General features: G+C 39.5%; 3 protein-coding genes across 3 annotated transcripts; 1 reads left to right on the top strand and 2 right to left on the bottom strand.

Moving 5' to 3' along the window:
- Positions 1-20,590: 20,590 nt before the first annotated feature.
- PUS7L (pseudouridine synthase 7 like) lies at positions 20,591-32,129 on the bottom strand. Its single transcript, XM_084287785.1, has 8 exons — positions 31,299-32,129; positions 30,158-30,317; positions 28,373-28,568; positions 27,046-27,144; positions 25,508-25,589; positions 23,740-24,017; positions 22,346-22,399; positions 20,591-21,711 (listed from the first exon to the last, which is right to left on the bottom strand). The coding sequence occupies exons 1-8, from the start codon at positions 31,996-31,998 to the stop codon at positions 21,388-21,390; spliced, it is 1,893 nt and encodes a 630-aa protein (XP_084143911.1). The 5' UTR covers positions 31,999-32,129; the 3' UTR covers positions 20,591-21,387.
- A 191-nt stretch (positions 32,130-32,320) lies between these two features.
- IRAK4 (interleukin 1 receptor associated kinase 4) lies at positions 32,321-47,242 on the top strand. The gene is made up of 11 exons (XM_084296863.1): positions 32,321-32,508; positions 32,944-33,089; positions 33,409-33,603; positions 34,163-34,323; positions 35,530-35,594; positions 35,896-36,010; positions 38,095-38,204; positions 40,510-40,693; positions 41,566-41,628; positions 44,561-44,719; positions 44,809-47,242. The coding sequence occupies exons 1-11, from the start codon at positions 32,348-32,350 to the stop codon at positions 44,839-44,841; spliced, it is 1,392 nt and encodes a 463-aa protein (XP_084152989.1). The 5' UTR covers positions 32,321-32,347; the 3' UTR covers positions 44,842-47,242.
- Positions 47,243-48,038: 796 nt separating this feature from the next.
- TWF1 (twinfilin actin binding protein 1) lies at positions 48,039-67,516 on the bottom strand. Its single transcript, XM_084287356.1, has 9 exons — positions 67,416-67,516; positions 63,106-63,183; positions 60,869-61,047; positions 59,450-59,545; positions 57,805-57,909; positions 53,765-53,890; positions 53,436-53,586; positions 52,926-53,047; positions 48,039-51,263 (listed from the first exon to the last, which is right to left on the bottom strand). Exons 1-9 carry the CDS (start codon positions 67,438-67,440, stop codon positions 51,093-51,095), a joined length of 1,053 nt encoding a protein of 350 aa, XP_084143482.1. The 5' UTR covers positions 67,441-67,516; the 3' UTR covers positions 48,039-51,092.
- Between the last annotated feature and the right edge of the window lie 4,573 nt (positions 67,517-72,089).

Raw genomic sequence — 72,089 nt, 5'->3', positions numbered from 1 at the left:
CAATCTGCATATTTCTTTCATCGGCTTGGAAGTAGAGCTAGCCTCCAGATCTCTTTGGGGAGAGGGAGAAAAAATCCACTTCCATAATTATATTTCAACCACAAAAAAAGGCAAAGATATGTGTGAGGAGAAGGGTCACAAAATCCTTTAAATGTCTGTCTGGTACATAAGAATGCAGGTCCCTACGTTTTTCCTCTTGGGTGGGATCCTCTTCTATTGGGAAAATAGTTCTTTCATGTCCAGCTTCTTCACACCATCTTCAGTCAGACTAGAACCCCATCTCTTCCTATCTCACCTCATATTACAGGAGGGGCAGAAAGTTCTTTGTATCCCCATCATTAACAGGATTCAGAATAAATAAATAAATAAATAAATGAAGTGGATTCACCTACCCAGGTCTCTTCTTTATGGAACATTTGTAGGTGTCCAATTAAATTCTGTTACATGAGCATGTTAAAAGAGCTCCGACATCTCCATTGCAGGGATATTTGCAATGTCAAGCAGATTCAATCACTGGGAGAGCTCAGAAGTAATTTAAATTTTGTATCATAATTTTTATTATTGTATTATAACTTTTATTCTAGCCTTATATGTTAATTTGAGCTTTATTCTTTAAAATTTGACTTTTTACACCTTCCACCTGTATTCAAGTTTGTAGATTCTGTATGGCAGAAAACATGAAACTGAAGAAAAAGACTGAATGAAATTGCCAGATTGCTTTACAACTTCCTTATCAACAGCCTCCTCATGTCTGCAGCAAACTGAATTTGCTCAGGTACAAGGACAATGAGAGTGAAAAAATGTCCATGTGAAGAACTAGTAACTCTTTCATTTAACTGAAATCACTTTTCCAAAAATTCTCCTCCAATATAACAAGGCTGCAAACATTTATTTTAATCTTGAGAAAAAAATGAATTCCTAGTAGCTATTAAGAGGAAACTAGAGGATATGAAATATATAAGATTACTTCTGACATAAAATATCTTGTTCTCCAGATGATAACAGAACAAATGAGGAACTCCACCCTCACAGCTGGATTTGTCTACCAAAGTATAGATGCATTCATTGTCTTTCAGAAAAGGATTTAAATATTCTTTTCTGCTCTTGTAAGCCAAACATTAAACTTTTAAATTACTTTTGTTACTAAATTCAATAATTGCTTTTTACCAGTTCTTTAAGGTTTTTACTTTTTATTTTTAATAGATAAAGTATAAGATGAATGATCCCTCATTTGAAGATTTTAGTGCTAAAGGATGTGATGTGGCACTGTGTTGGAAGTAGTGCAATCTTCCATGCCAGGTCTAGAGAAGAGCTGATTCTATCTTTTCTTATAAAAATGGGATCTGATGTATCGTGAACAAAAGTTTTAATAGTTACTTTGTTGGTATTAAAGGTGCCTGCAGTTGGCAAACTATTGCAACCCGCTATTAACTGAAATCTGCAGGCCCGCTTGGGAATTCCACTTCTGCTGAATGGAAGAAAAAAGCCTGCTGTGCTTGGTGTCTTTTTTTCTTCCTTTCTGTTTAAAATTTGGCCTTGTTGCCCAATAAAGTGGCTCTGAGGCCTGGCCCTCAAGCCTATAGTGTTCTTTACAGCTCCAGCTGCAGTTTCGTGGCAATGTTTCAGTATTGTACAGGATAAAAAGAGCGCTCTGATTCAAGCATGTGGAAAGGAGATACACAGTGTAAACCCACAACATATCTACTGAGCACCAAAGGGGGTTGCCACATGATAGCAGCAGTCTGCCAAGTCCTCTGAACTTTTGGCATCTAATAATAGGGATGGTGCAATAAAAGAAAATCGAGGAAGGAAATTATTAGGCAGCTGGGAAAAAAAGTAAGACTTATGTCACTTTTTGCAGGGCAAACTCTTTATCCTGCTTCATTAATGCAACGATGATTGGACTGATAAAGGCTTAGCTTGGAGTACATCTGTTGGACAATAGCTGCTCTTTATTTATCTCCATTCGATGTATCAAAAAGCATAAAGAGAAGTTTCCACTCTTCCTACACTCCAACCTCTCACCCCAGTCCCAGAGCCTGGAATTTTCTTTCCCACTGTTTTGCTTCAATTAGAAAGGATAGGCTCAAGTGTTGCCTTTGTTCCAACTTCAGAGGGATGGTCCCTGGGACCTGCCGTAACCTCCAGCAAGGAAGACAAATTGAGCACAGTAACCCATGGGGCACAATTGATCCTGAAAGGAAAACATGGGAAAAGCACACATGAAAATCTTTATGACTAGTATTTTTTATAAAAGTGAAGAAAATATTAGTTCATATCTTAAAATAAATGTGGAGATAATTAGCTGGGTAATAAATGGTTTTTAGACATGTACTTACCAAGTATTATATTGATTTATTAAGATAATTGATAAAAATATCTGACGAACTTATTTTTGGAGATTTTCATGAGTGTGTCCAAGAAAATACACCTCTTAGGATCATCATCAAATTAACATCACAAAGAAAAGTTTGGATACTTACTCTGAACAAACCTTATGTCTTTATGAGACTAATCCCAAAATAACAGCAGAGAAAATGATCACTGCTGGCACTGACTCAACTCTGCTAAATTCTGCTTTCAGGTGACATGGCTGCATATCCAATGAATTCCAGGGGTGTCATCTGACTTTTCTGATGTTTTTTAATTTGAAAACTGTTACATGGAAAGCCAATTATGTCAATGGAATCAGCTCGGACTTATTTAAGGGATGTAGAGTGTACTGTTATAAATAAAGGCTTTCATCATGCTGCATGAAGCTATGATCTCTCTAACTATCTCTGAACACGTGGCTTAATCTCCTTTATTCATTTGTATTTTTACTTTCCATGTTTTCCGCCGAGAAGTCTCCCAGATACTTGCACAGTAATTTTTTACTTTAGTACATTCTCATATTTCATTTCCTCTCTTCTATGCCTCTCTATTCCTCAACATCAATGTTAATTTTTTCCCACTCTTTCTCCTACTTCAATTTTTTGTCTTTGTTTTCTGTTTGTTGTTGTTGTTGTTTGTTTGTTTGTTTGTTTGTTTTTGATGATGGGTTGTTTTGTTTTGTTTTGTTTTATCTTTTTCACCTTACCAAGTGACCTGATTTTTCCCAGAGCTCTTCTGTCAAAATGACTGTTTCTGCATCACTTGCAACCTCGGGGCGCAAGCAGTTCCTCCTGGACCAGAACTATCATTTCACAGCATTTTATTTTGATAGGGTGAATTTTGAAGAGAGAAAGAACAACATCTGCTAGTTAAGAGGAAGACATATTATTATCTATCGAACCACAGTATCCAGCTAGACAGCCTGTCCTCAGGCACTAGCTCCATCTGGATCATTCTGCACCACTCAAACCCAGCTCTCTAATGGAGGCAAACAGCAAATATGTATGAACTTCAGTAACTTCACTCTCTTCATTGTTTAGAAATCCTTTGAGTTAGCCAGTTATTGCAGTAAGATGAGAGAAAGTCAGATGGAATTAATTTATTTGATTTATCTGTTTGTGAATAATGTCAAAGAAAACTCATTAACTGCAGTGTTCCAGTGGGTCTCTGGAAGGGAAGATCTAGATGGCAACAGGCACATCACCAGGCAGTTGTGAACTGTTTAGAAAACACTAGAGAGGAAAGAACATCAAAAAACATTTTGACAAGAGCTTCTGAAACATTTAATTCAAGCCAATATGGATGCTGGTGATTGGAAACAAGACTTCCATAGTTTGATGGGAAGGATTATTAAGCAACAACTGTGCAAAACCACCAGGAGGGGGTTCAGTATATACATCATCTTATGACTTTTGAGCAATGCAAAGTAATTATTTGTAAATATTTTGCCATGAATAAAGCTCTGCCAAAAGAAACATAACTACAGAATGGCTTTGCTAGAGGTGGTAGTGCATTTTAGGAAGCTAGACATGGATTATCTGTGGCAAGAGGTAAGTTTGTTGCAGTCAGGTAACTCATTCCCACCTTTTCACCAGCTGGGCAGTGAAAATTAAGAATCTGATTTCAGCAATGAAGAGCCCTGCCTGAAACTGAGACTCCCCTCCACCAACCATCCAAAGTAGGCACCATAATCTCACATGATACAACATTGATTTTTCCCCAGAAATTTCTTATTTAAAGAGGACTAAAAAGAACAGAAAGATGATATTATAATTGAAATTTTATGGATAGATAGTATGTGTGGAGAGACTTTAAACAGGGGTCTTCTTATTTTCAGAAGTCTAATGCTAAGTAGGAACATGTCACCTCAGAGTCCCTCCATGGTTAAAGAAAATAAATAGGCACCATCACTGGGCCTATTCCCAATGTCTATGTTAGGAGAAAATGGAATCTGTATCTATAAAGAGAGCCCAGCTAAGCCAAGCAGGCTGTCAGTGACTCACTCAACTTAAAAGTCTCCCTCTCGGATGCCTGTTAGGGCTGATCACTCCTGTCCCGGTCACTCGACAGGCTGCACAATGAGTCTAAAGCGGAGCCACAAACTGCAAACACATTTCTGCTGTGTCAAGCCAGGGCCTCAGCTGTAAGGGCACCCTGCCTTCCAACAAATGCTGGGAATATAAGTTGTGCAATCTCTGAATGGCAAACACTTCATAAAAATAAATCACATTACTTGCGCTAGAGAAAGAAAAAGTGAATATGCAGCTAGGCGAAGATGAGGAATTGCTGCCTAATTTATATCTTTGCATTTCAGAATGCAGTTTTCCTTTTGTCAGGCTGGCATGAGTGTTGCTTCTTTTGTGACAAACAAGAATTTTCAGAGGGTTCAGAGCATAAATGAAAGGTCACACGAGTATAGTTTTCTTGCACTAAATCTTCAAAGCAAAGAGGCTGCTAATCACCAGCGATGAAGCCTAGCACAGCAGAAAAGCTTGAAACAGCTTCTTCAGAGAATGTTTTAACAATCAGCCCCTTTTCTTGGGGGGGAAGGGGGCACACAATCACAGCCTTATCTAATGATCACCACCAGGGCCCTCAGCCCTCCCAAGGCAGCACAAGGGGAGCAGCAGACCAGGGCTTGCTCAGCCACAGCCACCAGCCTGGGGCTTCTTAGGCAGGTACATTCTTCCTAAAAGATGGCAGGAGAGGTAGTCTTCCCTTAAAAAAAATAAAATTAAATTAAAATAAAGAGAAGGAGGTGTTAGTGGCCTTCTTTTACAGAAGAATCTGATGCAGAATATTTAAAATTATGGGCTACAGTCTTTGCAGAAGGGCATTGGAAAATTTAAAAGGGTTTGCTGAACTATGGGGAAAAATCTGGGGAATTTTATTTTTTCTAATTTCTTACTGTTTTACTGTATTAATGTAAGTTTTTATTTTAATGTTGATTACAAACTTTATCGCAATAATCTAAAACATATAACTTAAAATAAATTAAAAGTAAATTTCAGTGTTTTATTGCTGGCAACAGCTCACTTCCTCTGGAAGAGATGACTGAGAAGTAGTTGTAAATACTGACTGGAAATCTCTTCATACTAGTTACAAAGCAACTAATTATTTTTTATAACAACAGCAGCAGCTGAATGGCTTTGTGGAGAGGCAGGAACAGGGAGCTGAACTCCTTTCTACTTAGATATTTAGATAGGCAGCAAATAATAACAGCTAATTTTCATTTTCCTGATGAAAGACAGCAATCAAGGACAATTAGCTCTGGTCAGACTAGGCAGAAATGAAAAAGGGTCAAGGAAGCATGACAAGGATCTTCAAAGATATTGAACCACTTTCCTATGGGAAACAAGTAAGCAGACAAAAACCTTCAGACTGGACATGACCGAGGACAGAGATGGAAGCAGACTACAAAACCTTGAGTGGCCTGGGTAAGGTGAAGGGGGAATTACTGATTACTGCTTAGGGCAGTAGGGAACCATGGGGCCTCAAATGAGGGAGACAGGGATGGAAATGGTTCTTTGAAATAAGAACAGAGTCCAGGTCTCCTTTACTGCCCTATGAATGTCCTAGAGGCTAAATGTGGAGCCTTGGCCACTAGTCTCAAATGAATACTGATTACGGCCAGAGATTAATATGTGTCTGTAAGCATCTAGTTCCACTTATTGAAAGGAAATCAGATTTTAAAATATCTTGCTCATGGCAGATCTTTGAGTGTCTTGCTAAACAGAACTTATGATTAATGCAGCTCAATATTGTTTCTGAATTGGAAAGGACTTCCAGAGACAGTGAATTAATGCTGTAGGCTGCTACAAAGGCACTCTAAGAACTGATTTGATAGAACAAGTCCCCATGTGATGGAAAGTGTTTTTGTAAGAGCTGTATTACATCTGAAAGTGTAGTTCCCGTAAGACCATTTAGTGTAGTTGCCCCATAAGTATTAACTTCAGCAACTAGCATAATCAGTCTTAATGGGGAAAACATAGACATGGTAGTTTTGTTTATTATCAAAATGACTGAAAACATTCTTCCACTGATTTTAGCATCATTTTGACTATGATGATCATTTAAGAAGCTAAATTATTTTTCATAATGGTTTTGATACATCTTTTCTTTATATATGTATAGATAGATAAATAGATAGATAGATAATGTGTTGTGTTTTTTTTTTTATATCAAGAAATCTATTGTGGTGAGGAAGGCAACCTTGTGCTTTCACAGTAGATAAAAAGATAATTTCTGAAGGCATAAAACTGTTTCAGCATTCTTAATCCAATGGTAGTTACAGAGCAAGAATTGAAGGATATGAAAAAGAAATAAAAATAGGATGAAAAAAGTGCAAAATTGTAAAGTGCAAAGTAAAGGGATACAGAAGAAGGACCATTATATTTAATCAACTCTCTGAAGTTTGTGACAAGAAAGTTGCACAAAAGGAGGATTTTGGAGAGGAAAAAAAATGGTGTAAGTCTACAATGGCATCAAGATTACTATCATTAAAGCACAAACCAGACAAAGTAAGAACAATGCTCTCGTTTACAGATAAAGGACAAGCAGAATGTTCTGCCATGGTGCAAACATCTTGGTTTAAAAACCAAGACACTGTGGCCTAGCAAAATGGAGCGCCAACTTATTCCCTCCTTGCAGGTCAGGTTGGGCTCCACCTAAACCGAAGGGATATGTTGAATGAAAGGGAGCAGTGCCTTGCTCTGCTCCAGCACCAGAATACAGCACAGGCAGTGCAGGAGGCTGAACTGGGAATTAGAGACAAGGTGCAAAGGAGATGGTGGAGCTGTAACGGTGGAGTCCACATAGCGTCAGAGCTACTGAAATGGGTAGTTTCCATGAGGTCTTAAGGAAACAAAAAATATATTAATCTCTGGTGTCATGAGTGTCATACACTGACTGAAACTCTCCCCAGCTCTCTGCAGAAGTTGAACGCATTTTCCAGTTTCTAATTTAGGAATTTCTTTCCTTCGCAGCTGCCTACAATATTTGCTCACCACCTCTGCCATCCGATAGTTTTAATCTTTCCAAGATTTCCATGGTTCTCTCTATAAAAGAGCTTTATCTTTATTCTATTTTCCTTTCTATTTCTGCTGGAACAGCTTTTGTTTGCACATCTTTCAGCAGTTTTTTATAGGCTGTTCTTTCGCATCCATAATTGAATCCAAAACTTTTACAAGAAAACGTTCCACAAGCAGGTCACTTTCCACATGTGCATCATCACGTTGTGGGTGGTTGTTTGAAGTGCATAGTTGCTTTATCTTCCAATCTAGTAATCTCATTCCATGTCCTCAGCAGCACTGTAACATCCTTACATCCCGTTATCATTTCAGAAATATCTGTCCTTTTCTATATACTCCTGCAGTGCATTTTTTCCTGCAATTTCTTGTTTCAGACTCTTATCAAGGAACCTCCGTACTGCAAATTTCACAAGCTCAGATGCAAACGTAGCCTTTTGGAGCCAGATCACAGGATTCCAGTTCAGGCATAAGAGGATATGCTCAACTTTGTGGTGCCCAGGTTCTCAGACTGCTGGGTCCATCCTCTTCCTCAGTGCTGCTAGGACTTGCCGTGAGAAATGCTGCAGCAGCCTGAAACCAAAGACTAAGCCTGAACGAGCAACAAAGCATTCCTTTTATCAGCTACCTCCTGCAACACTGGTAGGAGGACAGTGTCAGAGGAGCTTCTATTGAAGCACGTCTTGATTTGGGGCTAGGCCAGGCTCACAGCGTGCTGGGGCTTTGGCAGAGTGCCCCAGCAGCTTGGTTTAGCTGCCTGCCAGGCACTGGAAGCCCGCTGCTTTACTTAGGAATAACAATTCCACCAGTAATGGAGCACCGTTATCATTGTCATAAAAATAAGGAGGTTTTTGTGATAGTAAAAATTCCTAATACGCTGTTTCCATTCTCTCATTTTAAGTTTACATGGGAATATAGCTTACTAGCCTTTAACCTACGCCTACTCCCTCCACATAATAATGGGTTCACATTAAGTAAATGCCAAAGAAAACTGACTTCTAACATCTTTCTGACTAGATGATGATTTATTTTTTATTCCTAAATTTACTTCCTAAGTTTTCTTTTATATTACTTTCTGTCTCTTTTTAATCTTCTCTGATGATAAAATAGTCTGTTCCCATCATTGCGGCTAACCAAGCCTTCAAACTAGTGACCTGTCCTTATTCTTTCTAGTTCCCATCCCCTTGTTTTTTTTCCCACACTAACCATAATAGGATAATAAATTTTGTTTGTAATTAAATAATCTCTGAGTGAAATCCATAAACAGTCTTTGCAGCAGGTATCCTTTCTGCCAGAGGAATCTCTCACCACTAAATGAGGGAATTGTGCTCTCTCACTGTCATCTATCACTACAATAAATCACAAATCCTTATTAGCAGAGTGGCACTGCTTCACAAAGATACGTAGAGGATAAATGCACCTTAGGATAACTAGGAAATGGAAGACCTGTGGTTGAATGTTCTCATGTTGCAGATAAGAAATACACCAGGTCATATCTTTGTCTTCTGCAGCAGCATTTTTAAAGAAAGGAATGGCCAACCCATGAATTTTGAAGAAACCATGTAGGAAACTGACAGCAGAAGTTACACAGAGTACAGACTGCAAATTCCAGCCTGGCACATGTCACTTTACAGCCCCAAATCAGGTAGCAAAATACCAAAGGACACGCAACTCTAGCTTCCGCTTTTCATGCACCTCATTTCGAGATGCCCATTTCTCCTCAGGTGTTGCGTGATGTTGTCCAAGGGCTTGCTCAGAAGCATGCTGAGAGCCACATAGATATTCCTAGGTGAAAGTCACATTGACCATGTTTGGTTGTGAAGCCAGGGCTTCATTTTTTAGATTCATTCTAGTTTAATCAAACAGGTATTTCTTTCACTGAGATACGTTCAAATGTAACGTCATGTTGCACAATGGCATGTTGTACAATCCTGCACTGCTCACTCTCTGTATTACTTTTCATAATTCAAAAAAAATAAAAAGGAAAATAAAATCAATTTATTATCAAATTAATTCAAGACTATCCATCACATTAAAAACAAAAACAAAAACAATCAAACAAAAAAAAACACTTGCCATTGAAAAACATAATTTGACAAGCACCAGTCAGGCCTGTTCCTTTTCTTCTGAACCATGTACAGTAAGATAGGCAGCTTACTGTATCATCCACTTCGGAATCAGCGGCTTGCTCAGCAGCCCACTGTTTTATTCTTCTTCAAGAAGCTGCAGAGTGCTGTCTGTAGACATAACTGCCTACGAACCACAGAACTGGCTAAAATGATCACTGTCAGGCTTGCATTCAGCATTTTGTCTGTCTTTCCTTTCCTTGTTCTTTCTTTTCACTTAGCAACCATTGATATTTTGATTCTAAACTTTGCTGTTCAAAATCACCACCTTATGGAAACCAGAGAGTTTGTGGTTTGAGTTCTTCCTAATGCTAAATGGACTGAGGTTTGGGTGTTGATTCTATATCCCATCCTTTCCTCAGTGGGAAGAAACCAGACTTTCCATTACCTCCAAAATACAAGAAGGAAACACAGGTGCTGAATGATTAAATGCTGGGCTCTTTGGGGTGTTTAGGAGAGCAGCCAAAGGTCACAGTGGTAATATTTGGGAACTTGCATCTGCTAAGTCCCAGTCCAAAGCCTTCACTGCCGTTCGTCCTTTCTGTTTCTCCCAGGAGAAAGAGGCAGGTTTCAAAGAAGACAACAGCAGGGCAACCTGATATCCTGCTCCAGGCTGCATTATCACCTGCTGTCAGCTTTGCAGTGGTTCAGCCACCTGAAATGATTCCTTTCTGGGTATTTCAGAAAATCCTTTTGAATGAAAGGTGTTATAGCCCCCAGAAATAAGATCCCAGTGCTATTGCTTATTTAAATGAAAATCATTGTGCTGTCGGTATGTATAGTTACCTGGTTTATTACTTGGAGTTTTGGCCTTCCCTTTTCATTTGTATGAATATCTTTGATCTCAGTTAATACCTTCATTCGGAGATTTAGACAGCTGTAGTGTAAATACAAGGGAAAGCATTGTTTTCATAATGACGGGGGTTTTCTCACCTGCTATTTCATTTTATCTCATAATTCAGTTAAATCAGGTGTTCTTATTTTCATGAATCAGCTTCTGCTTGACAAAGCCCCAGTTTGGATCAAAAGAGCAGGGGCAGAGTATTTTCACTTACAGAATACTGCATTTAGCTCCAATTGCTCCTGTCAGTCACTTTCATTCAATTACCTCTCGTAATTAAATGTTCATCTAAACAGGTACTGCAGGTGGCTACAAAATTAGTGAGTAATGGAAAAAAGTAGAAATTTGAGATTGGTAGCTTGAATTTGTGCCCAAACTGGCAGCAAATTAAAGTTGCCATCTTAGGACTGCTTTTTTTTTTTTTTTTTTTTTTTTTTTTTTTTTAAATCTGGGATAATGACTATATGCATTAAGACAAATTAGATGGTAAATGGAGGGCCACATCACAATAGGCAGCTCTATCGGCTTTTGTGAACAAAACGTGATACTTTTCCCTTTTCCTGATGTTGGCAATGATTAGATCAGGTTCTCAGGCTACCTCTGAATAACAGTTGGTCCCTTGATGCTTGTCCAATCAAAATAAATTACTCCTTTGGGGCTACTTATGAAAACAGCTCATATATGCAGAAGAGTTGTAGTATCCAGTTGCCTCAGGATCTGTTTTTGTTTGTTTGTTAAAGCAGTGTGAATATCAATGCCATCATGTAGCAATCTTGGGCAGAAGAAGCCACATCAGAAATGTGAAAGTTTCACAGTCAAATGGGTTGCACAGAGTTAAAAAATGCCATTAAATGTCAATGTGACTCTGTGTTAGGAAATAACCTTCATAATACTGCTACATCCTCTGTTTCCACAGGTCTGCAGTCTCATTCAGGGGATAGAGGAGCCATAAGCACACAGGCAGATAGTTACAAAAAATGTTCTTTGACATGCAGAATTCAGTGCCCTGCTTTGGGCTCCATGTGAGAAGAGATTTTCTGACTGCATGGACATTTCATTATATTATGGCACCACCCATGCCTCAACAAGCTGCAAGCAATGTTTCACAAAAAACTCAGAAACTGAAAGAATCATTTGTTTCCAGATAGGGGAGCAGAAACTAAAGGAAAAAAAAAAAAATCTCCATCGGCTTTAGGTGCCCAATCTGATGTTTACAGTCAAATTTTGATTATAAGGAAAGTCAAGGTGTCATTGCTTTCAACTGCAGCTCACCACTCAGCACTTTGCAGATGGTCCCTAAAAGGCTTCCCTTAAGAGGGAGGATACATTTGTAAAAAGTCTGTGGGTAAAAACCTTGAAAAATATTACATAGGAATTCTGTGCTGGAGGCAAGGACAGAATCTAGTCCCACAACACTCACTCCACTGCTGCAATTCCACATTTTTCAATTCTGAATTCAACTGCCTGAAACAAAAGGCCATTTTTCCTTTCTGTATAGACCCCTCCACCGTAAGCAGAGATCACAAGACAAAGCCTCTTTCACTGCACAATTCTTAGTCTTCCTCAGAACTTGATCCATCCTTCCCATTTTCCTGTGGGAAAAATAATTAATAAAGGACTGTATAATAACAGAGATTGAATTAAGATTGTGCAGGGAATCTGAGTTTCAGTATTATTCTTCTTGCAACCATAATATTCTTTTAATGTGCTTTCTAGGCAGTAATTTCCTAAGCTTTTAAGAAAAGCCACACAAAATCCAAAAAATTCTTTAATGTGGAATTGCAAATTATGTCTACACATAATCTTCCTACGTACACAGCAAGGTTAAGAGCGGGCTCAAGGCTGGGAAAGCCACGCCTGGTCTGCCCACATCATTGGCTGCAGACTCCGTTGTAGCTCAGCTGAGAACATTAAAACTGGTAAGAAAAAGTCACCCTCAGGGTATCTGCGAGTGGATGAGACTGAAAGTGTGCTTGGCTCAGAGCATTTCTGATCCATTCAGACTGGGTGAAAGAGATCAGCTCTGCTCTGAAACATCTAGAACATCCAAACCTTCTCCTTTGGGACGTCTCTGCAAACAGCTTTGTGTCAGGCCTCCGGGCAGAAGCAGCTCTGAAATACTAACAATACCTCGTCTTCTAAAGGAAAACTTTCACTATTTTATCTTGAATTTCTTTGTATTCCTCTCTGGTTGTTGCCCTGAAAACCCATCCTTTATCCTGTAAATTATATCACATCTAAGTCCCTAAAAACAGTTTGGCACATTTCCTGCCAATGTCAATACTAAATGTATCACAATAATTTAGTAAACTCTATATAAGCTACTGTGGAAGAAAATTGAACAGAGGTAACATCTACAGAATGAAGCTGTATGATGTGCTAATTGTGAACACTGCAAGGCAGCATATTTATTTCAGAGTTCATTAATAAGTTTTGGTGTTTTTTTGTTTGTTTGTTTGTTTGTTTTTAGTTGGTGTAACTCTGTTTTTAAATAGTAATTAGCCCATAAACATGGAAAAAAAATGCAGTAAATTGTGCCCACATTCAGACTCCTGTTAGGCACTGTCATGCAAATTATCCTACTGCAGGAGAAGAATAATCTGTATGTAGTTGAGATAAGCAGCTCCATGTGAATGTGAGGATCCAGCACGGAGATCTTGCTGTGAAGGAGCCTACAAAGAGCCCAAAAAAAGCCTTTTTGCCTCAGACGTTTCAGGGAACCAGAAACAGGGCAGAGCTTTTCTGAAGCATACATATGTGTGTACATCTGTATGTGCAATCTCTACTGGAATCTGATTCATATGAAATGTATCAATTTGATGTTCTAGAAATAAGGAATGCATATCAAATTATTTTATAGCAAGCATGTGTCAATGCACTTTTAAAAACAGAGAATTCAAGCAATGTGACATCATTATTTTCATAGCTTCTCCTCCATGCTCCTCTCTGGACAGCAGCAATTCTTTTGACTGAACACCTTGTTTCAGAGCACTTTATGCCTATGTGGGTCTCTTGTGTAACCCCTGTGATTAGGCTCCAATGCACGTAAAACCAAATGCCCTTTCCACACACATACTTTTGGTAAATTTGTCTGTCTGGCTCTGATTTTAACTCAGCATTCCTATACAGCCACATGATGGTCTTTCGTCAAGAACCTCAGCACAATATGCTGTTTTATTCTTTACTCATTAAAAATATGACAGTCTGGAAATCTACTCTTTAATGCCTAAAAGCAATTTAAATCCTAGAATCAAATTTCTTGTGATGTTTTTACCTTGGATGGACAATTATGCTGATAATAAACTGAGTTATGAATTGTTGTTTCACCTGCACAATTTGTCTGTCTGAAAACAAGAATGTCAGAAGACACAGCAAATTGCTCATATATTACAATGGAGAACTTAAAAGGGGCCAGTAAATACCAGTGGTTCAGAAGGCAGCTGAAGTTCTGACAGTAGAAATGCTAATCTGTTCTTTTCATGTATCCTTTTTCAGTATTATAACATTGGAAGAAAATTATGTTAAAAAGTAAAGATTGTATGTCACAAAAGAAAGATCTTTGATATATTTTTTATATTCTTTCCTGATGTTAGCTTAAGAGGCCACAGCATAAAACATAGTTATCCCACACAGTAAGGGATTTACCTTCCACATCTGCAGTGCTTTAATATATAGAGCAGGAGGAAGAAGCTTTCAAGGATGAAAAGTTTTCACATTCACCTGATTCTCATTTTTCAATTCATTAGAATATTTTATATTCTGAACAAAGTGCCACTTTTTACTTCATTTCAGGAATAGCACTTCATCTTTTTGCTTAACTAAGCCTTAAAAGCACTCAAGACAAACCTGTCCTTTGAAGATGACAAATCACTTCACAGTTCCTGAACACAATCACCATCAAAAAGGTCCTAAGAGAAAAAGCAAGTATCACCTGTAGGCCAGCTGCTTTGCCAAAGCCACCACACCAGCCTTCTGCAGTCTTAGTTTTCTTGTTTGTTAAGGTCTTTGTTGTATAAATTCAGGCAGGACAAGCTCTGGGAGCTGCTGGGTCTGCCCTTTCTCTGTCTGACATGCTTGAGCCAGGACTGGAAAGCTCTCAAGGGTTGAAGAGCTGAGCTCAGTAAGAAAATGAGGCAATAACTTTCTGAACCTGTGTCCTTGTTGCAAAACTGATTCTCAGTCCTGCAGTTTTACTCCACATAGCTCTTTCCATACCAGAGATGGTAACGGGATGAAGATGAATAGCAGTCCACAGGCAGGGGTAGGCATGGATGGATGCTAAAGAAGTGTGGCAGGTTCTTTGACTGGAATAGTTAGTATTAAAAGGTCACATTTTAGCCTAGAAGAGCACAAGGTATTTGCTGCCTCCTACAATGAAGACACTGAGCATGTAAGAGAGAGGAAAGGTGGAAGGTGCTGTTTCACAACTGCTGTTTCAGAAGATGGTTTCCTTCTTTCAAGCAAAGACAACAGTGTGTCCATAACAGCCAGACTCTGACCGATGTATGTGTGCAAATAAATATTGAGTTAAATGGGGCTATGCCAATTTACCCAAGCAGATCTAATTCTCTTACTTTCTTACTGATTTTCTCTCCCTGTATTCTTCATTTCTCAACACCACTCATTTACAAGAGCTACTTCCTTCCTAGGCCATTTCTCTCCCACAATTCCTGCCTTTCCCAACATGATTCTGCAGTGTATCAATCTTATCAATAGCCCCTTCTGATAGAGCAGTCATCCCAGCCTCCAAAATCATCTTTATCATTACCCTTAGATCAGCTATACAAAGCATCCACCCCGAAATCCATTTAGGTGACAGAGGACCTGAGCCTGTACTGCTTAACCCACCCTGAGGCACACTCACCCCACCTGGCTTGGGAGGCAACCTGAGTAAAAGAGAGGTGGGGAACTCTTTGTCTTCTAGAGAGCTTTTAATTTCATTAATTATATTTTCTTTGTTGTCTTTGTTTGTTTGTTTGTTTTGTTTTTCTTCTTGGGGAAAGCCGATAGACTAGAGCTCATTTACAGTAACATAAAATATATCACAAGCTATTCTGGGAGGATAAGCAACTGATGGGCTGCTTGAGGCATTGCTAAAATGCCTGAGTGTGTGCTTATGTGAAAAATGTTGTGAAACAGAAATCTACTCTTTGCCTTGGACGCACTACTAGGTGATAAGCACTATCTGTATCAGGAGTCTAGCCAGGGCTTACAGCTGGTGTGAGGTGGTGAACTCTGCCCTGTAGTTTTCCAGGATTTTTCTGAGTAATTCGGTTTAATGATTTGGCAGCCATTTCGCTAACAGGCATTATTTGCAAGGTGTAAAGAAAGTGGCTGGATGAAGGAAGCTGGCGGAAATTCTGTTTGCAGCATGGGCCTGCCGGTGGGCTCGGCTGAGCCAGGAAGCCAGGGCCAGGCCCTGCTGCAGCCTTGTTGGGGCAGGGGCTGATGGGCCTGGGCCTGGGCAGGGGGGGAAGGCACCAGAGGAGGGGGTCAGGTTCCTCATTTTCTCACCCCAAACTTAAGATGCACTGAAGCAAGATTCACATTAGAGACAGTCTTTCCAGTATCTCACCGCTAGGACCTGACTTACTGAGCATGGGCATACGGCTGTGTCAGTCGCTTGTTGCACAATAACGTGGTGACTACAGCACATGGATTCAAAGTCTTTCCCACCTGAACCAGAACGTGACGTTTTGCCTCCCAAATTCAAATTTCAAAAAAAAAATCTTTCTCTTACTTTTTGTTGAAAATGCCGTATTAGTCATTTCCTCAATTAACAGTAACTTGTACAGGCTGCAGCAGTGGTTGTGATGAAATATGGATTCAGATTTCCACCTTGAACTGGGCAGAGTACAGATGCAAACCAAGATCAGCCAAATCCCAGCAGCACTTTAAAATACTTTCTCATACCTTCAACACAACTTCAGAATAGAGGTAACTACAATATGTATGTTATGCAGTTATTTAATGATATAGTAGATATCTAAGCCATCAAATTATATAACTGTTAGTTATACATTGTGTGAAGGAGATTAAAAAAATAAAATAAAATAAAAATGAGAGGAACTACAAGCCTATAAACCAGAGACCTGCAACAGGCAAATCTATCACAGGACAGACATAGCAGATACTTGAGTAATTATGATCTACTTGGGAAGGACTGACATGGCCTCTGTAAAGTGTTGCCTTACAGCCCCCTTGGAGTTCTGTGGCAGGGTTAAGAGCTGTGGGGAAATGCTTGCTGCAGCTATGATGGTGCACTTGAGCTCCCAAAAGGTGCTTGACAGAGCCGTCACCACACACCTTTGAGCGGTCTCTGCATAAGACCGAAGGCCCTGGAATGCAGCACAGTGGCTGCATTAAGGATTGGAGCACGGAGGTGACTGAGACAAATGAAGATGCCGAGTGACTCAGGGTTACAAAGATAAAGGTAGAGCGTGAAGAACTGCAGATTTTTTTTATGAGGCTAGTGACGGGAAATACAACAGCAGATGAAATTTGAAGTGTAGACACATATAAAGTGACTCACACAGGCAAAACCAACGCCAACTTCACACACAAAATAATGGGCTTTCACCTGACTGGGAGAAAATGTCAGGATTGTGATAGCTACTTTCAAGAACACATTGTTTCAGTGCGTAGGGAAGAAAGGTGTGTCAAAAAGCCAATCACATACTGGGAGTAGTAGAATCGTAAAATGGTTTTGGTTGGAAGGGACCTAAGATCATCTGATTCCACTCCCTGCCAAGGGCAGGGACACCTCCCACCAGACCAGGTTTCCCAAAGCTCCCATCCAACCTGGCCTTGAACACCTCCAGGGATGGGGCATCCACAGCTGCTCTGGGCAGGATACGCACAGGACAAAACAAGCATCACTAAGTCAGTGTAGAAATCCATGCCATTGAATATAAAACTGTGTGCAATTCCAGATCCTTCATCTCCAAAATGGTATATTAAAAAAATGGAAACAGTTCACGGAAGTACATCAAGTGTATGGATTAGCCTCCATAGGAGCAGTCTCACAGGGGTTCAGTTGTGGTAAGTAATTCATTTGGGAGATACAGAGGGGCATACAAACTGCAGGTACCAGGATAATGGATAGGGATGGACTCTTCATTGTCCAGTGTATTGAAATACAAAAGCCAGGGACCATCAGTCAGAAGGGGGCAGGTTTTTTGTTCTGTTTTGTTTTGTTTTTTTAAAAAAAAAGAAAGAAAAGAAAAGAAAAAGGCAATTCTGGTGATTCTTTATATAACAGATATCAAACATGGAACTCTGGGAAAAAGTTGAATATATTCAAGGGAAGACTGGACAAACCATTCAGGTGCAGAAAATTGTCTGAAGTGAAAATGGTTGTAGGATAAACACCATAAATGTTTCCCTTGCTTTATTCTTTCCTACCTGTCCACTTACAGAAACAGTTGTAGACAGGGTAAGGTGCAAGACTGAACACTGATTCAAACCATTGCAGCAGAATGGCTCTAAAACCAAATTCAGTTTAATTCTACATATTTATTCTATATAGCATCAGTGTGAAATCACTAAATGATTCCTGTTGTGCTTTCACAAGTGAGTAGTTTTGCCATGTATTATTACAGTTCCTCTTATGCAGAGTTCTTAATATTAATTCAAGATGAAGTGCCTTTTGTGAGGGTGGGGGATAAAGTGTTAATAGTTTCTCAACTTGGTTCCTTAAGCTTTTATTCCGGGCAGAATTTCTTCAAGGGAAAGGAGAGGAGCTTTGTGCTCATCAGCTGGGTGTGATAGGTCAAATCACCAGCTCACGGGCACCGATGCTAAGAGAGGAGCTAATGGAGTTGCATGAGTGAGCTGGGCCAATAGTCACATATCGACCTGGCTTCTGAACTGCCTTTATGATGGGAATGTAACCTTAATCCATCACATTCTGCAAGGTCTGAAAATTTGTACATTCTTATTGAGGATAATACTAGTTGTCAAATTTTTAATGCATTAAAAGTAACAGGATTTCACAGCTTTAAGAACATTTGCATTTTTCCTATTCAAATGCCCAATTAATTATCTATAATCTACACTGAAAAAAATCAACTGGCTATTGAACTTAAAACCCCCTTTGTTAGAAACAGAATCAGAGACCTCTTTTCATGCTTTAAGGCTTATCAGAAAAGGATGTTAGCAATAAAAGTACTTAGTAAAATGAGAGATGACTAAGACCTTTTTTTTTTTTTTTAAACTCAGATCAGTGCACAGTGATTATCTTCTTTTCTAAATGCAGGGGCACAGCTGTTTTGCTTATGTAGGTTAGACTTAAATAGCTGAGTATTGCACTCATATGAAACTCCTTGAATCCAACAGTTCATGTACATAATCCTGCAAAATAGCTGCTAAGATTAAAAGAATGAATTAAAAATAAATGCCCAGTGAAATAAGCAGGATGTTTACCATACAAACACTTTAATAGCTAACCTGACTTTTCCCTAGTAGAACATTTATATTATAGGAATTTAACCCATGGACACACATAATTAGCTCTTTCACCTTCAAGTTGCTGAAAGAACGATTTGCTTAAGAAGATTAGCCCTTTGAGTGTTCAATAGAAGTACTGACAAATGAGCCTAAAATGATTATAGAGGAGCTCTGTTAACACCATCTTCTGATCTTTTATTTTTAAATAGCATGCCTTTCAGTCAAAAATGTTTTAATCTGACCTCTTGCATCTTTCCAAATCAAGGATCAACTTTTAATGCTATGTATTCAAATCTCATTGTGAGGAGTTGGTTTTCAAGGCTCTTTTGAGATGCAGGCGAGACAATCACAGTAGCCCAAATGGAACTTCAGTGCTAATTCATTTCTTCTGTTTGTTGTAACTGCATGCAGCATCTTGTCTGCATCGTAGCACTTTTCCAAGTCAGTGGTGGCAAGACAACTCTTTCTGAGCTGTGCTGTACTAGCATGATTTGGGTAATAAACAGTTTTTCAGAAGACGGGTATTTTTAAAGGCAGGTGGAATACAGAAGAGGTGATACTGAAAAGACAGGAACAAAGCTGCCTCAGATGGGTCGTGGCAGGGAAATGGATTTTTCAGTTATTTTGGCTGCATACCATAAACCTGAGGTGTAAAGTAAGCACTGTAACAGAGCAAGCATTGTAAGTTGCCTTCAGTGGCTCTGTAGCTATTGTTTGCATGACAGTCTATTTTCCCATACGAAAGCTAAAGGTCAATTTCTGAATTACTTACACAGACTTTCAGAGTAATCCTCTTACTTAAGGCTGTGAAATATCTGGATCCGTCACAATTTTATACAAGCACTGAAATCATGGGAATTGTATTTCCATAAGAGTGGCATAAATAAATAGTTTATCAACCTTGGGAGCTTTATCTTGCTCAGCTATTACCAACAACTGAAAGACTGATGCCATATACAGAATTCAGTTCGTTATTAATTCTCTCAGTAAAACTGGGTAGACTTTTCCCTTTTACTTTTAAGTCATACTGCCATCTACAGCTTGAATAAACACAATACTCTGGGGTTAGGCTAACAGGGTAATTCAGGCTGGAGGAGATCTCTGGTCTATATTCCAGTCACCTCCACAAAGTGGGGTCACCTGTCAGACCACCTTGCTTAGAGCTTTATTCAGTTGGGTCTTAGAAATCTGTCTGGGCAGCCTGTTCCACTGTCTCACCATCCTCATGGGGAACAAAATTTTTCCTTTACAACCAGTCCAAACCTCTCATTTCAGTTCATGCCCATTGTCTCCTGTTCTGCTGCCACGCACCACTGTGAAGCCTGGCTCCATCTTCTTGCTCTCTGACTCTCATAAGGTTCCTGTCGGGACATTCCAGTTGCACGTCTAGGTCTCCCTGAATGACAGCTGGATCCTCCAGCATATCCATTTGTTCCTTTAATTTGGTGTGAGCTACACCAAACCTGCACCAGCAAACTTGAGGGTGACAACGATGTTAAACAGCAGAGGGCCCAGAAGAATCCCCCATGGTATTCACTCCCATTAACCATTACTCTCCTAGCCTCCTCCAGCCACTTTTTTTTTTTTTTTAATCTGCTTGTTTGCCCACCCATTATGTTAGAAGATAATGCCCTAACTTGCTCACAAGAATATTGTGGAACACCATGGCAAAAGCCTTACTAAAGTCAAGGTAAAAGACATTTTTCCGTTGTCTACAAATGCACTCATTTTATCACAGTTGACTTTTTTAATTAAGAATATAAAAGTTAGTTGTTTTTTTTTTTTTCTTCCCAAGGGATGGTTCCATTAAAAATTCTTTGTCACCATAAGGCTTTACAGAAAGAGATCCTGCATTCTGTAAACAATAAAACAGGGTTTGTTATTTATTATAAATACTTTTGCAATTATATTAATTAAACACCTCATCAAGTAATTGAATAAGCACTAACTAAAAAGCTATGTGCTACTTAATCCTGGAATCATTAGCATGAACTTAAGTAGTTGTATTCATCAACAGTCTGACAATGTGCCAGATGACTCGTTACTGTTGATTAAGGACTTGCACCTTTTTAAGACTTGGTGCCTGAATGCAACAAAAACACAAATATTTACTGAACCTCAGTACAGCAGCTTTTTAGTTAGGTACCTGTAGGCTGCAAACTTGTGACATAATGGCTACTCAATGTTCTTCAACATTTAGTGTAAACCAGCTTTTAAAAAAATATAATGAAATAAAATATACTTCTGTTTGTATTTGTTTCCAGAATGTAACTTTGCAAGTAGGACATCAACAAAAATACGAAATTCGTGCTTGCAGCTCACAGCTTAAGTTCTGTTAAACCTGTCTGACATGACACGCAGCTTTGCATTGTTTATTCCAGTGCATACAAGGATTTGCATGTTTTTGGAACCAGGATTTTGGAGTTGTTTTTTCCCCATTCAGTATGAATCTCAATCTATTAATTTTTCATGTTTCTGGCTTGAAAGTGGGATTCTCCCTCACTTTCTTGGCATTATACATAAAATATCTCCATTACTATAATATTCCTGCCATCTTTCATTAATTGGTATCTTAAAAGTCACATTTCATTATTTCTCTTAGACAGACTGTTGCATAACACGAAGGATCAAGGTCAAATGATATATGAAGAGAGAGTTTTGACTCATTCAGATGGTTGTCTTCATTTTTGATTCCTTCTTCACTGCCTTCTATAAAATATGACAGATTCTGAACATTTTTCAAAATGTGTCTGTAACATCCAGGTATATTCAGTTGTAGCGGAGGCACTCTGAATTTGCACATCTGCAGTCCATCCTTGGAAAGTCTTTCATGGTACCATTGCCCAACTTTATTACTGGGATACTTGATACTATGTCCCACCATTGGAAGAACAACCTTCAAGGAAAAAATAAAAACAAATTTTAAAAAAATGAAATAAAATTCACCAATTTCCCTTTAAGGAAATGCGATTACAATCCTAAATGTGTTTAAGCCTTCTATTCTGGGTCCTGAAATAGCAAAACAACTCCTTCTTTTGCTAAATACAGCCATGCAATTACTTGAACAGAACTTAAATGAAAAGTAGCAAAAATAATAAATATATCACGATTTCTAAAACAAATTAGAAATACACTAACATGAATTTCCTTACTTGTTGGGAAAGATACAGAAATAAAGATATTAAGTTACATATGTAAGACTTCACAGGACTCTGAGCCTTCAACAATTACATGAACCATTCAAGTGTTTTTCCCAGACATAGATTGAATAAATTTTCAAAGCATTTATATCCAACTTCAAAAAAATATTACCATAGTGCAAATGACACTGTACTAATTTCCATTACAAAGTAAGTATTTTTTCCTTCCGTTTGTTAAGAGGGTGGAGATTAGTTCACATGTGTTTTCTTTAATATGCATTCTGGCAAGAAATAAGACTGCACCAGTTAATATATTCCTACTATCTTTAAAACAAAACATTTTAATCAAATAAAGAGATCATCAGCTCAGGATGTTTCAGACAGACTTACTTGGTGTATAGAATATTTGTTAGCTGACTCTTCTGGAGCAGTGACAACATGAACCTGGCAAGACAGATAAGATGTTAAGAAAAATAAAACAACTTTTTAAAGTGAAGTTATTTTAAAGTTAAAAATAAAATAAAACAAAGTTTTAAAGCTTAAAAACCTCTGCATTCTAGGATTATTTGACTACTAAAAGGCCAAATAATCTATTCCAGCTACAAAAAATATTAGGTATGATTACTATAATCTGCAATTTTGTGTTACGTTGCCAAAAGCAAAAACACTAATTAAAATGTGTTCTATTGAATAGGAATATATAGTAAACTCAGTAACTTAATGCTAAATGTGGTAGCTCCGCTCTTCATTTGATTTGATCTACTTGGTTTATTAAACTTCATTCTCAAAAGGAAAAATCACAATGGAAACAGAAGCTACTCTTTACAGAGACTAGAAATTATTCACCAACCTTTCAAGTGCTTTTGCTTGCAAATTTATAAGAATTTCCACCCAAGACGTGAGATACATTCTGCCCATGCACACCCCTGTTTATTTTCCAGTAAAACATTGCAAAAATTCTACGCTCTATCTGATGATCGGGAGACGGATAACTGCCTCCTTATCCAGTTAAGAAAAAGATATGTTAACCCTGAAAGAAGAGATTGGTTGTTTCAGAAATGGACTTCAGCATGCCCAAGCCTGTGGCCAGCATACATTTCAGTGCTGGCTTTAAGATATTTGCTCACCTGTGGCTCCATGCAGAGCACCAAGGCTGTGCTATGGGCAACCAGAAACACTCCCTTGACCTTTACTATTTTCCCAAGAAGAGGAGTGCATTTTTGAACAGCTGCCAACAGTTTAGACTCATCATCAATTTGTTTTAATTGCCTGAGTAAGAGAAATTTTGCTAAACATGCTTTGACTGTGTAGCTACAGCATGATTAGCAGCACAGTCTGAGGCCAACTTGCACCGTGGCCTTACATTCAATAATGTACGTGATGGCAAGGTCTGACCTTGAAAGCAAGACTCAGATCTACTCTGACTGATAATATCGGTCCACCCAAAGCCTAATCTGAAGGTTTTCCCCAGCCAGATTGTAAGAAGAGCATCAGATGCCACGCAGAATAATTTCTTACATACATCAATTCTGCCATTCTGTCCCTTCTCATCCCTTCACTAAAATGAATAGCCAAAACAGATAAAAACTGTTAAAACACATCTAGCATATATGCCTCTTCGTGATAAAGGGGAAAGAAGTGATGTATCTCTTTTTGATTTACCACAAACAGTAACTAATTTAATAAACATACCAAAATAAAAGCATAGGATTATTGTCTGACATATGAATGTACTCAAGTGCATTACGGTTATTTTTCACCAGAACTATTTTGTAAAAACTTACCTTGTCATTCAGGGAAAGGCTTTCATCATTTTCCTCAGTGAAGACTAGATCACCTTCAACAACTTTTGAACCATAGATCTCCAGCCTATACGATGCTGCCTCATTCCATATTTTACTGCAATAAGCATGGACATAGAATATACGCATGGAGTGAGGAATGCTGAGCCATCCTCTGGTACAGCCTTCGTGATTTACACCATAGCGATTTAAAGCACGTAACAACATCTTCTCTCTCACTTTACATTCCGGCAGCATCGTGAGTGTGCCCTTTGCATCCTCTGATGTAAACAAAAATAACCATATAAGCAATCATTGATTTTCCAAATACTATGTACAGGAAAAAACACACTTAAAAGGATGAAATAATAAGGTATGAATAAATAGCGTCAGTCTAACCCCTTTATGCTGACTTTTAAGTTATTATTCCCTTTCTTTCAGCGTGTCATGTCAGACAAACTCCATCTTATACGCCTATCAACACAGTCCCATGAACTCTTTTCTCTGTATTTCACACGGGATAAAATCAACTAGCTGTCATTCGGTTATTCAATCCAGTTGCAGTTTCTTAGAAATGTATTTCATCGCTCCAAAGTTTTTTTTAGATCAGGTAACTGAAAGTAGAAAACAACCTAGGGAAGATCATTAAATTTTGATTTTAAGTCATTTGAAAACGTATTTCATAGGGGGTAAAAAAAAATATGTCTTTATTTTTAAATTTAAAAATCACAAGGGCCACTAGGAAGTCTAGGCCTCAACCAAGATGAAATTATATTTAATCAGATTTGTACTACATTATATAAATGTTTTATATTTAAAATCTTACATTTTACATATTTTTCCTTCCTAATTTTTCTTATGAAGAGCGATTATCTGAAGGAGCCACTGCACGGCCTTTTCTTTTCGGAAAAGGCAAGCAGCTGTTACAGAATCCACATCAATGTCTTTCCATGCATCACACAGCAATGTATAACACAGAACGATTCATCTTATCTCATCTGTGAAATGAAAGGTCTCTGTGTCCCTTGACGCCACATATTGTAGCTGTCGTGTCAACGTACAGTGATAAGCAGGCTAACAGATGTGGAAGATTTGAAGAGATCAAACATTTGCGGTCAAGAGCAACTTAACATTTTTAGTTTTGGAGGGAAAGTTGGCTGGCTGAATGACAGCAATAAACATGACACACAGAGTGTTTTACTCAGCACACTGTTTCTGGCATATTTTGTTGAACAGTTCAAGGAAGAAAGAAGGCAGATTAGAGGAATGTGTGGAGGAAGATACATAATTAAAAAGACATAAAACCAGAGCCCAAAGGTGCAAGAACCCAGGAGCTAAGATTATTATAGAAATTTCATAAAATTAGATGCCCAAACGTGGTAAATGCTGAGTGTCAGTTGGGTGCCTCATTCTGCATTCTTCCTTCTAAATCCGAGAGGAAAAAGCTGCATTCCAAAAGCTAACAGACTGAAGGAGGCCAAAACTGCTTTGAGAATAATACTGTAGTCTTTTCGAGCATTATGCTATATGCCATTTATTTCTGCACTGCCTTGCACCTGAAATACATTAGTTTTCCACTATTTTGCACATTTAGGGCCTGATCTTCATCTCATTATTAAAAGCAATACGTGCAGTGCCAGGAGTTCCACGGAATATGCCATAAGTGACATAAAGCAACAGCAAAATAAACAGTCTCTCTCTGTGCAGCAACACTTTATTCCCTCCCAATACCTATGCTGAACTGATGAACAGACAATTTAACTGGACTTACCAGTCTGAAGAAAGTGCCTTTTTGCCTTGTTTACAGGGTCATCGGTATCTTCAGGCGTGAAGAATAATTTCACAGCTTCCACCTTTAAAGAACAATATTAATAATTCATATTTTCTGCACGTAAAAATATTTATTTGTCAACTAAACAGACAATCGTACATCCAAATCTCTGCTGACAGATTTGCAACCTCTCAAAATCATTTCAGTTCTTTAAGGTCTACATGAAAGACACAGAAGATATCACGAACAGCATAGCCACCAGTGTGGCTATGTTACTCTCAGATTAAGGAAAGGTTCTGGTCACAAAGAAGGCACGAGATTGCTTTCAAAGCTCTATGAGAAATATCTTCTTGAACATCCAGTTAGGATTCCTCTGCATTGCAACACCATCATTCTATCCTGAGCAGGAAAGTTCCTTCCTCTTGTTTCCCTGCAGCATGTTTCGTGTAACACTTAAGCTGAGCGCTTTCCTTAGACTCACACAGAGGGGCAACACTCCTTTCTTTTAATACTGAACTGATGCTATGCCAGGGAAAACACTACTTGTAACACCAGTGGAGCCACACAGTTCACTACCACCTACATCAGCCTGTGACCCTCCCTGTTCATCTCTTTTATTAAAAGTTGCCTTCCTCTGTATTGGGACTGTGTAAACATATACTGTCACATTTTTAACACAAATGCATGTTTCAAAGTAAAAAGTAACTGAGTTAAGACTAGAGATTTGTATCACTACTCTGCAGGGACTGACACATTGTGTCAACTGTTAACATATCAGAATTCAAAATGCCAGATACATCAACAGCTACTTTTATGGTCTGCCCTCAAATTCTCTCCGAATCAAAACAGTATTGGAGGAAAAGAATACTCAAGTATTCATTTGACTTTGTAGAGCTTGATTCTGTCTTAAGCCTGTGCCAAATACTACACTAGATACACTGAAAAGTATATGACTCTTATCTTAAGGGTTATTACTTAAGAAATAAGTTCTCCTTAGCTTACAGGGAAACATTTGCTCAGAACTAAGATTTGGGCAAGTAGCCAAGGAATAATGGAAAGCAGCAATCTCTTCTATACAGCAAATTACTGTGGCATTGAAAAAGCAAATCCCTTTGTACGGTCCTATGTAGTATCTTGTGACATTTGCAAAAGGAATATAGACCCCCAGGAGGATAAAGAGGCTACAGGTTAGGCATTGTATAAAGATTGCTTCATTTTAGAGTTCAAATGTTGTACGGAATGCAGCCACTTCCCTGAGAAGTGGCATAATGATGATCGCATTCCCATCACAGACAGGAGAATCACTTCCTCAGCTACATGCAGCTGCACCTACTGCTTACAGATTTTCTTGATTCAGCATGAAAATCTTCATGCTTGTGTTGTTGTCAGAACTAATCTGGCAATTACTTCCAGCACACAGAGGGGTTTATCTCAGAAATGAAACTGCTCCCTGGGAAGGTCAGCCCCAGCACCAGACGTTGCAACAGTAATGTAAAATGAACTTGACAGTAACTACTTATATTACAAAATGAAAATACCATTTTTCCATTCAGTAGAGCCAATCCTATTTGATCTGTCTGAACATTTTGTCCCTGGCCAAATCGCTGCGGTCCGTAGTAATTTACAAAACCTTTTGTCTAGAATTAGAAAGAATAAAGATGTTAAGAACATCAAAACAGTGAGACTAAGCATACAACACATATCTGTATTTATCCAAAATACACACACTTTTTTAATCCTGAAATAACATAAAACAAAAATACGATTTAGCAACTGATTTAGAAAGGTCTAAAAAGACAAACAAGTTCTATTCTCTTTGTTTTCAAAAAAAAAAAACACACTTAGGTAAATGAAATAAAATCACTTATACGTAATTATTGGAAATACTAATTCAGTTCAAATCAAAGAGAGTTCTTTCTATGTGCCAAATTATGAAATCTCTATCGAAGAAAATGCAGCAGAGCAAAAGTAATGAATGGTACGAACTGTTGGACATTTTTTCTTTAAAATGCTCTTTTTTCACATGAGATTGTTTGTATGATTATTACAGTAGTAAAGGCCAAGAGTAAAAAGGCCAGATGTAGAAGAGAGAAAGGCATTAAAGCACCAGTTGATTTTTTTTTTCCAGTAATCAAATACATTTCCAAAATTTTTACACGTCATGTATTTGGCTTTTACACACTGGACAGTTTTCATTCAAGTCTTTATTCCTGGAGTAATCTTCTTAAAGTAATTTGTGTTATAGCCATTACTTAGAAAGCAAGGGAAGTTACTGCTGTACAAAACATCTAAACATTTTCCTTTCCATGATTGTCTTCTACTTTTCTCAGAGACTTAAGATAGGACCTGAAAAAAACCCTCATCATCACACAAAGGATAAGAGCAATCAAAATCCACTAGATTTCAGGGGATCTTTGTCCGCTACAGACATTTCACACATATTTATTGCATCAAAGTATACATTTTTTCACCCAAGCCAAACATGCATTTTCTTCAAATGACCAAAAAAGGCAAGCAGTTGACACGTGTAACTATATTCTTTTATCCTATCAACTGCCACTGTGAAACACATTACTTTGGTTGACAGCTCACCTATCAGTACTCATTTGCTACCAATTTGCTTTCCCTTCTGTCTTGCTGCACCACATTGGGTTCTGAAGCCTGCAACACAGAATGAATTCACTTATGGGCCTCCTTCAGATCGCAGCTTTGTTCCAAGGATAATGAAGGAAGGCCATAAAACAGCGAAAACATCAAAGAAGGGAAATATCACCATTGTTCTGCCATTACAAATATTTTTTTAAAGCAATTTGTGTTACAGCACAGAACTACAACCCCTTATTGGCAGCCATGCAGCTTTTTTACCTTAATATTTTCCATTGCTTCAGATATTCTCTCTTTCAAATCTGCAGAGGAGTCATGACTGTGGAGTTTAAGATCTCTCACAATTATATCAAAGTGATTGCCCTTCAGCTGACCAAGCCTAAGGTGCTGGGATGCTGAATGTATGTTCTGTATTTTCATGCCTTTTTTTTCCATTTTGCTTCCAATTTCTTTCAACCTGCATAAACAATTGGGAGAAATTATGAGCCGTCCGCTATAAAAGCTATAGAACTATAGCAATAAATACCTTCTTTACCTTATACTAGAACTAAAAAGGCTGAAGAATTCAAAAGAGATTTAAAACAGATTACTATGAGAAAAATCAAAGCAAATGCAGAGATAGTCTTAAAATTCAGTTGTTATCCATAAACACTTCTAAAACTTTTGCTTCAGTTGCATTTATGTTTTGTAGCGTGATGGGTGTTGGAATGAAACAATTCATTGCTCAAAGCAACCAAACTGAATTTTGTATTTTTAATTGAATAACTCATATATTGAATATATATTGAATAATTCATTCTTCAGTCATAAAAATCTTAAAAAAAAAAAAAAAAAAAAAAAAAAAGGAATGTCTGCCACTCTATTAGTCTCCAGAACACAATTTGCTCTTTCTTGGTCAGCCTTAACAAAAGCAAACTCAGAACACTGATTCTCTGGGTATGCTTGCACAAGCCTGTAATTGGAAACGCAGCTGACAGTTCAACTATCTGCCCTTTAAAGTATCCACTCAATCTCTTTGTTCTTACGTATATTAAACAGTCATTCAAATGAAGGGAAATTTCAGCTTACTTGCTAAGAAATATTTTAACAATTTCATAAATTATTTACTGATATATAAGAGGCTTGGAAGCATTTAACTATTTTGCTTAATTGTTTATACATTAAGACAAAGTTTTGCCTATTCTCTTGAACAAACGGCCTTATAGTCCGGTTTGCAGTAGAACCTTACTATCATTATTTATTTATGTTAGTTTCAAACCCTAAAAACTTTTTTTACTGCAGTTGCTACTGCAGAACGTAAAATATATTTTTTTTTACCCACTGAGTTTTGTCTAGAGTAACAAAAATGAGGAACCGAATGGCATGACTTGTATTATTGTCATGTTATTCAGAACCTTTACACTTGGTGGCATCTTTACTTAGTCTCAGGTTTCTATACTGGGCGATGTAAGAGAAGCTGATATTCAGGACTCTAAAAGAGCATCTGTCCAAAGTAAAATTGCAGTGATTTATTTTATTTTTTTTAAATCTGTATAAGGCTCTTAAATTGTCTGTGGACCTCTAGATAAAGCTTTGATAGTATGTGGAAAACTGTTGGGTCACGTAGTATAGGTTCCCTCTCTGTTCCTGTCAGTAGATGGTATTCAGAAAACTGTGAAGGGGATCACATGAGCATGAGTTAGAAGGATAACGTGCCAGATGATATAGCGTACTCATATTACTAAAACAAACAAAGGAAGACTTTTCTTTAAATTTCCACACTGGTGGACTTGAATCTTATGCTGTACACATTGTAAAGCCACAAAATACTACAGCCATTGCCACTGTGCTCTGATACAGGAGGCAAAGACACAGTGGTAGAATGACAGAATGGTTTGGGTTGGAAGGGACCTTAACGGCCCTTCAGTTCCAACCCCCCTGTCACGGGCAGGGATGCCACACAGTAGACCAGGTTGCTTAATGAACATTTAACTATCAACATGGTGCAATCTGCTGATTAACATATTAAAATATGTCTCAAACTTCATATACCCAGATTTCTAGTACCTCTCAGGAGTAACCTTCTTCACAACCATAGGTTGGTAAGTAATAGCCTTCTTGTCTTTGATGCCAGTGTAACTGAAGTCTGAAGGAAGAACTCCAAGTTCAGCAGCCAAGATGCCGATTGCTTCCAGTGTTTCTAGGTTTTCTTTCTGAAGGGTGAAAGCTGAAACAATCATCTCAGAATTATTAGGAATTTGATGCAAATCATACAGGTGCTCTTCCAGAGCAGATGTCCTGTTCTTCCCTTCAAACTATGACAGCATGGAAACTGCAAAGAAACAGTGCTCCCACTGTTTCCTCTCCCACCCCACAAAATTAAAGGAAATGGGACTTTTTCCAGTATTGAATGGGAAGAATAAAGATGCGTTAAACAAAACTCAGAACAATCAATCCGCTGCTGACTTTAAGAGCAGTACCTGACAAAATGCAACACAATTCAAATAACATGACTTATTCTTAGAAACACTTGGTTTATCAGAAAACAATTGCTTTAAGAAATGAGATCATAAATCATATCTGACCTTTCTAAACTGTACAACATGAAAACACATCTTTTCAAATCCCTCAACTTCTTTCAAGGGAGAACTAATGCATGTGGAATAACAGAGAATTAGAGATACAGGCAAAAGAACTGTAAGCATTAACGCTGAACAGTTTATGTAAATCATTGCAGTAACTTGATTCATCCATCTCAGGTCTGTTTTTCAGTGATGGAACTATATTACACCGGGAATGATTTATTTCAGGATAAGCAATGGGTGCATCAGGCCTATGTATCATACTAAAGTGATTCTGAGGGTCAGTGTTAGTGAAGAACACCATAATACAGAATCACAGAATCACCTAGGTTGGAAGAGACCTCAAGATCATCGAGTCCAACCTCTGACCTAACGCTAACAGTCCCCACTAAACCATATCCCTAAGCTCTACATCTAAACGTCTTTTGAAGACCTCCAGGGATGGTGACTCCACCACTTCCCTGGGCAGCCTGTTCCAGTGCCTCACAACCCTTTCAGTGAAGAAGTTCCTCCTAACATCCAACCTAAACCTCCCCTGGCGCAACTTCAGCCCATTCCCCCTCGCCCTGTCACCAGGCCCGTGGGCGAGCAGCCCTAACACTTCCTAAAACCACCACAATATTTACCTGTGTAAACTTCTTGCCCGTCAGGGGAGCCCTCAGCAGGCCGTTTTCGGGACCGCCTGCCCCGGAACCGCACGGTTATCGCCATGTCCCCGCGGGGCAGGGCGAAGCTCTTGGTTTCCAGCAGCTTCCCGAACCTCCTGCCCAGCAGGTGGTGCACCGCCCGCCGGTGCTCCTTGTCGCCGTCGGGCTCGAAGCAGAAGGTGGAGCCCTCCACCTTGGCGTCCAGGAACCTGAAGAAGCCGCTGGCCTCGGGCTCGCTGACCAGCTGCCGCAGCTCCCGGTAGCCCTCGTCGCCCCTCACCACCACCTCGCGGCCCCTGGTGGCCGTGGCGAGGAAGGGGAAGCGCTGCCGCACGGCGCTGTGCACCCCCGCCCGCTCCGCCTTGCCCCCCGGGTTGCCCAGGCTCAGCTCGCCGCCGCCCCACGCCTCCCTCAGCGCCCGGGCGAAGCGGGCCAGCCGCTCGCTCGCCTCCTCGCCCAGGCAGCTGGCCAGCGGGTCGCCGGGCGGCTCGGGGAGCCCCGCTGCGGGCTGCTGCTGCCCGCCGGGGGACGGGGCTCTGAGGGGAGCCGGCTCCGCCCGCGGCCGCTCGGGGCCGCGCGGGGGCAGCGGCAGCTCCCGCACCACGAAGTCGCCGGGGCAGCCCTTGAGGGTGCCGCGGAAGCCGCTGTGCGCGGCGGCGTAGCCGAAGGAAGGCAGCATGGTCCCCCGAGGGGCGAGAAATTAAAACTCGAAATCGAGTTAGAATTAAAAATCGAGGTAAAATTAAAGATACGCGGTTGAAATTTAAATAAAAATGGAAATAAAGGCGGCCCCGCGCACAGCAGTACGGATCCAAGATGGCGCCAGGGGGCGCCGCGGGGAGGGGCGCGGGGGAGCCGTGAGGGAGCCATGAGGGCGCTACCAACTCCCTCCAGCGGAGGGGGAAGAAAGCGCTCCCCCTCTATTCCCCCCTCCCAGTGGAGCGCCCCGAGAAGGCGGAGCGGAGCGCGCTTCCGCCAGGCCCTGCCCTCTTAAAGGGGAATTACGCGGTGGGCTCGCTCCGGGCGGGATGAGCCGGGCTGTGGGCCCCACCACCCCGCTGCGCCGCCTGCCCTACGGGCTGCTGCAGCGCCTGGCCGCATACATCGACCCGCAGGACGGCTGGAGGCGGCTGGCCGCGGACATCGCCGGCCCCTCGGGGGACAGCAGATACACGCAGCTGCACATCAGGTCCCCGGGTTAACGGGAAGTTCCCCGGTCCCGCAGCGCGGCCCCGTTTTTGGGGTTTTTAGCAGCAAAGCGGGGGTCGCGCTGTGCTGCCCCGGGGGGTGCCTGCGGGGGCTGCCCCGTGGGGCTGGTCCCAGCCCGGTTCCTCTGCCTTCCGCCCCGCTTGGCTCTCCAGGCAGGCGATACGCGGCGAAATCGGCCAAAATCAGAATAAAGCAGAGCCACGGACACGTAAAACGCACTGTGTGTCCCCAACACAGCGTTGAAGCTGCGCGTGTTATACCCAAATGTGCATTTCCGTGCTGTTTTTCATGCCTCTAAGTACTTCACGCAATCCGTTACATCCTCATTTTTAATGCCCCTGCGTTCGCCGTTAATCTCTGCCCCTGCTTCCCCCCCGCCGCTCTTCTCAAAGCCGCCTCCAATTTGTGGTTTCAGGAGGTTCGAGGCCTTCGAGCGCATGGGGAAGAGCCCCACCTGCGAGCTGCTCTACGACTGGGGCACCACCAACTGCACGGTCGCTGACCTGGTGGAGCTGCTGCTCAGGAATCAGTTCCTGGCACCCGCGAGCCTTCTGCTGCCAGGTAACCCACCCCTCTGGGCTCTGTCAGCAGCTCTCTGGGGGGCTAAAAAGCCTCACAGCAACCTGAAGGTCGGAAAGGATTACTTCAAAATAACCTACAGTGGCTGTCTTTGTCATTATTTACAATACAAGCTTTATAGAATTGGTTTAGAGTGCTTCAAGTTTGAATAAAAGCCCTGTAGTATTCACATTAGAAGAATATAATCTTTTCATGGAGTTTACATTTTGCATAATCTGAGTTAATAATGCCATACTGTTACTTGTTTGTTTGTTTTCTTATTCCTAACACAGTTAACCCTTTCTCTAAATTCCATTTTCAGAAGCTGTAAAGGAGGCACAAGAAGTTACGTTACCACTTTCTTCGCAGGAAACTTTGCCCATAGATGAGAAGCAGCTGCCTATACAGGAAAAAGAAGTGGCAGCTGTAAAACCTAGTCCCTCTCAGAATACAGAGGAGCAACCTTCAACTGCTTCCTACTTAAGTCAGGAAAACAGCTCACAGTCTAGTAACACGGGTAGGTGCTTAGTTTGCAAAACTTTAGGTACAATCTTTTTTGTTGATCCGTCCTTCACCTCTGTGAAATAAATCCTAGGAGCACGTTGGAGTAATGACTACATTCCTATCTCCTTGCTTTTGTTTTTTTTTTTTCTTCTGTGTGACCGTGAATGAAGCTTGTGGTAATAATAAGTCATCAGAATATGAGATGCACCCTGCAATTAGTGTGGCTAATGTAATGGAAAACTTAATTATTAATTGAGTTGCAATTTGTTTAGTGCTACACATAAACCTGTTGCCCTCTTTCAATACTGATTTTGTAGACTGTTTACCACCTTGTCCTTTAGATCTGGATCTTAAGTATCAGAAATACCTGAGAAGGTTGGAGAAAAGATGATTAAGGAAAGATATATTTTTAAAAGAAAGATTATTTTTTTACATTTATTTCCTTGCATCAGAAAGTAGGGCTCTGTTATGTCAGGATTTGTGTTGTAGCAGATAGACAGAGAATCAATTCAATGTGCTTGTCCCATAAGCAAAAATGCATTTCTGTGTTAAATGGCATATATCTCTCTTAGATTTCCACAATTTTTGGTTTCGTGACTTGGAAAGTGTTACAAATAATTTCGATGCACGACCAGAATCAGATGGAGGTAATAAGCTGGGAGAAGGTGGCTTTGGCGTGGTGTTCAAAGGCTACATCAATGGCAGAAACGTAGCTGTGAAGAAACTTGCTGCTGTGAGTTATCCTTAACATCTTTTCTGAAAAATGACCATATAGTATAGTCTTGTTTATCTGTGGAAGGTGTTGAATGATAGGTTTCAAAAAGCATCCCTACATTAAACATCAGTTGAGTTGAGAACCTTATCCTGTAGTCCTGTGTGTGGTGCATGCTGTCACTGTCAGCAGAGATGATGTCTTGCCTTTCAGTGGTTCTTATGGTGGCTTGGATAGTTGTTGGGGTCAGCAAGGTGCTTCTTCACTTCCCCTCCTCCCCCTGCACACAAGAAGGGGCAGAAGGGAAGGGGAGCAGGTGAGGTTTCCCTTCTAGTTCCTATGGCACAGTCAGGCAGGAGACTCACAAGCTAAACAAACTAAATAGGTATTGCTGTATAATTTCAGTCTTTGTAATAAATATTTTGTGTGAATAACTAATTTTGTAACTAGTAAGTGCTTTTAGTAGGAAGATGCAGTGAAATAAAATGCACAAGTAGGAGAATCAAGTGAGGTAAAACTCACAAATGCACGCTGGGTGGAGAATGAATTGAGAGCAGCCCTGAGAAGGACTTGGGAATGCTGTTTGGTGGAAAAACTCAGTGTGACCTGGCAATGTGTGCACGCAGCCCGGAAAGCCAACCGTGTCCTGGGCTGAGTCAAAAGAATGTGGCCAGCAGGGCAAGGGAGGGGATTGTCCCCCTCTGCTCTGATCTGGTGAAACCTGGAGCACTGCATTCAGCTCTGGGGCCTAAAAGAGGGCAGTTTTACATTAGATATTGGGAAGAAATTCTTTACTGTGAGGGTGGTGAGGCCCTGGCGCAGGCTGCCCAGAGCAGCTGTGGGTGCCCCATCCGTGGAGGTGCTCAAGGCCAGGCTGGATGGGGCTTTGGGCAACCTGGTCTGGTGGGAGGTGTCCCTGCCATGGCAGGGGGCTGGAGCTGGGTGGGCTTTGAGGTCCCTTCCAGCCCAAACCATTCTATGCTAAGTTGGTGACTCTGATGAAACTGGATTAGTTACTCCAGTAACATCATGTTACATGATATTAAAGACCATGTTCTGATACTTTTTGTTTGTTTGTTTTTGAATTCAGTAAAAAAATACAGTAAGCAGTATTTAAGTAGGTGTTATGTGTAAATAATTAAAATAAAGGCCAACAACTTGGTTTGTGAACAGTGACAGATTTTTGAATATGTACAACAATATTAATGTCAAATACTTTCTTTGTAGATGGTTAATATTAGTGCTCAGGATTTGAAACAGCAATTTGATCAAGAAATAGAAATGATGGCAAAGTAAGTAGCAGTTCATAAATATCACTATAACCTTTTCTGAGAATCTGAGTTGCTAGATAACACTTCAGCTAGCATGGTCCCTTATTTATGTCTTAACCTGAAAATTTACCTTATGCTGCTAAACTTCATATAGAGCATGAGTGTATTTGGGTCACATCAAAGCACTGCTGCTGACAAATGGCTAGTTTCTTGTGCAGTAGGGCTGGAATGTGGCATGGGGGAGCAAGTTGCCTCTGCCTTGCTTTCTCACAAACGTTAGGAGCTTGGCAGAACATGTCTGAATAGAATTTTGTTGCCACAGGTGTCAGCATGAGAATCTAGTGGAATTGCTTGGTTTCTCGAGTGATGGTGCCCAGCCCTGTCTGGTGTATGAGTACATGCCCAATGGTTCATTGCTTGATAGACTTGCTTGTCTGGTAAGTAAAATCTTTTCTAGCTTCCAGCTGCCTTACTTTGTTAAAGTGGGGCTATTTCTGAAATCCCTTTGGAACAGTAGCAAACCGTAGTGGCCAAACAGTATTTTACTACTTGTTCTTGTGTTCTAGAAGTAAGACACATGATGAGAAGTACTCTTCTAGTAATGTTACATACAGATGTTTTAGACCCAGTGTTAATTAGTCAAAGCAGATAACAATATAATGTGATGCACCAGTACCCCGAAGTCCAGGGAAGCTTGGACTTGCTGTGCTTTTGTGGAGTGGAGCAGAGGGTGCTGCAGCTCCTGCTTCTGACATTGGCTTGTTCTCTGCTAGCCCCTGAGATTTTGTGTTGTAAAACTGCCCTTGTGATAGCAGCTGTAACATGATGTTCCTAGTCTGTGTATCGCTTTCTGAAGCACCTAAACAAATGGGGTATGCTCCTTTTTAATTATTATTTTGTGTAATGCTTTCGTCTGATTTAATCAAATGATGTATCTTCTAGCCTTGGCCTTTAATAACACAGAAGTTAGTTCTTTTTTGATAAAGGCAATTTTGTGTATGAGGGAGAAACCAGCCCTTGTTGGAGGGATAAAAATGGTAAACCAGATTTAACCCGCTAGGTGTGTCCACAGTAATCACAGTAATTTAACAGTATAAAACCTGCTTTATATTAAGCAGGTGCAACTTCTGAGGTTGTCATCTGTTCAACATTTTAAATTGGTGTTTGTTCAACAACCCATGCCCCCACAACCCAAAAATGTAGCTTTGCTTTTTCTGCACTGATCTTCCTGTTGTGCTGGCTCAAGCGTTTAGTAGTTGGATGGAGAGCTGGGTTGGGATACTGATCAGGATGAACTCTGAGCAAAATCTTTACATTTCAACTGGAGACATTTTCTCTGCAAGTTTCCAGCTTTGCCCCAACAGGAAGGAATTGTGTTAGGATGAGAATAAGTAGCACTGAATGGGGAAAGGCCTGGATGTGTTTGGTAGCACTGCTGGCTCAGGCTGGTTTGTTTGATTTGCTCAGATACCTACATGCATGCAGGTTTTTTGTTTTTGCTTTCCAGCTGGGTCAATATAGAAGAGGGGTTAAGTTTTGCTTAAGACAGTGCAAGTTTATTTGTAGAAATGACTGTCCTTGACAGAGATGAATGTTTTCATATACATGTAACTTTGGCCATTATCAACAAGTGAGCTGAGAATAATAGTGGTAATTGAAAGCTAAAATTGGAAATTCAATTTTTTTTTTTTAAACTAATTTTTTTTTTTTACAAGGAAAAGACAAATTTACAATATAAATTCAGAACGAGTCCTCATCTGATAAAGTCAAATAGGTGAGGAATGCATATACTGAATGTGTGTGTATGCTGATAAAGCAGGATTCATTGTGAATTCACTGGCTTTGTTTGGGGCATAAGCTCTTATGTCATCTGCTTCTTGTCTTGGCTTTGAGGAGCAGGCAAGGGAGGTGGTAGAGTGACAAAATACTCTAATCATCCTCCCTTGGCTACAGACAAGATTAAAAAGTGCTTTTGAAATGCACTTTGAAAGGTGTCTTCGCTTCCAAGGTCTAGTTATTAGTGTGGATTGAGCTAAACTCTTGGAGAAGTGTTAAGTCCAGAAATGTTGGAAGATTAACTTCTTATTAATAGTACAAAAATGTTGATTGCTTGGAGTGATGGGCTTTGACTTAAAAGGCACTGGTATTGGTGCTGATACAAACAGCAAGGTGCAGTAGATGCTGATAGCTCTTTGCAATGTAGCTCGTCATACAGGTTCAGCATCAAATATTATTGAGAACACCTGCAAAAAAAAGTAAATTAACCTGATGCAGAGTGTGGGGAAGAGAACTATATATGACTGTCAAAGTAAATTAAGAAATCTATGCCATTAATCTTTTAAATGATTTACTTGAAAATCACAACATATGGCAAGCAATTGTTGTTTTGGATTGTGTTTTTTTTTGTTGTTGTTTTGTATCATGTGTATTGTGTGTATCATATGTATTGTGTAGACATTTTGTATCTATGCGTATAATAAATTTTCATGTTTTCACTTCCCTTTTTCCCTTCTTATTCAAGAATGACACTCCACCAATTTCTTGGGATACAAGATGTAAAATTGCTCAAGGTACAGCAAATGGCATCAACTTTTTGCATGACAACAATCATATTCACAGAGACATTAAAAGGTAAAAGCTGCTGACTATCACTGGCTGTTTTTGCTTTGTTGTACCCTGTTAAAGTCTGTTAGAGGGAACAGACTGAAAGAATCATTGCTTCACTCAAGGGCACAATCTTTTCTGCAAGTGCCATCCATCACCATAATCTTGTCTGTGCCGCAAGGACACGGCCAGAACAGACTTCTAAAGATAATTGGGGCTGTTGTAATCTGTCACTATCAAACAGTTATTTGAGTGCTGCAAAGACACACAGAAGTTCTGTTGTTTTGCAATTGCTGCTAACAAAAAAGCTTCTGTTGGAGAACATTATGAGTTCTTAAATTGGGAGTTTTTCAGATGAAAACCCAGCCTTTTTTTTTCTTCCTAGAACACTGCTTCTGAGTGTCCCCTTTGGTTTCTTTCTATTTATTATGAAGACTTTAAAAATGACTTAAGTCAGGTTTATGAAATTCAGGGCTCTTCAAGGTTGATGTGGTGTTCACTTGGTTGTTATACCACCAGATTTTTTTTTCTAGGGATATCAGAGATCAGAAAAAGCTTTTGCATTCTGTGATTTTTATTTCTCCCTTTCTTGCTAGTAGTTTGGTTCTCTTTTTGAAATACCAACACAGTACAAATGTTTGAAGAAAAGCCCTAAATGCCTTACTCCTTTTGTGAGTTAACGAGGAGAAACGGACTGGTTGAATGTCACGGATGAATGTTTCAGTCGCTTTCTGGCTTCTAACAACTCTGCTACATCTAGAATGTATACATGTTGTGAATTCAGCCTATGCTGAAAGAGTTTGTTGCTTCAGCTCCCTCATAAAATGTACTGCTGCTTTGACAATTCATGTTTCTTCTTCTTTCTTCCCTGCTTAAGATTCTGGACAAGTGTAATGCCTGGGAGGGACTCATTTTCATTACCTTGTGCTGCTCTACCCTTCTAACTGCTGTGAGTTGATCATATTACAGGACTGAGTTTTGTTATTCTTGAATTCCATTTTGTAACCTCTTGCACTGTCACCGTGACTAGTTCAATCAATTTGGTTGGTGTTGTTAATATTGCTGCCGCTCCCAGGTAAAACTTAGCAAAATGAAAAATGAAGTAAAACTTAGCTGTCTTTTCATCTGTTATGTGGGAATGTGTCATAACTACCCAGGCATTGGAACAGCTTCTCTGTAGGCTAGTGAGGGCATGTCTGAATAGGTGTTCTCAGAATTGACCATAGTTTTTTGGTTGGTTATACCCAGGAAATAGTGCCTGTATCTTCTGGAGCTTGACAGTTGCAATAAAACTTGATTCTGTTGTGGTGTATCACAATATGACCTGTCGTAACTTGACTCTTCAGAGATCAGAGCTGCTTATCAACTTGAAGTTGTGATCCTGTTCCTACTTAACAAGCTTTAACTATGAAACCGGTTGGCTGATGTTTGGCTTCTTGCAATGATTGTATATTATAACGCTTTTTACAGCTGTTCTAGTGCCAAGTGACATTTTGTAGCTTGCAGCTGTGTTACTTTTGTTGACAAGGTTTAGTGAACAAGAATGGCAAGTTAGGAGTAAGTTTCTAGTGTTACATGTTGCATCTGGCTATGTAGTTTGCTAATAAGTTCCAGTAAGGGGGTCAGAAAATAAGGAGAAATATTATAAATATTAAATAAGTGATTTTGAAATGGTTCCAAATTCTACAAGCATAAGAAATAGTAGAAGGATTTATGCCGCAATTCATTCAACTGAATATTTTTCAAAAATGTAAGATCTTTTACATAGGCCTCCTACTCCGGGTTTTCTGTAAGGCCAGTAAAAGCTGGAGATCAAATAGAAACACAGCACGTTTCAAGAGAAGAATATAAGTATTGTTATTCGTTTTACATGGGAATTTGTAATGGTTGACATTGTATTAGATAATAGTTATAAAACCTGCTTTTATTGGTTCAGAGATTTAACAACTAAGAATTCTAATGTGATCCAATACCCAATTTTGCTCTTTCTTGTTTTTTTTTTCTTTTTTTTTGTTTTTTTTTTTTTTTTTTTTTTTTGTTGATTGTTTATTTATTTGTTTGTTTCTTCTTTGCATGCATGCACAAGAAAAACTGCATGGATTTGTCTTCCTGTCAGACAGATCTTAATTTACTTAGAGCAATTCATTTTGAAATTGAGCAATTTCAAAAAAAGTTATGTATATATATAAAGAAATATGAATAAAGACCTTATATTTCAAGAAACATTCAGAACACCAGTTTGCATTTAGTTACTAAAAAGTTATTAGTCTTTAATAAAACCAAGTTACTGGTTTGGAATATTAATTTTTCTTTTTTCTCCACTTTCTACCAGTGCAAATATCTTATTAACTGATACATATGTGCCCAAAATTTCTGACTTTGGACTTGCAAGAGCGTCTGTAACGTTTACACAAACCATCATGACTGATAGAGTTGTTGGAACAGCAGCCTATATGGCACCTGAAGCTTTGCGAGGAGAAATAACACCTAAATCTGATATCTTCAGTTTTGGAGTAGTAAGTAGAATGTTCAAAGCTATATATGAATTCTGTTTTGTGACTGGTAAAAGTGTACAGAATCAAGAATACCCGGGAACTAAGAATGAGAGAACTATCTCTGATCTATTATTTCTCCTTACCCTGCCCCTGGTGCATGTGCTCGTAAGAAAGTATTTCTGAACTTTGATTTGTTTAAAAGCATTTAACTATGTGGATCAAAACTTTGACTTTGCTAATGCACTTTCAAATGGATATCTTTAGAATGTGAATTTATGTATGAAAGACCAGAGTAAAACAACATTCTAAGTTCCAACTAAATATAGGTTGAAGTAATGTAAAACTGTTTTACTTCTTGCATAGTAATGCACAGAAATGTGACTCTGTTTGAAGATTTTTAAGAAAATGATTCAAATTCAAATTTTCTTTTACTATATTTCAGCACCAAATGTGTGGTACCATGTGGGATTTGCCTTAAAGCTGAATACAGTGCTTATCTAATCCAAATAAGATAACTGCTTATTATTTGGGAGAAAAATGAATCAATTCTGAATAGATTCAAGAGCCATTGACCCCCTCCTTCACGGCATTTAGTTTCATGGGCAGGTAGGCCAGATAGTGTGATTGAGTATCTTGGGAGTCCTTCCATTTTGCTTTGAAGCAATGCAATATAGGATGAGGAAAAACTTCCCAAACCACACTGCTAATAAGTGATAATGGAAGTAAAGGAAGGAACACCAAACAATTGCATAGAGGGCTGTCTTTGGACAAATATGGATTCTGTGAACATTTGTTTGAAAGACTGAGGATTATGCTTCTCTTCTCAAATGGTATATATGCTAAGGGTTTTTGTATGTTTCTTCTCTTCTGATTTTTATTTTTTTTTCTCTTAGGTCTTATTAGAAATAATAACGGGTCTTCCACCAGTAGATGAAAACCGGGAGCCACAGTTACTGGTATTTTTCTTTTTGCTTTCTCCCTCTCTCCCTCCAGGATCACATCATGTGAAATCGTAGTCAGTTAACAGGTTATTAGACAATCAAATTAGTCAGCAGGAGATGCAGTTATTATAAGAGCTATTGTATCAATGTGTGTTTTAGAAGTGAGGCAGAAACTTTTCTCTCTTGGCTGGTAGATAACTGCCCCATCCCCAAGGTCATCTCCTTCCAATCTGATGCTTTATTTCTTTGTTTTGATATTGTTTCTTATTGATATATACGCACATACATACATATACATGTGTATATATATATATATATACACATATACACACACACACCATTCTGCTTTATGAACATACATGTAATCCAGTTTTACCCAGATAACCTGGTAGTTCATCTTTTACTAGAGCATCTTAAAGCATTCATCTCCATTGGTTCTTTGTTTCTTACCATTCCTGTATCATTTTTCATTCTCTTCAACTTCACTAAGAATTTGCAAATACCTTGTTTTTAACCCTAGGGAAGTTGGGAATGGAAGAACTATTTTGGGGTGCTTTGATTTTTAATGTTTAAGTAGAAATAGTCTGCTAATTTAGGAACTTTGTCTCCAAACTTACTCTTTTGAATTAAAAATCTTATAAGCTTGCTTTTTTTTTTTTTTTTTTTTTTTTTTTTTTTTTCAAACTACTTAATCCAAGATTTTTCTGGTATAGTTCTAATGTAACAGCTTAATTATTTACTAAGTATGAAATAGAAATGAGTTTTGGTTTGGTTTTGTTCCATACTATTCAATATCAGATCACTTCTAACACAGCTTTAGGAATACCTGTGTACTATTAATAGAATATTTTCTCTAATCCGTATCTTCTGGAGTAGTGTAATACTTATCCTGTTGAACTCTGTGATGACCTTGGAGAACTCAACGCTGTGTCAAATGCAATCCTAAGCCTTATTTATTTATTTAAAGTGGGATTTTTCACAAGATAAATCATACTTTTTATTCCATTTTAGATCATGATTGGAACGTTTTTATCATTGTAACATATTTTAGGGAGCATAAAGAGAATGGTCAGTGTAAGACAACGTGACATCCCTAGCTTTGAAAATTTTAGGGTGGTTGAATGTCAGCAGTTTCAGACTCACCCATAGGGGACAGCAGAAGGCCTGCCTCTGTTCACTGACTTGTCCGTGGTATTCCTCAGACAGTATTTGTGATTGCCGATAACGTAGTTCAAGTGCGTTGGGGCTGGAAAGTTTGGGACTAAAACCATCAGATTTGAAAATTGATTTCAAACTAGAATCATAGAATGGCTTGGGTTGGAAGGGACCTTAAAGATCATCCAGTTCCAGCCTCCCTGCCCTGGGCAGGGACACCTTCCCCTAGAGCAAGTTGCCCAGGGCCTTGTTCTACCTGGCCTTGAACACCTACATGGGGCTTTCACAGCTTCTCCAGGCAACCTTTGCCAGTGCCTCACCACCCACTGAGTGAAGAATTTCCTCCTAATATCTAAATTCTAAATCTCCCTTCTTTTAGTTTAAAACCCTTCCCCTTGTCCCATCATTGTCTGCCTGAGCAAAAAGTTGCTCTCCATCTTCTTATAAGCGCCCTTGAAGTATTTAAAAGCTGCACTGAGGTCACCCCAGAGCCTTTTCTTTGGACTGAACATCCCCAACTCCCTGTCTTTGTAGGAGAGGTGCTCCAGCCCTCTGGTCAACTCTGTGGCCAGCCCTGTGGTGCCATTCTAAGAGGTGCACATCCTTTGTGGGCTGAGGGCCCCAGGCCTGGATGCAGGACTGCAAGTGGGGCCTCGCAAGGGCAGAGCAGAGGAGGACAATCATCTGCCTTGGTTGATGCAGCCCAGGATGCAGTTGGCCTTCTGGGCTGCAAGGGTGCACTGCTGGCTCATGTCAAGCTTTTAGTCCACCAGAACCGCCAAGTCCTTCTCTGCAGGGCTGCTCTCAATGAGTTCTTTTCCCAGTCTGTGCTCCTTTCTGTCTGGGATTGCCCTGATCCAGGTGTAGCACCTTGCACTTGGCTGTGTTGAACCTCATCAGGTTCACATGGGCCCACTTCACAAGTTTATCCAACTCCTCCTGGATGGCATTCCTTCCTTCTGGTGTATTGACTACACCATGCAGCTTGGTGTCATCTGCAAACCTGCTGAGGGTGCACTCAATCCCACTGTCCATGTCATTGATAAAGATATTAAACTGTACCAGTCCCAGGACAGACCCCTGAGGGACACCACTTGTCACTGGCCTCCATCTGGACGTAGAGCCACTGACCACCACTCTCTGAGTGTGGCCTTCGAGACAACTCCTTGTCCACTGAATGGTCCATCCTTCAAATCCATATTTTTCTAATTTGGAGATCTGTGTGTCACTTGGGACCATGTCAAAGGCCTTACACAAGTCCAGGTAGATGACATCGTCTGGTTTTTCCTTGTCAACTGATGTAGAAGTTTCCTTAGAGTAGACATAGCAGCCAGTGACCGACTGGTGGAGGAAGGCATTAATCTCAAGAATGAGGCCTTACAAACTTGACAAAAAAGAAAAGTTATTTGTGCTTATGCTTGCCTACTTGTGGGTTAGTAAGTAAACACGGGTACTTTGTTACTTTTTCAAGAGAAGCAGCCTGATAAGAAACTGTACTAAGCCTTGAATATTAAAGTTGTATGACGCAGCTAAAAGGAACTTGCTATGCAATTGTGTTAACTCAGAGATAAATGTACTGTACACTTCTATCACACACTATAGTCTCATAAGTTGTTTCTGAAAATATTGATGGATAATTATGCAGCCAAACCACTGCCATTATTCTTTGTCTAGAAACGTGGTTGCAAAAATAAGTGCAGAGCCCAAAGCAAGTTTTCAAATTGCTACTGTGGAATATATGATCTTCAGATGCTTACATGTTATCTGTTCATTGCTTCAAACTCTCTTGCAGTTAGGTATCAAAGATGAAATTGAGGACGAGGAAGCAACTATTGAGGATTATATTGATGCAAAGATGCATGACTGGGATGCAACTTCAGTTCATAAAATGTATTCAATTGCTGATCAGTGTCTGAATGAGAAGAAAAACAGGAGGCCAAACAGTAAGACGGTATGTAGCTTTTCAGATTGAAGGCTTATTTTTAGCCTTTTTTGTAGTTACAGTGTCAGTTATTTGTACTTCTCTCTGTTCTTTTGTAGGTCCAGCAGCATCTACAAGAGATAAAAGCTTGACGTATGTTTCTTCTGATACACACGTTTTCTAAACAGAGTAGAAACCAGCAACAAACGCAGACTTCTATCAGCACATAGTGCGACATTATCAGCTTTTCTGCTTTCCAGAACTTTCTGGCCTGCGTATAAGGTGTGCTGTTGGCTTGTCACCATTGTGCTGTTTTTTTAACTGAGCAGCATTTCCACATATCCTTAGTCACTGGACCTTCAACAGATTTTTATTTTTTTATTTTTTGTATTAAGTTTTAGTGCTGGTACATCATCTACACAGCTTTTTAAACATATAGATTATGAAATGGAAATGTCTTTTGATTTTCAAGTATGTCTTTGGCAAACACGTGGGACAGTTGCAGGTTAGGATGTCTTTCTGCAAATCGCTTTCTTGAGTGATCTACTAGACTTTTTTCTACTGAAGAGAAAAACATTTCATAGTTACAGTTGGTACTTAACACTGTCTTCTTGGAAAGACACAATAGTAGTACCCATTTAAAACCAACTTCTTGCTTAGCATTTTAGCTTGAGAGTTCGTTTTAGTCTGAGAATAGACTGGTAATGTTTGTGAATGTGACTTTGAAAAAGTCTTCTCAGGATTTTTTTTATTCAAATAAATGTTGCTATCTTCTAGGTTTCAAGGTTTTATAAGTAAAACAATTACACTAATACAAATGCAAAACAATGTATAGCTTTCTTTTGGTGAACTCAGTGTGATGACAAATGGTTTAATCTTTGTTCATAGGAAGACTCACAATTAATATTTTATGTTTTAGAATAAGATTCTATATGAGACATTGCAAATACAGATGGTTTATTCTGTTAAAAGAGACCAATATAATGTCATTAGGACCAATTCTGACCTTTCCTTAGCTAAATAATTAAGCTCTTACTTATATTTATGTATATAAGTAAATATTAAAAATATACATTTAAAGGCATTGAAAGCTTTCAAAAGCAGAAAGATCGACAGATCAAAGAAGACTTCATTCTACTTTTATTGAGATTCTAGATACTTTGGACTACCTTTGTAAGTGAAAAAGGTTAGTTTCATATAAACCTTTTCTTGTACTTCAAAATTTTCTTGACAGCTTAGGGATAGGAAAACAGTTTGGCATACAGCTAAACTAAGATCTATGATTATGGAAAAAAAATACACAGAAAAGAATCTAACTGCATTTAGGGGCACATATCATTGTAGAAGGCGTATGATTTCTAGCACTTGTTTTTATAACATTAGAACTCAGGTTATTAAGTTATTCTTTATCTCCCTTTCAAAATGATAGATTAACCTAGAAAAGAATCCACTTAAACCGTTTCTAGTTTTATTGAGTATAAACATTAAAAGCTGTTTAACATAAATAAAAACTGCATTATGACTGTAGATGCTTATTCCAGCTCTTAAAACCTTTAGTCTTGGAAACAACATGCATTCTATGTTGCTTCTGTTTCTGATAATAGCATTATAGTAACCTCACTGCATGGAATAAAGCTGTACAGCTTTGGACCAGGTATAGTGGAGGGGGGAAAAAACCACCCTGCTATAAACTGAAATGAGAATAAAATGCATTTAAGTCATTCTTAAAGCAACTATTCCGGCTGTTACTTGAAGGCTTTCTTCTAGATAATTTCTGCATTTTACTGTTCCCTGGAGCTCAAATACATCTGTATTGTTGCTCTGAAGTTGGTTTGTCATCTCCCTGATGAGTGCTATTCGCTGCTGGTGTTGTAGAACAATTTCGTTCACGTACCAGATGTGATGTTCTAGGTACAAGGAGCATTGTTATCACAGGTGTGTGAGTTAATGTTCTTACATCATAGTGGACCTGTGAGCTGCCTCTTTGGGCTGCCTGCCTGTTACCACCTAAGTTTTGCTGGTAGTTCTCCTCACTCAATGAAAATGAAGCACGTTTGCTACCACTTCAGTTAAAAAGTAAATTATAAAAATTAAGCTCTTTTCATAGTGAGGAATATCCCAGCGAGGAATAAAGGTATGTGTTAAGTGAATGTAGCTAGCTTATCTGTTTTCCTATTATTCACAAGTTGCAAGGAGAGGGGACCTTCCCTACCCCCGAAGTTTTGTTTGTTTTTTAAGATCTGCAGATACTAAACCCAGCACCTATAGCCAATGACGGGCCAATAGTAGCTGACTTCTGCTTCATTTATTCCCTGCAAAAAACATTAAACTATCCTAGGCTGCATCCTTTACATTAATTACTATACTAAAGCTTTCTGTGACAGAAGTCAGTAAATTGGTCGTTCATGTTCTTGGTGAATAAAGGAATGATGGAGTTGGAGGTGAGAAAAAACTTGGTATAGCTGCTAATAGCTGGATATTATTTTTTTTTGTCAGCTGTAATATTTCATATTCTTGCTGAAATGTTAAGAATTACTGCACCTTTGTATTCAAGATGGCTAGTGGAGAGTTGTATTAAATACCCACTGAACATAAGGCAAATAAAGTGGCTTTTGTTCAAGTTGTCTGTGATATTCATGCTCACATACAGCATACCTCCTTCCTCTCTTACCCGTGCCTCTTCTAGGAACCGTCTTTTTATACAGCATTTTGCATTAAAATTACTCTTAAACTCTAGTTCAAAACATCCACAAATTTCCTTCTTCCACCTTCCAAGCTGCCCTATCATCCCTTTTCCCTGTGGCAATGTGTTGGCAGGACATTTAAAAGACAAGCCAAACCACTAAGTGTTCTTTAGGAAGACTACAAGCAGACTAGTTCTTGGCAGTTTAGAGAAACATTTATGAAACATCACCATTTGATCATTTAATTTTAATACCTCATGCTGAGCAAATAACAGCGGCTAGAACTATTAGATTACTAATCAACTACTTCAGCATTTTAAAAGAAAGTTTTCTGAAGCAGTTTGTTGTTGAAAGCATAAAAACCCTCAGGCGTTAAACACACTTGGAGCCTGCTATGAAGGCTTCCATAAAACAATAAGAAAGTAGCTGTGTAACAGAGCATATAAGGATTCTTCTTCAATAGCAAGAATCAGAAACTTGGTTCCTGCCCACCTCTGTTCTTATCCTCCAGTCACTTCCTTTTTTCGCCTGTTATACACCATGATGATAAAATATGTATCTTTGTTAAAGGGAGACTATGAAATGACTCAGACAACACTGAACTAAAGCATCAATCTTTATTTATAAAGTAGATTACAAAATAGATAAAGTTACTTTTAGCATCTGAAGGTGGTTTTCATTGAATACATAGACAGCATAAATCAAAAGTTTCCTTTATCGATGCATTTATTTAACTAACAGACCAATTATTACCTTGGCTAATTTCACAACCCCCTCACAGGAGGTTTGTAAGACCAAATTGTCCCTACTTTGCAACATAGACACTTCAAAAATAATTATATGTCATGTTAATTTACAGCAATTAAATAGCTTGTGATTTAAATGCAAGCAGCTGCATTGCTTTTGGGCTTTATGAAGGCCAACAATAGTTTTAAATGGACACTTTCAATTATTAAATTACCAGAGACAGTTTAAGAAATAACTTTTTTTTAATGCCCTTGTAGTGTGCTGGCTCTGAACATGTCTTAACAGTAGTAGTGTTATGGGAGGCAACTACACAGATGTAAACATGATAGATCTTACAAAAAGATCAGAAAAGCTTCTTATTGCTGTGTCAGGAGAATAGCTACAAGAGGCCTGAAGAGGCAGCTGGCAGTGCAAGACTTCGTGTAATTTAAAGAGAAGTGTCTGTTAGAGCAGGCACTCTCTTTTAGGGAAAAAGTGAGAGGGAACCAGGACATTACTCTGCTGGCTGGTCGAGGGTTTATACACCCACATGAAATATTTTAAAGTAAAATAACTTAAATGTCTGGTTTGGGCTGAACTCCACAGCAGCTCATTGTAAACTCCCTCACATAATCATTTAACCAGCTCTGGCAATCCTCCAGATTAAGCTTTCTACTTTCTATCCTCATCTACCTAGGGCAGGATTAGGAGGAAAAAAAAAAAAAAAAAAAAGGAAAACAACAAAAGCAAAAACAACAGCAACAACAAAAACAAAACATGCATATAACCACAACTGGTCAAACTGTTCATTATTTAAAACAGTTCATATTAAAAAGCTGAACTTCTTTACTGGCTCAAATGAGTGTAAAAAAAAATATATGTATGTGCACTCATGGCATGGTTGACACATGGGCAGGAATATTAAATTCAAACAAAAAGCCCTCTTGCAGTAATTTTCAACTGCTACAAGTCAAATGTTTACCTTAAAAAAAAAAAAAAAGATGCTGAAATGATTCAGACTTCAAATTAAAAAAAAAAAAAAGCTAGTTATAGTGTATGTGCTGCATACACACTAACCATGATTAAAAGCCATGACACTTGTCTCACCAGTAGTACACACCAGAAACGTCCCGAGGACCAGCTCATTGCCCTAGCAGGTAAAGGCAAGAGGCAGAAGAAAGAACACAGCAGCTAAGGGCAAGCAGGAGATTATCTGAGGATCGGGAGCTATTGAATTGGATTGATGTAGTGTATAAGATTAAATGAAAAAAGCTGAGGTGTCAGATTCCTACTGCATATAAACAAAACAGTAAAACCAGCAACTATTGCAACCTTCACATTACATAGTGCAATCTCAGTAACAAGCTAGTATCTCCAAATGACATAATACATAAGATAAAACAAATTTTATCAGGAACTAGTAGTGTCAGCCTTATTTCCCTACAGAACTATGTTAAACTGAGCTATCCTCCACCAGGTAAACACATGATTCAGCTATACAATGTATACAACCAGCGCCTAAGATAATATGCGGTGAACCAAGACTCGCAGCTCCCACGTAGCTCTAAAAATAATAATAACAATAATAAAAAAAAAAAACAAAGCTCAAAGCTCACATAAAAGATACTAAAAAGCAAGTCCCCACTGGGGAATATAATCTATCCTTTAGAATTTGTCTCATTACACAATTTTAAATATTTAAGTTCATCCAATACTTGATTTCCAAATCTATTTATTCTTTAATCTCCTTGTTAAAATCTATCTTTCCTCTTCCTACTAAATAGATAATTCATGGTTCAATCAAGTTTAAGACTCTTCTGGCTAATTTTAGAATTTAAAAGGGAAGCAGAAAACAAACAAACCCCACAAAATCCTACTCAGGTGCTGCCAGCAGTTTTTCAAGACCCAGTTGGATTTTGTTTAAGATTTAACTTACTATTAAAGTTCAAACATTTAGGAAAAGTACTTTTCAGAATACCTTTAAAGTTGCAGTTGATAATGGAAGAGCACTAGGCTCTCAAGAATAAATCATCATTATGAAACAAAGCAAATCTATTTCCATTTTTAATGAACTTGCACAGTTTTAGATCCAAGTGCACAGATAGATTATCAATCACTTATCAGAAACTTTAAGCATATCACTTTGAAAGTAGCTCCATAATCTACTGAGTATACTGACTGATGCACTTTTAATCACATTTAACTTGGTCATTCAGTACTTAATATATAAGTCTTATGAGTGGTATAGAAGTCTGGAAAAGCTGTAGTGGTTTTATGTTAGATTACCTTAAGAGACAATTCCACTAAGTTGGTCATAAGTTTGAAATGACCACGCTTTTGTGCGGGAAAAAAAAAATAAATCTGCTACTCCTGAGCAAGTACTTACCATTAATTGACAGATAACAGATTTTAATTAATCTTTTCTACTTAAAAAAAAAAAAAAAAAAGAAAGAAAAAAAAAAGAAAACATCAACAATCCATCACATCAAAAACATAAGAAAATCTTCTGCTGTGTTATTGTCCATGAGAGCTACCAGAAAGAATGATTTATCTGGGACAGTGCTAGTTAGTGGTTCAGCTCTTCACACAGGTGAAGTCTTATGGGTTTCAAGAGGCAACTAATATGGATACAGGTTCGTTATCTAGGCATACAGCTGCTACTTACCCACAGAAAATATGGGCTTAATAGTCTTGTCTGTGAATGATCACATGTATTGCTATTAAATAATGAATTCTAATTTAAAATAAAAGGATACTAGCTTATTTTTCTTCCTCTACCTTTAAAATAATCAACTCTTCCACATGTCATAAAATATGGTCAACAAATATAATCATGTAATAACATGGGAAGCATCGAGGTCAGAAGAGGGGAGAGTAAAAAGAGATTTTTTTTCCCCCTAGCATCTATGGATGGAATGATTTCAGTTCATTAGCAAAAGTCAGATTTTTTTTTTAAAACTGTAATACCCTATAATTAATGCAAACGACAGTTTCTAATCACTAGATGTTTCAGTCTCTGCTGGACCTCTGATCAGTCTTCGTATTCCCCTCTTTCCTGCAGGACCTTTTGGTTTAGCAAAACTTTGTTTGTGTGCGTGTTGTTTTGGATGAACCTCTTCATAAAGAAAGTCAGCAGTTAACTCATCACCATTATCAATTTCAATCTGAAAGAAATAAAAAGCAGCTTATAATGTCACTTATACTCACCTTAGACATTTAATAACATTTAGAAATTTTGCTGAAGCTCCAAATACTGTATTAAAACCAATATGTACAATAACGTTCAGAGTCTTACATGAAATGTTCTCAACTTGTGCCTAATCACCTCAGAAATCCTGGATAGTCTTTCTGAGAATCAACCACACTCTTAGCAGTACTGATGTAAGTGCATTTTGATTTAATCATTTCTTCCTTAAATATAAGCACAACTACATATCCCAAGAAACTCCTACTGCCCCAAGCTTTAGCACTGTGTACGCAGCAATAACTAGGAGTACACACTCCATGTGGAAACAAGTGCTTATTAATCCTCCGTAAGAAACTTCCTTAATAAAGCAGCATGTGATCTTTCAGAAAATTTCCTTTGTTTATCCTCCCCTCAAAAGTAGAAACTTTTCATTGTTCCAGTGTAATCTTCACATTTTAAGAATTAAAAGTTTTTTCACTAGACAGTGTCTGAAGAATTAAACTTGTAAAAGCAATGCATATATATATATTGCTATCTCCTTAGAGTGAAGGAGAAGTTGTATAAACAGCTTATACAACTCGTGGATTACTGCAACTCAGCAAGTATTCATGCCAGGGAAAAGCCAAAATAAATTTAATTAACAGAGTTTGTTTTGTTTTAAATGTAGGAATATTAACCTGAAAGAAAACACTGTTCTGAAGCCAAACCCCAGTTTTTAATTGCATGAATTTAGAGTTCAGACAAATGCTTTGGCCCTGTCCTGCTGAGCATTGAACACTTCATGGCCTGCCAACCGTAGCACTTGATGGACTTGTCAGCCACTGTATTGCTGTTACAAGTACATGCTTCACAAAGAAGTCTTCAGGACTTTCAAGAGTCCCTTGGTACGTCTCATCTAAAGACATTTCTGAGAAATAGCAATGTATAAGTACATGTGCTGATAATCTACTTAAGTTATATCAACACAATAAAAATGGCTAGTGACAAGTCTACTAGTTTTCAGGTAGACAAAAACCCCACTGAAACCAAGCCTCAAAATCCTTCTAAATTTACAGCACAAACATTAAGAATGTAACCATCAGTCATATTTCACAACAAATGGACCACTACCATGGCCTCTGCTCTGGAAGTGAGAAACCCTTGTTGTAAAGACAACAAGACAACAAATGACAAAGTGGAAAGATCAGCTTACTCACACGTCCTTGTTTGCCCCATCAAGGATTCCTAAAATGCAGTTTAAGTTCCAGAACTGCTGCTTGATTTTTTATTTTGACAATTATTACATAACCTTGGCCTTAAAGGAATTTAATGTTCAACAACAATGTGCTGCGGTCCAAAGAATAACAGGCCTTTGAGTAAGAAATCATGTTACTTGTAAATAGTCCTTCAAAGTACTCTCAGACACTGTTGATGCAGAAGAATATGTTTATGAAAGTGTAAAAATTATGAACCAGACAAAAGCCCTGAAGCTAAATCAACAAGTATTTCTTGTTCAGGACAAGCTCTTATGCAGGTCTTTAACAACTATGCAGAACTTTTCATTGTTTGCAGAAAGTAGTGGCAGAGATAATTATGGTTAAGAATATTAAGAAGGGAACTGAGGGATGAAAAAAAATACCAGTATACCCAGCGTACTTACCTTTCTAATTATTGGCATCCACAATTGTCTTTCTACAATTTCTAAAAGTGGACTTTTACAACTAGAGTATAGCATTCGTTCTCGTATACTACAGGTGTATCCTGGCATGGAGTAGATGAAAACTGCAGGAAAAAAATATCAGAACAAAAATAAACCGTATCAAAACCTGTATCATAGAATCATGTACAGCAGAAAGACATTGCAGAGTAATTGTGTAGTCTGAAAGGGAAAATGTCCAGAACAGTTTAGGATGTTTTGCTCCAGCGAGTATTTAATTTCAGAAGAGGGGGCATCTTTGTTTTTTCACATGGCAACTGATTTATGCATGTTGATAATCAGAAGGGGTAATTCTCTAGTTTCTAAACATAGGGACTCTTCAGAAGTCAGTTTCACAACCAAATGACCCTGAATTTTATGATTACACTGAGCAGTCAGATTCCTGCATCTTTCTCTCTGCCTAACTATTTGAAACAAACCAATGAAAGTTAACACTGGAAAATTTTCTCATACCTATGGATTCCAAATAGTCTCCTTCATGGGCGTGCTTATAGAGGAAAAAGTGGTAACGTGCAGCATCCTTTGGAATTCTTTTTGGCAAGTCCTTCAGTTCAGTGTGAAGCGTGTTAGCCAAAACAATAGTTTCATTTTTCATATCAATTTGCTGTTAACAAAGAAAAATGCATATAGTTAATACACAGAGAGGAAACCAGAGAATATGATAGGATGGAAAAAAAATTATTACAGAATGGTAATATATCAGTATCAACATATATTGTTCAATCCACAGGCAATCTATTTAGTACTCACTATTTAAAATATTTAAAGTATTTTATACTTGCCAGTTGCACATAATTGAGTTGCTTATTTTTCAATTTCTCCAAAGCGTGAATAGCTTCTTTAGCAATGGGGAATGCTACTCCTTGCAGTGTTTGATGCTTGGTATCTACACCAACATCCGTTTGTACCTGGAACACAAGTCAACTGAAATGTAAACAGAAACTTCTGCAAGCATTTTGTTTCATGCAGTAACTGATGATGCATCGCATACGGCAACACACAGAGTTAGCAGTAGCTATTCTGAGAATAAGCCACACTGAACCATCATCCGCTTCTGGAAAAGAATTGCATATTTTCATTTTATGATTACATTTTGCTTACTTACCTTAAAAAAAAAAAAAAAAAAATCACATTAGCTTTGTAAAACCCACAGAATCACAAGAGAAAAAAAACTGACCAAATTTCAAGGAAGCTCCAAGTTACATTCTGGTACACAGATACAGTAAGCCAGGAGTTTGATTTTCATATGCTGTGCTTTTGAACTGACAATGTTGTTTATAAACTTTGCTGTATCTTGAACATTTTTAGATCAAAACATAGAAATGTAATTTTTCAACATTCTGGCAGGAAGAGAGAAAAGTTATGTCTTATTAGAGAAACCAATCTTCTTGAAGGAAAAAACAAAGCATCTTCCCTCCCTTCCTGTTTAGCATCCTTCCCTCAAAATCCTACACCAAAAAGAAAGCAAACAAAAAACAAGCAAATGAAGTCTCAATCCTTGACTTCTAGGTGTAACACAAAATATAAAATTTGATGGTAACTGCAAGCTAGATAATCACTCGTGATCTGGCTATGTTAGTCACAAACTATCTGAGATAAAAGGACAGTTGCTTTAAAGCCGCTTCTCAAGAATTTATGTGGTGTATTTTAACGTTCATGCACAGTTTCTCAGAAACTGAGCTCTGGCTTACAGTCTTTCCAAGTCTAAACTTGTCCAAGTATTAGCTTTTGAATGTCCCGACTTTCTTTTGTAATTTTACAAATGCAGTTAACGTTGCTAAAGAGGCAGCAAAAAGCCAGACAGAAAAGCACACAAAATTGAAAAGTATGGGTTTTAGATCTAACGTCTTCCAGCTGCTCAGCTTTAATTAAAAATAGATAATGAAATATGCAACAAGAATGAAAACAATTAAAAACAAAAGACACTTGAGACAATACTAAATTATGCTTCGTATTTTAAAGGACTGTTTATCATTAACAAAGAAGGAAGAAACAAAAAGAAATGGAGGAGCTTACTTCTGTATAAAACTAATAAAGTTATTAACAAGATTATATGACAAACATTTGCAAAATATATCTGCATAAAAGCCCAACTAATAAACCTTATAAAATTGGCATTACAGAACAAAATGTAATAAAGCGTATTAAAAAAACATAAAAGACATCAAAGACATTGAAGTCTCGGGACAGTAATATGAAGAGAGTAGCCCAGTATCCCGATCTATGGAAAGGATTTAAATCTACTTGTCTTCGCTGCAATATATTTCAGCCCACTAAAACAAAACAAAACACCCAAGCCACTTAAAAAGTAATTAAATCACACTGCAAGATTTGTTCATGATGACTGCTGAGAGGGTGATAAAATGGCAGATGAAATTTGATGAGAATAAATGTAAAACAACGTATGTGAAAGGAAAAATGACCTCTCTTCTACTCGTACAGCAATGGGGTTGAGCTAGCTACTACCCTTCAGGAGCAATACCACGCAGGTCACACAAAATATTTCTCTGAAAATGTCAGCTCAGTGACCAGCTTTGGAAAACAAAAAAAACAAAAAAAAAAAAACAAAAAAAACCAACAAACATCAACAGTAACAAAATAATAATAGTAAAAACCCACCACTAACCACCCATCCACAAATGAAATGTTATGAATTGTTAGTAAGAGTAGGGAACAGGACAGAACAACTCATTACGCACTGTAGATACCAGTAACATGCCCGCATCTTGAATACCACATGCAGTTCTGCCTTCCCCATCCCTCCTTTTCATAAATTTTATAGAAGAACTGGAAAAACTGCAGAGAAAAGCAAAAGGATCAGAAGTATGGAGTGTCTTTAGGAAGAACAAGGGCATGGATTAGGACTCCTCTGCCCAGAAGAGATAACTGATTAGAAATACGGAGGTCTTGTGGATATACTGGGGAGTGGGGGAAGAAAAGAATGAGAAATAACTTTTCTTTGCCTTCTATATGCAATCTGTAGGGGTATGAGAATCAGCTGGTAGATAGCACGCTGCAGTTCTTCACATAATACTTTGTCAAGCTGTGGGATACATTGCCACAGGATCTGTGGTCACCAAAACTTTACATGGATTTAGAAAAATGACAAGACTAGATGATGGATGAAAAAAAAAAAAAAAAAAACACAGTTACATAGTAAAACATTACATCCTGCTCAGAAAGATCCCTACCTGCAATGGCTGAGGCAATTGGTGAGAGGAATTATTATAGCCTCTTACCCTGCTCTTACACCCTCCTCAGATTCCTGCTCTTGCTCACTTAGGGTCTTGACAGTAGGCTAGGTAAGTAACCTCTGACCTGATTCAGTGAAATACTTCTTGGGGTAATGACAAAAGAATATAAATGTGCAAATCTCGATTTTTTATTTTTAATATCGGAAAGTTTTTAGTTTGCTGAAGATAAAGAAGGAAAGTTAATGAAATGCTCCTTCAGTGGCAGATACAACAAAAATCCAAATGACACATTAGCCTACTGCAGGATGCTTCAAATAAAGCCAAAGTGGCAGCAATTTGCAGTTTATTCATCTCTGAGAAGTACAGCTATTGCTGCTGAAGTTTCACTAGAGCACATAAAGTATTAGTCTGCATGAATCAGCTGGTAAACATGATGCATACAGGGCGTAAAAGACAATACTAATACCAAGAGTAAGTGATCATTGACACCACAGAATTTACAGTCTCTGCTTTTTTTTTTTTTGTTGTTTGTTTGTTTTAAAGCTCATGAGGTAAAATACAGTGTTTAGTGATGATGAGAGCATTTCTGCACTGAATTAATCAAAAATAAAGATAGAAAATGACAAAAGACAACAGTCACAAAAATAATTGTTAATAAACAACAGTTGCAGAAAAAGCATGCTAGAGAGTGCAAATGCTAGAGAAGATAAAGAGCTACATTTAACATGATGGTTTGCTGGCATCCAGCTGGAAAGCAAAACAGATTTCCCGGTGGCTGTAAAATATATGCCTAAAGAACTAATAAGATCAGCACAAGGCTTATTAATACATGTCTGAACACAAGAGATTGAGTCATGGAAAAATGTGAGAAAAAAATCCTCTGAAACGCATCAGTCACCAGCTAACCAACAATCATCAAATTATTTGGTTAAAGGCATTTGCTGGAAATCTTTCTATAAGGCTTTTGTAGCAAAAACAGATCAGTCTTTTAAAAGGCCTAGCTACTTGCTTTGGATTTCTGGTTTTGGTGGTTTTTGAACTTTCAGACTGAGAAGAAGTAAGTCAAAATAAAGACAAGTAAACTGGTTCTGGCAGCTCAGGAGGGGAAGCTTCATCCAGAGATAAAGGTGGCTGAAACATTCTTTGGGATTACTCACTGCAACAGTTGCTATTTTGCATCTTCTCTACCATTTCTGCCACCAGGTGAAATGCACCTGGGCAATCACAGAATGGTTGAGGCTGGGTCTCTGAAAGTCCCTTTCTCCAACACCCACCACCCAAGCAGGGACACACAGACCAGCCAGTGCTCAGGCCCCCTCACAATAAAGCACATCCACTGATGTTTAAAGCACCCTAGGGAACAAAGCTGTAACCACTAAGCTCTTCAGCTAGGAGGCCTCCGACCCAGACACTAGACCTTGCCAACTCAGCAAGATCACACTGCTCTGTCTCCAGCCGTCATCGTCCTGCAACCTCAACTCAGAGAGAGAAATTTGGATTCTCATCTGGAACTTTCCTGTTCTGCCCTTCTTACCCCAGGAAGACTTATTCCTAACAATCTGGTCCTAACGATATGTTAGGAACTCTGAACCCAACACCCCAAATGTGCCCAAAGACACTGTAGGTACCTCGTTAATCTTAATTTGTCGAAGCTCCTCTTCTGCTGCAGTCAGAGGCGCAGGGGCAGCCTGTGATATCAAGTACTTTTTATATCCATTCAGCGAAACATCATCCTGAAAGCACAATATCGGTATTCTTCATTTTTTGATAATAAAGGCTTTCTTCAAGACAGCCTATGCAGCATAAATAAGCAGTTATTTCCCATACAGTTATGTTCATTTTATTTGAACAGACTGCAAGTGTACATGCATTTGCAAATTGAACTTGGCTTCCTGAACAGCAGGATCCGCTGGGCTGCTCTGTACCCGGTTATACTGTGTGCAGAATTTCCACAATTACCCCTTAATTACCTTGCTAATTCAAAAATTAGTCTTAATGAAGACTGGGGTATGTATGAATTTATTCAGCCTTCTTGGACTGAACATCACAGAACTGCCACAATTCTTACAAAAAAAAAAAGTACATATTTTCTTACAAAACCTGCATGCTCAGACCGGTGGCTGATTGATAATTTTCTACCTGAAAAAAAGAGACAGGAATACTACCTCAGTACATAACGCTGCCAACTGTTTAGGATGCAAATTCACAGAACTGATAAATTCTGACGACTACTTTGGGTAAGTTATTAATTCTCTGTGTCAGTTCTGTCCCCCTCCAAAGATGCTGATACCAGAGACAAATATTGTTGTGCTTAAACAATTAAGGTTATCACTCAGAAGAGGGCAGGATATGACTTTATAATCAAGTTCTTGGCCCAACAGAATGTAACTGCTGAGCTCACTGTCTTTGCTGAAGGAGGAAAAAGGAAGCAATAACTGATCTCTAGCTAATGATCAGTTTTCATGAAAGCTATAGAAACTCTGTGTCTCTGAAAACTTGTTTGTTTACAACTGGCAATGGATCAAGAAGTCAACACTTAATATTGGCAAACTGGCAGACATCACAATCAGCTTAGACTTGTGTCCTAAGGAAACCACGGTAATGCAATAGCCTCAGATTCCCTTACATGCACAACACTTGCAGGCTTTTCAACATTCCTTGGAAGTTTGTCAGACTTCATACATGTACCTTCCAATTATCTTACCATAACTGAACGCCCAACTATTAGTATTTTCACTGAACAAATCATTAGCTACTAAAACTCTTTCCATAAATGGCAGACATGGACTCAAGTAACATTTCACAGTCAAATTTTAATGAACTGACAGCTTCATATCCTTGGTTTAAGACATAAACATTTGTTTTCAGACGTTTAAGTCGTACAGATAGCTGTTCTAGCCCACCTCTGATTCAGACCCATATATCCAGAATGGCTTTTGCAAACAATTGGCCTGAAAGTTTTGGGTGTTATGGCGTTTTGAGAATCCACATTTATGCACTGAAATTAAAGGATTCTCCTGTTAGTCCTAGTTTATTTAGTTTTAACATTCGTTCGAAGCAAGGACATCTTAGCATGAAGTTGTTAAATAAAATTAATTACTTTTTCAAACGAGAGCAATTACATTTTAACACTGGAGTAATATACATAGTTTTTAACCTTCTTTCTCCTTCATCAGGAAAGAACAGAACCACCACAAATTTTTACCAGTAAAACCAGCAGCTGTTCCAACTATTCCTTAGAATAATGTATTGATTTTAAAGGGAAGAACATACCTCCACTGTTCCAAATACTTCGTCCTTAATATGACCACCTCCAAATTCTTTCTTGAGTGTTGCCCGGGTTGCTGCATACAACATTTTTTGACGAACCTAGTATATCAGAAAACAGTGTGTTTTGTTTTTTTAAAATATTTTTTTCCTCTTTAGTGTACACTGAGAATCTAGCATTTTGCGGTACCAAATCCATTAACAAACACCCTTCTTGAACAACTATTTTAAGAGTTGAAAATGAAGTTTGAAGTTGTACTTCTTAATAACAAACAGAATCACAGAATGAGCTCTGGAGCATGATATTAACATATGCTATTAAATTCTCAAGTGCAGAATGAGACATTTTAATATGCATTATTATTAAAGTAATTCCAAAACTAAATTGCAGCTTTAGAGTATTACCTTTAAAAAATAAAATAAAATTTAAAATAACAACAATAATAAAAACATGAAACAAGAAACGGAGCACAATCCTTACTAATTTTAAACGGGGAAACAAACACACAATGATTTAGATCATTTATTGCTGGTCTGTGTACTAAAGGACACAATAGATACAGAAAGAGCTAACTGCAAATAACCCACCAGCTCTACCATCTTTTGGTAGCTCTACCCTCTTTTGATTTGGTAGTGGCTTAGTTCAACTACAGAATGCAAAAATGAAATTTTCTGGAGGCAGATGATCTAATGGTGCTCCCTATCAATTTGTGTCCAACATACTCACATATTCTCCCAACAGTCCCATCTTCCCCACCATATTTCAACATCATGCCATCACATCACCCTTACCTCTTCCACCCAATCTCTTCTACACAGTTTACCCTTTGGTCTCCAACTCCTTTCTAACTGCTATTGGAAATAGTGCAGGAATCTAGTAGTACTTTTACTTTGTCCTCCCTTGTCTCACATTCCCTGAACCTGCACATAACACCCTAGTTTCTCCAATAAACTCCGACTTCAGTTTCCTCCCATGCTCTCTAACTGCTCACCAAATAAAGAGTACATTCTGTGGTGGCTTCAACAGATCCACAAGTGCCAGCCAGTCGGCCAGCAAGCCAGGTAGAACAAAGAGCTTGAGCTCGAACTATAGTCTTTCTCCATGTGATGACACCAATTGAGATTTCTGTCTTATATTCTTCCTTGAATTTTCATGAAACACTGACGGAAAGATAAGACAAACAAACAGTACAAAAACACGTGTTTTGTTTCCTCCAATTAAGCTAGAAATAAATTGGATCTGCTGTACTCCATCTGGACCCACAATCAGGTTCATGAAAAATGTTTCCACGGCTCTCTTCTCAGAAAGTGAGGGGAAAGCTAGGGAATGCTTTACTCTCAAAATCCTTGTCATCTAGGATTTGGATCAAAAGACACTGTAGAAAAGCCATTAACAACGCGAAGCCTCCGATGACTGCTACTTACAGGAGAGTGATCAGGTGACCATGCAATGAAGATCCATTCATATCCTTGAGCATTCTGAGAATCTAATCTGTATAATATATAACAGGGTTGCTTGTCTTCAAGAAGGGGAAGAACAAAGGAGTCATAATCCTTTTCCCATGATCCAACTGGCCGCCTAGAGGATCCCAGAACAAGCTGCTCTATAACCAATAACCAAAACTACATGTTAGCAACAATATAGTTAATATTGTTTGTTTCAAAATTAGCTATTATAATAAACAGTTAATCAAATGCTTCTTTTATAATCATGTTCACAACAATGGAAATCAAGAACACGCGATGTGAAAGCAGGTGAATTCCTGCACAAGCTGTGAATGCATACCACATGTCATAAGACTGATGTTGTTTTTAGCATAATGTGCACTGAAAAGAAATAAAAACTGTCTTTTGCTAGTTATCTTATTTTTAAATTGAAATAAATAGAAATAAGATGAGAGTAAGTTTTTAATTTTTAAAATTAGCATTATTGATGCTCTTACTTGCTGTACCATACTAGTGGTTGTACTTATTGTAAAAAGACAGTTAGCTGTATAGTGAAGAGTTGGGAATGAACATGATTGCACTAGTCACTAACTTGACAGTAAGCAGATGAGCCCCTTTCTACTATAGCTTCATAACTACAGTCTTTAAATGACTGAAGTTGTTTATTATGTATAATTGGCTTAAGTCTGCACAGAATACTTCAGATGAGATTTAATTACGTGAACAGCTATAGCAACAAGATTTTTCTCTTATTTATAAATCATGTCTCAGTTTTTCCAAATGAAAAATATTACTACGGTATCTTTCAAAACATTTATTAGCTTCCCAACAAATAGTAGCCCCCGCAGCTAAAAGAGAAGCACCTAACTTGAATGGTTCCCACAATGGTTTGAGGACTATTATATTAGCTGGTATGCAAAGTATCTTTTGAGAGTCCAGGACTGAACCTCTGATAGCTCAGACGAAAGTACAGCAGTATTCAAATGCCTCTAATGCACAACTTTCCAAACAAGCCACTCTCCCACAGTAATTTTCCAAGGCACAGAGCATTAAGAGCTCAGAGCAAGAGAGTATTTGGCACTTCTCTGAACTAGATGCAAAGCAGATGAAGTCATATACCTAGACAACCAGAACATCCAGAATGTATTTGCCAATTCATAGCTCTAGGTGGCTTTATAGTCATTTGAATTTAAGATAGGAAAAAATAATAATAAAAACCCCACAGCAATTATGTTGTATAGCAGCAAGCCTGTTCTCTTATTCACTCAAATTAGCAGAACTCAATTTGAGTATTATCTATTCGCTAAGGACAGTTGCTGAAAGATCCTGCAGACAGGTGATGCAACTGTCCCTCCTCTGGGAGCATTAGAGGTTTCTTTTTGAACTGTGGAAAATAGCATTAGAGACTGGATTCTGGTTCCACATACAGACAAAAATGTACATATGTAACACATATATATATATATATATATATAACATATATACACATGCATATATTTTCACACAAACATACACGCAGGAACATACGAATAAAGAAAAACATTAAGACAAGAAAAGGAAGATACTTTTTAATACAAAACGAAGGCCATAAATAGGGAGTACCATCTACACAACAGCACATTGTTTTACCTTGCCTAATAATAAAACCAAATTCAACAGTATGCCAGTGTTTGCTAACCTGTGTGGGTGAAACTTTTTACGACAGTGACCTGCCTATAATATTATTGCTGCTTCCTTGAGAGAAGCGGTGTTACGTGGTGGAAAACCTCCTAAGAAAAGCAAACACAAAGAAGATAACAGCAGGTTACTTACCTAGCAATAAAAGTGTGTACGTGTATTTATGTACACATGTACCTTTCTCCAACCAATAGGTTTTTCAGTGTACTATAAATGAATGAACTTTGGAACAACCAAAAACACCTCAAGGTAATGAGGTGGGTATTTGATATACTTCCATCCAAAATATGCAACAGTTCTTGGTAAAACGTGAAATGACAATTTGAAGAAAAGCTCTAGTGCAAAAATACAGTAGCATCATACTGAAAACTGCAGCATTGCCAAAACTTAAATCCTACCCTCAGGATAGGAAAGACCTTGGTAACATTAAGTTTTGCAGAGTTCTGTTTTTTTTTTTTTTAACAATTCTATACGTAGGTCACTAAAACAACTAGGAAAATATCTTAAAAGTCAAAGAAAAATATTAAAATTTGACTAACCATTGTCAATGACTATTTTTAAAAGCCTGTATTTTCCGTTTCTGGCTCCAACAAAGACATCTTTGACATTTCCACTAGCTGAAAAAGAGAAAATAAAAGTAACCAAATTAACACATTTTACCTTTCTCGAATAAAGAATACTCATGAAGGTAAAAACAACTTTGGAAAAGCATATACCTGGCCCTTCACTACAAAGTTGGACTGGAAAAGGAAGACAAGAGTGATGTTCCCCCCTACGTTCCATGTCAAATCAAGTTCCAGCCACGGCATGCCACAAAAGGGTGACAGACATTATAAATACCTGCAGAACAGCCCTGCTTACTCACACACTGTATCATTCTCAACATTGTGAAAATTAAAAGTGACATCACATCACTGCTCTCAGGTTTCACAGGTCACACAGCAACACAATCAAAACACAATGCAACTCAAATTACTATAGCTTCATGAAGTCTGCAGGCTTAGTACAAATGTTCAGACATAACTTTATGCCTGCCAGGAAAAACTTAGAGCTTGTCTGTAAAAAACACCTGCCTTCCTGAGGACACCTCTGTACTGGGTTCGGCAGCAGAGGGCTACAGGGATGGCCCCTGTGAGAAGAGTCCGGAAGCTGCTCCGTGTTAGATAAGGGCCAGTTTCAGCCAGTTCCAAAGGGACCCACTGCTGGCCAGAGCCAAGCCAGTGAGCGATGTTGGTTGGGCCTCTGGGACAGCAGATTTTGGAAAGGGAAAAAAATCCTGCTGTGCAACAGCATCTGGGACAGTGAGGAGTGAGAAACAGCCCTGCAGCCCCCCAGGGCAGTGTGGCAGGAGGTGCTCCAGGCACGCAGCAGCAGTTCCCCTGCAGCCTGTGGAGAGGCCCCTGGTGGAGCAGGCTGTTCCCCTGCAGCCCATGGGTCCCACATGGAGCAGATCTCCACGCTGCAGCCCCCCCATGGGTGGAGGAGCCCCCGGTGGAGCAGGTGGATGTGGCCTGGAGGAGGCTGCGGCCCATGGAGAGCCCCCGCAGGAGCAGGCCCCGGGCTGGAGCTGCAGCCCATGGAGAGGAGCCCACGCAGGAGCAGGGGGTTTGGGGGGAGCTGCCGCCCATGGGGGACCCGTGCTGGAGCAGTTTGCTCCTGGGGGATGGACCCCATGGTACGGAGCCATGGGGGAGCAGTGCTTGAAGAGCTGCTGCCTGTGGGCAGCCCCCGCAGGCTCAGTTCGGGAAGGACCCCACGGGGAGCAGGGGCAGAGAGGGACCGTGACAGAGAGGTGGACAAAGCGTAGGGACTGACCACAGCCCCCATTCCCTGTTCCCCTGTGCTGCTCAGGGGGAGTACATAGAAGAGGGTGGATGGTGGGGGAAGGTGTTTTTAGTTCTCACTGCTCTAGTCTTTAGTAATTGATAATAAATTACATTGATCTTCCTATGCTGAGTCTGTTTTGCCCATTATGATAACTGCTGAGTGATCTCCCTGTCCTTATCTCAACCCTTGAGCTAAGGGTTTTCCATCATGTTTTCCCTTTAAGGAGGGGGGGAGTGGTGGAGCTCTGCTGCCCAGCTGGGTAAAACCACCACAACCCCCCTGAAAAGTACTGGGGAAGGCTGCCGCTCTTTGCTCATCTTTCAAATCAACTTGTATCAATGTTGATAGCATTTTTTCAAATTCTGACCTGTCACAGTAGGATAGGTTTACAATTAATTTACAAAGAAGTAGCTAAAAATAAATTTCTGTAATTCACATTGACACAACACAAACATGACAGAGTTGCTTCTGTAAGCACATGGAAGAGCTGTGCCCAAGCTGTTAAAATCACAGTAATCTCAACCGCTCTGCTTAATAATCTGAGTGCAAATCAGTTCAATTATACCCCAGACAGGGGGCTGTACAGCATTTATTGAAGAACATTCACTGCAAGCTGGTCCTTTAAGTAATCCCAAAGCACAGAGGATAGCACCAGCAAGACAAACAACAAACCAGGAAGCATAAAAAGGATTATTCAGTGACGTTGAGGCCGAAGGAACAGATGGCATCTGGCTATGTTACTGCCCATATTCAAAATATTTAAAATTCATGTCCATCTATGCAATGCCTGGGTCCGTTCTGCAATTCCTAAACAGGCTGGGGGAAGGACAGGGAGCCTTAGCACTTAAGCAGACTGAACTGCAATGGGCAGTCCAGCCCCAGCTTCATCTCAGTATTTCCCCACTCATTGGTGCAGACCCTCACTGTGATCTGCTTTTCTGATCATCTCTGCCTTTCCTAACACTTCCACTCAGCACACAAACATTACACCACTTTCTAGACCTCCCAGTTCCACTGGGATTTTTTTGTCCTCTTCTCATCTATGATCTTTTGTTCTCTGTCCTCTTACATCAAGCCTACACAACCAAACAAGATAGACTAGTCCCTCGCACTTATACCATAACTAACAGCTTCTGAAGTAATTTTTTGAGATGAGACACCAGCTATCAAGGAACAATCTCACTATCAGTGAGATATACCCTCCCCCTGCCACACACGCAAGGCTTTAAAATTCATAACAGAATGATAGCATTTTTGCTTAAATCTCTGCATAGCAGAGACCCCATTTACAATTTGGTCTTGGTATCTCATTGACCAGCTTACAGTTTAATTTGACTTTATTTTCTGAAAAGCATTCATAATGATAAACACATCCATTTTCTCCATATGCACTACTGCTTCTATTAATGAAGTTATATTTCAGTAGCAAGAATGCTTTACTATGTATTTGGGAAGAAACTCTGGATATATACAAGTTCTACATACCCTGTCCTATCATCCAGCAATGGAAATTATCTGCTGTCTAAACACTGTCCTCGACACGATTTTTATAAAGATGCAACATACAAAACTAAGATAGACAAGCTGGCATATATTTCTTTCTTCAATGAGCAAATTCATATTAAATAAGCTATTCAATATTTGAATAGTCCATTACAAAAACCAGTTAAAGGCTTCAAAGGATGGTATAAAACAGCCTGTAAACATACGCACGTCAACTCCTTGCATTTGCTCTGCTGCACTTTCAACGTGACTTACCTGCAGCATGAAATATTAAAATTCAATTAGGTTTATTTCATGAAAATTATTTTTAAAATAACTTAGAAGACTTGAACATATTCTGGCAAGTTTCCCTACAGCTCAATGCACCCTGACTTCTACACTCCTTATTTACCACCCTGTTTGAAAGCCCAGTCCTTTCAGCATTTGCCTGGTACGTCTCACTGTCCCCATTACTTCACTCCTGCTTCTAGCAAAGTGCACTCCATGCTGCCAAGCCTTGCAGCTGTTTAGGAGCAGCACCAGGCTGGTTGCTGCTACCCAGCAGTGGCACCACAAACGCTGTTCCCCTCCCGGCTGCAGAAGCCTTGCCACAGAAAGGAGCCCTGCATCCCGGCCTGCCGAGGCAGGATTGGTGCAGGAACGCAGCCGAGCTCCCTGCAGATCCCCTCGGAGGACAAAAGGCTGCCCGAGAAATGAAGGTGAGCTGCAGAAGAGGATTAGCAGTCCCTGCGGTAAGCAACAGGGTATTCTGCTGCTCCTCCAGCAAGATGACAGCAAGAGGAAAAAAGCAAGGGAATGAAGAGCCACTGTAACAGCTTCTCCAGCCTGGAAAATAAATAAATAAAATAAGCTGTTTCTAATGCACCTCGAGCCTGAGAAAGTGACAAACTTAAGAAGAGCAAACCCCCGTAGAGGGGAAGGGGCTGAGGAGAGGTTAAAGGCTGCTGAACGAACGTAGCCAAGAGGCAACAAAGGGCTTAGAGGCGCAGCTCGGAGCCGCTGCGGCCGGGACAAAAGTCACCTTCAGCAATAAATGCGGGAGCGCAGACAAAGTGCAGCGCGGTGCTCACCGAGCAAACAGACTGCCAGCAAATCTCAACAACACGGCCCCCGCAACGCGCCGCGGTGCCCCCTTCAGCAACCCTGCGCCGGGGTGGGGGGGTAACACCGAGACACGATTGCTCCTCACAGCCCCCGAGGCCTGGAAACAGAGGGGAAAAAAGGCTTTCCTGTGCATTTCCAGCTTTTTCTTGGCCTCCCGTAGCAGGGGCTCACTGGGCTGCCCTGCCGCTGGGCTGCCGGCTCCCTGCAGCTGCTCGCGGCTTCTCCCCACCACCAGCCGGCAGGGACCGGCGGCGCTGGCAGTGCTGCACACACCGGCACACCCGAAAAGCTCCGGCAGCCCCGGGGCTGCGGCGGGACGGAGCTGCCTGAAGCCGGCAGCGGGGCTCCCCCTGCCCGCAGCGGACAAAGGCGGCGCTGGGCAGCGCGCCCCGAGGGAAGGAGGGGGGGGCAGTACCTTGGATGCCGGTCTGGTGGGACATGTCGCACCGCTGCGCCCGGGGCTGCCCTGTCCCGGCACGGCACGGCTCGGCACAGCCCTGCCCTGCCCAGCCCTGCCCAGCCCGGCTCGGCTCAGCCCGGCCCGGCCGCCCACACGTGATGGCGCCGCCGCCACTCAGCGGTCGGAGGGAGCGCGGCGCCTGCCGGGCCGGGCCGGCCCCGAGGCGCTGCTGCCCCCTACAGCGGGGCCCCGGCGGGCAGCGGCCGCCCCGCCGCCATCCCGCGGCCGGCCCGAGCCGGGTGCCGCCGGGTGGGGGCGCGGGGCTGCCACGCACGGCACTGCCCTCCCGGCCCTGTCCTGCCCTGCCCGGCCCTGTCCTGTCAGCCCCGCTCTGTGCCGCCCCCCCGAGAGGGATGAGGGCCCCGCAGACCGAAATGGTTGGGAAAGCCCTCCAAAATCATCTGGTCCAACCACCCCGCTACCACCAATGTCACCCACTGAACCATGTCCCTAAGCACCACGTCCAACCTTCCCTTAAAACAGCCCCAGTGACGAGGACTCCACCACCTCCCTGGGCAACCCGTCCCAATGCCTGACTGCTCTTTCTGAGAAGAAACGTCTCCTCATTTCCAACCTAAACCTCCCCTGGTGCAATCTGAGGCCACTGCCTATCATTTTCCTATCATTACTTACCCGTGAGAAGAGGCCAACCCCCAGCATCCCAAACCTTCCTTTCAGGTAGTTGTAGAGAGCAATGACGTCTCCCCTGAGCCTCCTCCAGACTAAACGACCCCACTTCCCTCAGCTGCACCTCATATTTGCTAGTTGGTGACACAGCTTCAAAAGAAATAATTATTTCCTCCATTTCAGCATGGATCTGGTAGCTGAAATGCTTGCCTGCTTTGCCAAGGTGTGAATCCAGGCAGAGAAAGGCTGCACCTGTGCGTGGCTGATCCGCACTGGCAAAGGCTTTTACACTTTTTCAGCTTGTTGAAAGCTTCACAAAGCTCCCAGCAAAGGAGAGTCCTAAGTAGTGACTTTAAACCAGCTGTAAAGGTAGGTTTGCTTCTGCTAGTTGTCTTTCACAGGCACTTCTGTCCATCGGCTGAAAAGCATCACCCTCTGACAATAAAAGATGCATCCTAACTCTTCTCTAAACATTTGCTTGTGTTGTGTACCATCGTTTGCATTTTTTAATCCGTGCTGTGGTCTGGCTTAGACTTCCCAGGTGAAACATATAGGCATTTATAGAAGTAACAGGACTGTGGGCACTTAATAAATGTCCCAATGCTGATCATTCTTTCAGGTTCTAGGGAGTTGGCAGGGTGTTTATAGTCGCTAACCACACAACGTAAGAAATGCTGTAACAGGGCACATCAACTACCTTGCCCTGCGTATCTCCACAGTGGCACAGGGAATGAAAAAGGAAGAGTAAGGGAAGCATGTGGTAATACTTGTCTGGTTTGCCTTCCCAGCCTCTAGAGGAATTTCTGAAGTCAGCTGATTTCTTTGTGTTGATAGACGTGGGTGCCTGCACTTTGTCATATCCCCGGTGTAAAGACACCATGTGAGGGATTCAGTGTCCTATTTGGGAAATGCGAAATAGCACTGTAACTGTAGTACGTGAGCAGCACCGTGTAGTGCTAGTCCAGCAAATAAGGAGTCACTATGGAGATGTGTCACCAGCTAGCGAGCTGGGGTTAACTGAGGACTGCGGCAGCTGGGGAAACAGAGAAGCTGCAGCTTATTTTCTAAGCAGAAAACAAGGGAAAAGACTTCATGTGAAAATCAAGAAACGATAGGGGGTACCTCCCAGAGAACAGTGAGGCCAGCTCTAATTGCTCTATTATACACCTCCAGGAACATAGAGGTTGTAAAATGGTAAAGCAACTATTGGAGGAGAGCTTTTCCAAGAACAACTAGAGTACTAGAGTTCAGAGTGGTACCAAAGATGTGGTATTACTATAATTTAAATCATTTAACTCAAGTCTGCCACTGATCCTTTCTGTCTAACAATGTAAGAGTTTATAAAGAACTGATTTGTCTCCAGATGTACCAAAGTAAAGGATCATGAACAACACGATCCAGCTGGTCATGTGTCCCCAGAAGCGCTGGTATTGGCAGTGTGGCAATGAGGATGCACAGCCAAAACTGTGGAGTCACGCTGTGACTGTGCTTTCAATGGCAGCCCACACTTAAGAGTAGAGATACTGGAATGGTACGAGACTGTAGTGTCTGTCACCACATCAAGATCACCTTGGCTGTCTGAGGTGACATCACATCAACTCCCACCAATCTGTCAGAGGGCTCTAAAGTACAGCCGAGGGATTTTACCATCTGCTTCATATGAAACGAGCCTTGTACACATTGTCATTTCGTATGAGATTTCCGGGGAAAAGACAAACTGAAAGTCTAAGGTAGTTTCTAAAATTCTCAGTGTTTGATGTTTGACAAAACAAACAAACAAACAAACAAAACCATGTTGCACAGAAACAAGCAAAAACAAGTAAAGGTTTTATATCTGTTGAATATGCTCAAACACATGAATTTTAGTTTACTTTGGAGCCTTCCTAAAATGTTTTGGATGATTAAATTGCTATCCAAGTCATACAACTGTTGGGAAGAATAGAGAGGTTTATTCATTAGCATATATGTAAGCATTAAGTTATAGTTACATTTTCTTCCGTGTACTTAAATTATTTTTTTCCAGTGTACATTAGTTTTTGTATCTAATTACAGCTGTGCTTGTTTTGATACAGACTGCATATTGCAGAATTTCCCAAATTTTAATAGCATTCTTTTAACTTAAATAATAAATGATGTTTTGTTTTGTTTTGTTTTTAAGAAGAAAGTATTTTTAGTAGACTTTGATACAGCAGTTTCTGTATGACTTCTGGGTCTTGTTTTCATTTTCGCTGTCTTTATTTTCTTTCCCTATACATTTATCTCTTCATTGGTTTAACAATGCACTATTCACTTCTGCTAGCTGATTTAATGCTGTGGTTATAATCTCTATGGAGTCCTCAGTTAATTGTGTTCATAATGGTGTGCAAACATTTTCTCCTGTTGTGATGTTGCCAGGAAGGCTCGTTCCAAGTTTGACTATGATTGTCCACCTGAGGACAAATTAACATTTTTTTTTTACATACGGTTTTTATTACTGCAGTCCATACCTATCTGGAGGTGATATTTCAAGCACTAAACATTTCCACCAGGTGAAGAATGATAACCTTTTTACTGAACAATAGTAAAACTTAATTTTCTTGCAGTAGAGCTCCAATGCCTGAAGGTCTCTGTCCTGACACCCTTTAAAGCTTAAGCTTAGATTATTTTTTTCCCCAATCAGCATGCTCTTCAAAAATAACCATATTTTCAAGAGTACTTACAGTATTAGAGAACTATTCCATCAGCAAGATAAACTTCCATCCATATAGAATAAGAATGAATATAAACTATTTCCTCTGGAGATATGTGAAAACTTAATTTCTTCTATTCTGTTTGCTTCCTGTAATCTCCATTCCCATACACCCTTAGGTAGCTAAACAAAGAAATCACACCACTCCTACAGCCAGATTTGTTTATAATTTCAAGGATATAGGTGTGAAAGGTGTTCATACCAAAATGGACTGTGATTTATGAGCATGACATTGCTGCCTTTTTGTAAGTCTCAGAGTATATGATCAACCAGCACACTATGTGCGAGTCAAATAAAAAGGTATTGCTTTATAATTACTAGACCTTATGTATAGTCTGCTGTTAAAAAATCTTGCTATAGGAACTCCACACTCTTTTGCCATTATAGCAAGCGTGTCTTTATTACAGTATGAAGGACATCTCTCATTTTATGTACTTCAGTAAGTCTTCATAGCACTGTGAATATATCTCTTCATTTGTTTATGCTCATAGGTACATGCTAGGTAAACAACTATTTTAGAACTAAATTATGATATAGCTGATAGCCAAGTTTGAGGCAGTAGGGGGTTCCCAGCCACTGATGCTATCCTAAAAGTTGCAGATGCTATCCTAAAAGTTGCAGACAACTGATTCTTGTTGTGTTTTGATATGCTTTGACAATAAGAAGGAAATGTCTGGTGAAATAAACTAAACAAAGCACAATTGGTGGGAATTCCCGTATTTCTTCCTGTTCTGTTAAGCTCAGAGATAAATTATTAGAGAGTTGATTCTGAATATGGTTTGCTGGTATCTTTGTCCATTTCTAGCTCATATTCGCATCTGGTAAATCTGTAGACAGACACTAGACATGGCATCTACATGTACCTTTACAGTATAAGGGGCAATATGATGGTCAAATTGTTTTATGGTCTCAGTGATTTTGAAATTATGAAATTCTTCACATGGTTCATCTTTTAATATATTTACCCTAATAACAGCAACTAACTAACATGTAAATACCACTGCAAAATCATTGTGCAAAATGATTTGTGATCCAGTCACCTTTCTTGCCACCCTGTGTTCTGCCTCCATGGTGTGTTTGAATGCATTCCAGAAGTGCATTAAACAGTACGACTGGTATCTCTGTGGTTCTTGTTTTTTTTTTTTTTTTTTTTTTTTTTTTTTTTCCTTTTCTCTCTAAAGGGAAATACTATTTTAATTATTTAAAACTTATGTTTTCTTTATTGATTATTGATGACAAGGTCAAAGAAATTTGTCTTGTGCATAGAGTGCACA

The sequence above is a fragment of the Netta rufina genome (genome assembly GCF_964035555.1).
Source record: "Netta rufina genome assembly, chromosome: 1".
Lineage (NCBI taxonomy): Eukaryota > Metazoa > Chordata > Aves > Anseriformes > Anatidae > Netta > Netta rufina.
The sequence above is the reverse complement of the archived record's forward strand: the minus strand, read 5'-3'. Positions and strand labels throughout refer to the sequence as shown.

Coding starts and splice junctions, on each gene's coding strand:
- PUS7L (XM_084287785.1), bottom strand. CDS start 31,998: ATGCTGCCTTCCTTCGGCTACGCCGCCGCGCACAGCGGCTTCCGCGGC. Junction 30,318..31,298: donor CGGGCAAGAAGTTTACACAG/GTAAATATTGTG, acceptor TGATTGTTTCAG/CTTTCACCCTTCAGAAAGAA. Junction 21,712..22,345: donor ACAAATATTCTATACACCAA/GTAAGTCTGTCT, acceptor TTTTCCTTGAAG/GTTGTTCTTCCAATGGTGGG.
- IRAK4 (XM_084296863.1), top strand. CDS start 32,348: ATGAGCCGGGCTGTGGGCCCCACCACCCCGCTGCGCCGCCTGCCCTAC. Junction 32,509..32,943: donor TACACGCAGCTGCACATCAG/GTCCCCGGGTTA, acceptor TTGTGGTTTCAG/GAGGTTCGAGGCCTTCGAGC. Junction 33,604..34,162: donor CTCACAGTCTAGTAACACGG/GTAGGTGCTTAG, acceptor TATCTCTCTTAG/ATTTCCACAATTTTTGGTTT.
- TWF1 (XM_084287356.1), bottom strand. CDS start 67,440: ATGTCCCACCAGACCGGCATCCAAG. Junction 63,184..67,415: donor CCACCAGACCGGCATCCAAG/GTACTGCCCCCC, acceptor TCTCTTTTTCAG/CTAGTGGAAATGTCAAAGAT. Junction 53,048..53,435: donor AGACTATTTGGAATCCATAG/GTATGAGAAAAT, acceptor TTTTTCCTGCAG/TTTTCATCTACTCCATGCCA.